Raw genomic sequence first — 72,089 nt, 5'->3', positions numbered from 1 at the left:
CTACCGACACCTGCAAAAAAATCAATAACAAAATGTTTATGACTAGCCTAAATAAAAAACAAGAGGAGGGAAGAACTACAAAATCTTATGCCGAACCAAAGGACAGGGAACAAACAATTAGGGTGAGTTCGGCACAGGAACAAGGCAAACAGTGGCTCATTCCCGAGAATGTACTTGGCATTTGGAAGCCAAGTACAGGGAATCCGTCCCTTGACGTCATCACCACCCTCAACAACTACAGTCCCCATATAGGACTCAAAGTAGTCAAAGGTCGCATTCTCAGCCGCAGATAAACCGTAGGAGGGAACGTCCTCCATCCTTGTGATCGGCTTCGTGAAGTGTCGGGGAAGGGGAAAGTCGATCGTCACCTTTAACCAGTAGAAAGCTAGCTGCCAACCCTTCAATCCGGTTAGTTTTGGGGTAGACTGTTAACTTATTCTTGGCCGTCATCAGCGACCATCACCCCTTCTCGGACGACCCATTTCGCCTGGAGTCGGCAGAAAAGGTTGAGAGTCTAGGAGAAATCCAAAAACCGACTTATTAGCCAGACATAGGCAACAAAATTCCTAACGACCTGGGGGGTTAGCTGGGCGAGACAGACGTTGAAGGCCTTCAAAATTTTCACCAGCACTAGGTCTAAAGGAAAATGTAGCCCGAATTCCAGATGATGAGCATAAATGGTTACGTGCCCTACCGGATAGTCTGTCGTGTTAGCTCCTTCGCTCGGAACACGAGCTTATAATCATTTGAAAAGCCGTATAACTCTTCAGCAACTCAATCTCGCCAACTCTTGCAAACAATAACTTTTTTCGGACAGTCGCTATTATCTAAGGGAATCCAAATATCATAATGTTGCACGTCATCTCGGTCATGGATTAGCTCAGGACGAGGATCGGAAACCATAATCGAACTATCTCCAATGTCGATCTTAGACCGACTCATAGTTGGCTCCTTTCCAGAAATAAAAGGACCGGTACCAGCCTTATCCATGTTGGCAATTGAGTCGTTGTCTCAACCTAAATCAATAACAGGGGGGGATGAGAAGGGCCGACATCACGGGTAAGACGGTTGTAAAAGTCACCAGTCTCGATAACCTCGACATCCGCTATGCTATCAAGCTAGGCATGTTCCCTTAAGGGTTGAACAACGATCCCCGGAATAAGATCCGGTGGGGGGTTTCTAACTGCCCTACTAGCTCAGATTTGATGTCTCAACTCCCTTAGCATTTGCCTATCACCGTTCATCCTTGCAGACAAATATTGAGAAGTCAAGTTCTACTAGCTAAGATCTTGATCAGGGGTAGAGCGGTCATTAAGAAACATAGATCTAAGTTCTTTCGCCATATCAGCCGTAAGGGGTAAGTCCGCTAGAAGGCGAGTTCTTATTCTCTAGGACTAGAAGTTGACTAACTTTGTCACTTCCGGACATAAATTCACTATCTTTAGTTTTTTGACTAACCGAATTGTCCGACGTAGTTCTAAGTAACGAAAATACAACAAAAAAGGCAAAGGGGTTTCGAAAGTGGTACTTGAAGGAAATCTCGCCGGAAAATCGATCGGAAGAGATTGAGCAAGCCCTTCAAAAGTACAAAGCAAAACACAGAAAAAAAAAGTGCTAGCCCAACGACGTCGAAAATCGGGAATTTCGCCGGAGAAAAAGTCAGGAACAGAAGAAACTAAATCCTCGAATAAAACCAGAAAAGGAGACGAAACTTGAGAAATTCGTCACGAACTATGAACGAAATATGGCAACGAACCTTTTTTGGGGAACAAGAAGCTTCGAAGTCTTGGTAAAAAGGGGGAAAACTAGAGGAAAAAGACAAAGAAATATGAAGAAGTTGGTAAAAAATAACAAATAAGAATATTCGGTTTGAAATACTAGGATAGACGGCAGCTATGTAGAAACGCATCAACTACTATCCCAGATCTTCGCTAAGTGTCACCATCAAAGCATACCTTAATGAGCAAAAAGGGGGGAAAATGAGCGGGATTCCAGAAGCAGTAATCATTACACTTTTTGAAATTTACAACTCACCCCAGGTCAACACGTGGCACCATCAGAGGAATTACCCCAAAGTGCATGTAGTCCATTCGCCTCTTCGAAGTCAACATCAATGATTGTCGCAACCCCCAATGATGCTGGGGGGGTTAGTTGTATGGGTAGTATCCCAAGCCTACCGTCCGACGCACCCCGACGTCCGACATGAAACTCTTTTAGGCGCAAACTTATTAGAACGGGCTAAGATATCCCTGGTAATGGACCGGGATGGTGCTCACGACCACTAAAGAGGAGTTAAGGGAATCTTTCCTTAACTCAGAATAACATCAGTCGTACACGTGTCAAAAGGATTACACATCATGTTAGAAGAAAAGCATTCCTTCAAATAGCCAAGTGGTACTACTCTGCAGGTACATTCTTTCACATACTAAAATTAGCTTATCTCTCTCTCTAAGCTTTCTATTATAGCCTAAAAATCAACGACTATAAGTAGGACACGCGGCTCCATCACGACCCTACACGTGGCACTTTGCTGCAGTAAAGTACATGATCCAGAAAGGCGCATGGCCTAAAGTACACCTTTCTGAATAAAGAGAGTTGTGCTAGCCCTCCTTCTGGCCCAATCTGCAGCATTGACAAAGGACATCTTTATAGAATGGATGATGTGTGCTCTCCAACCAATGATTGCCACGTGTAATAACATTATTGCTTAGCCTATCAGATGCTCTCAAGTTAGGGTGACATCAAGGCACATCAGGCACTATAAATAATCCTTGAAATTAGGGGAAAAGTACTTTTTTCAGAGGATAGTACTGTTATACTGTCATAAATATTCATTCTCTCTCTACTTTCTCTCTCTAAAAGTTTCCTTTTTCACTCCTGATACTTGACTTAAGCTTCGGAGGGGGAAATACCACCCAAACCTCCAGGGTGGGTCCCTTTTTGCAGGTTTGCACAAGTCTCCTATTGAAGAACCTACTGTTGGGAATAGTAGTACTGTTTTACAAGTTTCACGCTACGTAACATTTGGCGCCGTCTGTGGAGAGACGCAACAATAGAGGATTGTCACTCATCCAATGTGGCTAGAAATTGGAGTTTTGAGATTCAAGTGGAAGACACGGTGGGCGATGAAAGAGCACCAAGGGGATGAGATAGGCCCCCTGCTATTGTCAATCTTGCTGGGCGAAGCAGGGAGCCTATCATTCAAGAAACTCCTGAGCGTCCAGTGATGACTGCCCATCTAGAAACTGTCTTGAATGACTTTCAGACTATCATGGCTGCTGTCATGGAGGAGCAAATCAAGAATAACATGTTGTTATTCCAAGTCGATCCGGAACCAACTCCTGTAGCTCCACCTAAGGGACACTCTCAAGAGGGCCGTCCAGGGACATGCAGGCCTGCTCGGCAGGAAGTGTCCAAGTGGGTGTCTAAGGGAAAGCAGCTGGTGGTCAGTGAGTCACAGAGGAAAATGGACTGGAAGTTGGTGGTCCGTCTAGGAGATAATATACCTCCTAATGGCCATAAAATGGAGACGGATGCCATGTAGTATCTGGAGGCCAAGAAGGCAGCCGCTCTCTCCAGCGCTCGGCGTCAGTTTCCACACCTTACATGAATGATCCTCCATTAAGAATACCATCCAGAATTGAAGGAAGAAGTCAAAGACCTTCGGCTGTCCAGACAAGGCAAGAGAAAACTGTGTTACAACCCATGGTTTATAGGCGTCTAGGCCTAGCTAACACCTCGTATAATCCCATGTTAAGAGAATATCGTCGGGAGCACATACCCATTGAGGGACTTTCGGGGGCACTCAAGATTAACTAGCCGACTCCAATCTTAGCCAGAATCGTGGAGTCTCCCCCGTTCCCAAAGGTTAAGCTACCTACGATAGACCCTTTGTAATCCCCCATAATTTTAAAGGATTCTATAAATATATTCTAGTATTTATATGTTTATATTTAAACATAATCTAGTTTTAAAATGATTTGACTATTTAAAAAGATTGACTATTTTAAAAGTCAAATGAAGTTATTTTAAGGATTTAAGACATTTAAAAATATTTTAATTAAGTATGCTTTGATAAAACTTTTAAATACTAATTTATATTGGAAAAGAAGTCTAATGGACTTGAGGAACCCAACATCCTAGATGAATAAGGAAAAGGAGCCATGTTGATGGTAGAAATTCTAAATTATTTATCCTATTCATCATCAATTTTAATTGAGCCCAAACTCTTTTTCCTAAGCCCAAAAGGGAAGCTCCTTATAAATATCCTAATATCCAATTATCTCACCCTACACAAAATTATTTTTCGTCTCTCGTCTCACCCCAATCTCACGGCATTCCTCTCTCTTCCTCCTCACATTTTTTTCGTTTCTTTCTCTCAAATCTTTTCTTCTTCTTCAAGTAACATTTCTTCTTCAACAAAAAACGTCACAAGCCTTCCAAAACCATCGATATTTGCGTCGCTGTGCTGCTGCCGTGGTCCACTGCTTCCGGCGTCTTATGGGTTCTTCTTCTTGTTGGTTGTTTTCTTTTCTTCTTCCTTAAGATTCCATTAAAGACTATATTTTTATGCTTTCTTTTAATGTCAATCATGGTTATTGGTTTTAATTTATAGTTTTAATAAGTAATCTTGATTCATATATATTATATATTATTCGAATAAAAATTCAGATTTGTTTATTCTGGTTAGATTGAAGTTTTAATCATTATAGCATGGATTTTTAGGATTTTAATTACTAGAAAACCATAGTATCATGTTATATACTATGAGATTAATTTAGATTATGATTTTAATCATATTTACATATGTTTTAAGAGGGTTTTATGATTTTTAAAGTTGCTGGAATTTCAGAAAGAATGTTATTAATGGAGTAATAAGAGTTTTAATTACTAATATGGTAGTACTATGCTAGGATTTAAAAGTAATGGAAGTTTTGATAGTAAAATCAACTTTTGAATATATTTAAAGGGGATTTTAAATATTTTAGAGTTGCTGTATTTTTAGCTAAAGATATTGATTTTAGTTTATATTGATTTCTAGGCGAAGAATATTCTATAGGAGACTTTTAAGGAGTGAAAAGTGGCCTACTAACTAGTTTACAAACGGTATGTACATACATGTGTGGTATGTGATTAGTATCATGATTTAAGGAGAAATAATTTTATTATCATGTATAGAAACTTGTTAAGTTCATATATGATTTTTGGTATTATTGATTAATACATGTTGTATGCCTGTGTGCAAGCATGTGATTTTGAGGTTTATTATGAGTAAAGATTTTCATGTTTGTATGGAATAGTTGATGCAAGCATGTGGAAGGGATTTTTATTTATTAATTCGCATGAGGAATTAATATTTGTTATAGGGACTGAATCATGTTATTCATATGTTCCCTTATGTTATTATTTTTCACTATCTTATGAGGATTGTGGGCCTTATTTGGTAAATTGATAAATTATGCCTTTGTAAAGGTAAGTTGGATTGTTGGCTAGGTTCAACAAATATGATGGATTGGATTAAAGGAAAATTATTTTGGGTTGTAAGTTGGGATAATTTATTAAATCCTAAGATAAAAGAAGTTCAGTTGTGACTATTTGATTATTATTTATGTGTTGCTTGTATGTATGTCATAATAAGTAATAATTGGTAATTAACGTAAAGTGTGACAAGAACCGTTGTAGACTTTAGACCTATGCACGTCTAGAGTTGGACATTGGGAGTTGAAGTACATGGTGGTAGCCCATGACTTTTTCTAGGAGATGGATTGATCCCCATTCCTCTTTTATTTCAAAAGTTTCTCGATCTTGCAGGTCATTCTGGAATACGTGATAGCTTCCGTATTTCGTCTTCTTGATGAAGGCATTGGTGGTAGGACAACTCAGGTCCAATAACTATTCCATCTAAGTAATAAAAAGATGTTTAGTGTTTAGTTCAGTAAAAGTTGTCTGCAGCATGTTATATGATTATGTTATTATTTATCCCTGCATGTTGTTATGAGTATCATGTTAGGAATGCTTATGTATTAGTATGTAGTACTCAGCTTTGCTGATTACATGCTTTGTTTGTGTTTGTGATCATGGCCTTGCCTTATTGATCTTGTGATGACCCATTTTGGTGAGCAGATTCAGTACAACATTGACATTACAGGTTCGCAGATGTGCATCATTGAGAATCTGGAATGGAGAGAATGTGTAACTAGAATATTTTACTTTTCTGCACTTATAAGAACATAAGTTATTGAGTTTGTTTAAGTAACTCATTTAGATTGTTTGATTTGTAAATACTTAGTTATTTATTTATAATAAAAGTTTAAAGTTTAGTTATATGTTTTCCGCTGTAAAATTCTGAATAAGCCGATACGTTATCACACGGGAGATAATAGTTGGGTAATTCTCTACTTTATATTATAAAGGTATTTTTGAAAAGTGAGGATTATCAGGGTGTTACAATGGTATCTGGGAGCTTTAGGTTATTTTCAATACTTATAGGCGCCTAATTAACTAACTAGCTTACTAGTTATTTGAATAAACTTTAGAATTGCTCCTACTTATTCGTTTTGAAAACTTATAGGAATATATTATTTTTAGAGGATCAAAATTTTAGGTTGGTCCGATTTTTTCTTTATTTTGTCCAAAATTTTAATTTCTTGGTGTTCGAAATTTTTTTCGAATACTATAACGGTTCGAAATTTTTTTTAATAGTCCGATTTTTTTTAAAAAAATTGTCCGAATTATTTTATTTCGATTTTTTTTTTCTTTTCGAACTACATGTGGTTCGAATTTTCGAGTAAGTCTGAAATTTTTTTAGTCGAAATTTTTAGGACACTTAAGTATTATTTCATAAAGAGTGTCTGCATCATTTCTTCATGCCTTTAAGGTTTAAATTGTTGCATTGTGAGAATGAGTAGTATAGGAAGGGCATATAGAATAGAAATATTATATGTCTGTATTGAATAGTTACTTCAACATCATTTTTATTTTTCTTCCTTGCAAATGATGCATGATTATTATTCTTCCTTGCTAGCTGTTTATAGTTTCTTGCCTGCTAAGTGTTATGTTTTCATGCCTATGATGTGGTGCTTACTCCTTATTATTTATTATTGGGAATGCGTTAGAGAGAGTACTAAAATATTATGGTCTATTTGTGTTGTAGTTCCCTAAACATGTCTGCTAGATTAGGAAGCTATTATAACCCCATTGTCCTGAGTGACGATGAAATTGATGAAGATGTTGCACCCATCGATGATAGGGAATATACTGACTTAGAATGGACCATGCGTAGAATTCTGAGGTCAGGAATACCTAGTGATGACGAAGTCATTATATAACTTGACTATGCTAGAGGCAACACTAGAGAGGATGGGGAAGAAGACATTGATGATGAGACATTCACGCCTGCACAGTACTAGGAAGCTAAGGATAAGACTAAAAATGTAGTACCTTAGATCACTATGTGTCTCTGATTAATAATATATAGTATATTAGTACTATAAAAATAATGTTGGATATTTGACCAACAGTGATAGATTAGTTTTATAGAATCATTATTTTAGGAAAGTATAATATTATATTAACATTCATTTTATTAAATACCCTTTATGGAAGAATAAAAGCTGTTATTTAATTTATATGAGTGAGTAAGAATTTATTCTGGGCACGTGATGGGAATATTTTTATTTTTTAAAATTTTTACTATGTGATTATATTCTTGCTTGCTTGTTTCTACTTGCATGTTGATGTGAATATAATTTACATGGATGATTATGTGATTATTAGAGAACATTTCATGTTGAACTTGAAACTAGTTGAGAAATTGTTTGTTGATGCGATCTTTAATGATCAAATCAAATATTGCCTTCTTAGATGAGCATGTAAGTTATGCTGGAACCTAAAATAGAGTTACGTTAAGTTTCAGTCGCGAAGTAGAGTGTCAAACAATAATGATGCCTTATAATATGTTATTCGTCTATTGGTAGAGAATTGGACTCGAAATAGTTGAGCATCCCTATTTTGCTGGGATATGTTTGAGAGACTAACTAAGATTAAATTGTCGTACCTAAAGGGGTAAGCTGACCCTATCCTTTTAGATAGTCGAATTAGGGCGTTTGAAAAGATTTTCGGGGCTCTGATATATCCTGAGAGTGTGAAAGTAGGTCAAGTTATACTATATCTGAAAGATGAGACTGGCTTATGGTGGAAAGAGAATGAGATTATACTTAGTATTGTGAAAGAGCTTAATTGGAAATCCTTTATTGCTGCTTTAGAGGAAATTTTACCCTGCTTTGGATTTGAGGAAACTGAAGGTCCAAGAGTTTATCAACCTTAGGATGGGGCAGCATGACCATCTCTGAGTATTATAGCAAGTTCATAGCATTGTCTAGTTTTGCACTTGAGGTAGTAGCCATTGAGGAGTTAAAGGCTTAGTGATTGAGCAAAGTTTGACTGAGAAAATTTAATTGGGGTTAGTAGATTTCGATGTGTTTGATTTGCCTATTAGCATACCTATTGGAGAAATCATAAGGTGTACCAAGTTATTTAGAAATTTGCCTTTGAAGATAGGAGACTTTGTATTTCCATCTAAGTTAATAAAATTCAATTTAGGAGACCTAGATGTGATTCTTCGGATGAATTGGTTAAGTCTTTACAAGGCCAAAATCAAGTGTGAGATTCAGAAGGTAGTGTTAAGAAATCCTTTGGGAAAATTGACCTCCTATAGACGTTTTGGGAAACCTTAGAAGTTTGGAGTTATCTCTGCTATGCAAGTGAGGAAATTGATGAGAAAGGGGTGTGAGTTATTCTTCTGTAGTCTGCAGGATGTGAGTAAGGAAGTCGAAGTAAAGCTTGAAGATGTCCCAATAGTGAACGAGTTTATGGATGTGTTTCCAAGTGAGATTTCAGGTATGCCACCTGCGAGAGCTGTTGAGTTCACCATAGACTTAGTTCCTGGAACTACACCTATATCTAAGACACCCTATAGAATGACACCTCCTGAGATGAGTGAGCTGAAAATGCAACTGCAAGAACTATTAGATAAAGGTTATATTAGGCCTAGTACATCACTTTGTGGAGCTCCTGTGTTATTTGTGAAGAAAAAAGATGGCAGCATGAGGCTATGTATTGGTTATAGGGAGTTGAATAATGTAACCTTAAAAAACAAATATCCTTTGCCTAAAATAGACGACCTATTCAACCAGTTGAATGGAGCGAGTGTGTTCTCAAAGATTGACTTACGTTCAGGATATCATCAATTGAGGGTAGCTGATAAGGATGTACCTAAGACAGCCTTTAGAACGCATTATGGTCACTATGAGTTCACCGTAATGCCATTTGGGTTAACTAATGCTCCTGCTATATTTATGGATTTAATGAATAGATCTTTCATTAGTTTCCGGATAAGTTTGTTGTGGTTTTCATTGATGACATACTCATATATTTGAGGAATGAAGCTTAGCATGATGAGCACTTGAGGATCATTTTGGAGACATTGAGGAAAAACCAATTATATGCCAAGTTCTCTAAGTGTGAGTTTCATTTGGAGAAAGTAGCGTTTTTGGGTCACTATGTGTCTAAGGAAGGAGTCTCAGTAGACCCTGCTAAGATTCAAGTTGTGAGTGAGTGGCCAACTCCAAAGAGTGTATTAGATATTTGAAGTTTCTTAGGTCTAGCTGGCTAGTATAGAAGATTTGTGAGAGATTTCTCGAAGATAGCAAGACCTATGACCAACTTGATGAAAAAGGAGTCCAAATTTGAGTGGAGTGAAAAGTGTGAAGAAGCCTTTCACATTTTGAAGGATCGTTTAACCTCTGCACCTATTAGAACCCTGCCCGATGGGAATGAGAGATTTGAGGTATATAATGATGCTTCAAAAAATGGTCTAAGATGTGTGCTACAACAGAATGGGAAGGTAATAGCGTATGCGTCGCCTCAATTGAAACTTTATGAGGCTAATTACCCTACCCATGACCTAGAGTTAGCTGTTATAGCGTTTGCATTGAAAATTTACTTGTAAGATATTCATGGACCATAAGACCTTGAAGTACATTTTCACCCAAAAAGACCTAAATATGAGGCAAAGAAGATGGCTAGAGTTAATTAAAGATTATGATCTAGATATCCAGTATCATGAGGGGAAAGCAAACGTGGTTGCTAATGCCCTAAGTAGGAAATCGAGTCATAGCTTGAGTGGCTTGGTAGTCCCTGAAGTGGTGTGTCGAGATATGCAAAGGTTGGGCTTAAAAATCTTAAATCCTAGGGAAAGTGAGGCAAGACTTAGTACTGAAGCTGACTTTAAGATTCATGATGCTGAGAGTCTAAGGTTTAAAGGGAGGTGGTGTGTACCACAAAAGTGTAATGACTTTAAGAGACGCTTTATGGATGAGGGGCATAATACCCCATATTCTGTGCACCCTGGGGGTAATAAGTTGTATAAAGACCTTAAGGTTATCTATTACTGGCCAAATATGAAGTGAGAGGTAGTTGAGTATGTGTCTGAGTGCCTAGCCTGTCAGAAGGTGAAGATAGACCATAAGAGACCTATGGGGAACATTCAATCTTTAAAGGTTCATGGATGGAAGCGGGTCTCTATTTTTATGGACTTTGTAACTGCCTTACCTACGACAAGGAGTGGAAATGACACTATTTGGGTTATTGTGGATAGATTGACCAAATACGCCGTGTTTATACCTATTAAGGAGACATGGAAAAAGAAGCAGCTCGCTAAGACTTACATTAGGCATGTGGTGAGACTACATGGAGTTCCAAAGGATATCATTCTGACTGTGACTCTAGGTTTCTTTCGAAATTTTGGAAAAAGGTCCAATTAATTCTTGGGACACAACATTGAAAATGAGTACAACCTTTCACCCTGCGACTAATGGCCAGACTGAGAGGACTAACCAAACTATGGAGGACATGTTGAGAGCATGTGCGATTGACTTTCAAGGTAGTTGGGAGGACCAATTAGATACGATTGAGTTTTCCTATAACAATAGTTATCATCCAGCATAAAGATGGCACCTTTTGAGGCGTTATATGGACGAAAATGTAGGAGTCCTATTTGTTGGAATGACTTTAGCGAAAATATAGTCATGGGAACAGAATTTATTGAGGAAACCTTCAAGAATGTCACACTAATTAAGGCTAGAATTCAAGCTGCGCAAGATAGGCAGAAAAGTTATGTTGACTTGAAACGACGAGAGGATGAGTTCGCCATAGGTGATAAGGTGTTCTTGAAAGTATCACCCACTATGTAGGCCCATATGAAATTTTAGAGTGGATTGGAAAGGTAACCTATAGATTGGCATTGCCAATGGAGTTTGAAAAGATGCAAGATGTATTCCATATTTCCCAACTTAAGCGCTACATCCCTGATGAGCGTCATGTCCTAGAGCCTGAACGAGTTCAGATCGATAGTAGCCTCACATATGAGGAAAGACCTGTCAAGATTTTCGACAGGAAAATGCGTAGTACACGCAATAAGGACTTTGGTCTAACCACGAGTCTGAAGAGGCAACGTGGGAAGCCAAAGATGAGATAAAAAGACGTACCCAAACTTATTCCTTGAGGTGAGTTACGAGGGCGTAACTCGTTTTCTTTAAAGGGGATAAAATGCGATAAATTTCGAGCTTTTTGTTTATTTCTATGAGATTTTTATACATATGTATGCCTATGTTGGGTAATTTGCACATTTTAGTGCAAAAGAAGTAGATTCTACGCATGAAGAACATGTGTTCATAAGTAACACAAGTGTTTTAAGCTAGAAAAGTGTGTACAAATAGCACAATTCTTTTTAAACTTTTGAAAAGATGAGTTCAAACTTTTGAAAGTATGTGAGTTTTCGTGTCAAGTTTCGGGACGAAACTTCTTTTAGGGGGGGTAGACTGTAATCCCCTATAATTTTAAAGGATTTTAGAAATATATTTTAGTATTTTTTTTTTTGGCAATTCAAAGTTATTATTGAAAACCAAAAAAATGGTTAAGATTCAAAGATACAACCCCAAAATAAGCAGCAACAAGCTAAATAAGGGAGGGGAAGCAAAACAAACAAACAAGCTCCAAACTTTAAGCAACTAACAAAATCCTATCTTCTTCTTTACATCTAGCAGCAACTCTAAAAATAATGTCTTTGCAGACTCTCTCAGGATGCTGCAGAGTGTTGTTGAAGACCTTTTGGTTCCTCTGAATCCATAGCATATATACCGCTTCTGTAAACAGCATCACATAAACTCTTGCCCTTCTAGTTTTGCTATGAGCCTTCCTACAAACTTCTTGTATCTCTTGGGTAAAACCATGCCCTCTTCTATGAATATTTATAACTCTAAGTGTATCGCACCAAACTGCATTGGTGTGCTGACATTCAAAAAACAAATGCTCTATTGTTTCATTTTCAGAGTTACAAAGCCTACACACAGGATTGCACTGAACATTCCACTTCAATATTCTATCAGCTGTTGCAAGCCTTTGATGAGCAGGAAGCCAAAGGATGAAAACACTTCGAGGTGAAGTTTTGTTGTTTTTTATCATCCTTCTCCAAGGCACTCTCTCATGTTCTGCCTTCAGTCTTAGATAAGCTTTATGAATGCTGAAAGCTTCATTCACTAACATTGCTTGCCAACCACCAAGCTCCTGAACATTATCTCTAGTTGCCATCACTTTTTTCAGAATCCAGGAAGTATTGTTGCTTATAGCAACTGTGTCTGGTGTTTGCCTTTTAATGTAATATGCATGAATCCACTGCACCCATAATTTCTCTCTTTTAAAAGAGATAGCCCATAGAAGCTCCATGAGAGCTGCAAGATTCCATAACTTCATATCTATCAGATTCCACCCTCCTTCACTTTTATTTTTAAACATAGTCTCCCAAGCTACAGGAGCTTTTTTAGAAGGACCTACAGTCCCAGTCCATAGAAATCTCCTGCAAACTCCTTCAACTTCCTTAATGAGTTTCTTGGAGAGAGGAAAGATATGCCCCTAATAATTCTGCATACTGTTTAGAATTGATCTAACAAGCTGCAATCTTCCAGCATAGGATAACAAGTTTGCTATCCATCCTTGTGCCCTTTCAGTTATCTTCTCCACTAGTGGTTTACACTGATTATAGCTAAGCTTTTTTGAGGCTAATGGGACCCCCAGGTATTTGAATGGTAACTGCCCAAGAGGCATGTGAATAAGCTCAGCCAATGCATGCTTATCATCCTCTGATACCCCTGCAAAGTAGATACAACTTTTCTTTACACTTGCTTCAAGCCCTGAAGCTGTAGAGAACTTCTGAAAAGCATCCATGATCTTTGTTATAGAACTATGCTCAGCTCTTGCAAATAATAGCAGGTCATCTGCAAACATCATATGAGTGAGTTTTATCTTTTTACACTTAGGCTGAAAGTTAAAATCTGGGATATGATGAAGTTCTTCCAGACATCTACTCAGATATTCCATGCTAAGGGCAAACAAGAAAGGAGAGAGTGGATTCCCTTGTCTCACCCCCTTCTTAGCAGGAAATGGCATGGCAGGTATTCCATTTAACAAAATAGAATAGCTTACACCTCTCACACAAGCCATAGTCCATTTGATAAATGGATCAGGAAAGCCCAATTCAGATAACATTTGTTCAAGGAAGCACCATTCCACTGAATCTTATGCCTTCTTAATGTCAACCTTTATTACACATCTGGGAGAAATATGCTTCCTATTATAACCCTTGATCAATTCTGTTGCAAGGAGAATATTGTCAGCAATATGTCTTCCAGGGATGAAGCCTGATTGTGCTAGATTCACCACTTCATTGATTACTTTGCCCAGTCTTTGTGTTAAAATCTTAGATACGATTTTATACACAATTGTGCAGCAGGCAATTGGTTTGTAATCTTTATCCTGAGTGACATTGGTCTTCTTTGGGATCAGTGTGATCACTGTAGTGTTTACTGGCCAGTGGACGAAAGAATTTTGAAAGAATTCTTGAACAGCTAGATACATATCATCTTTAATAAAGTGCCAGCATCTCTTAAAGAAAAAAGAGTTAAAACCATCAATTCCAGGAGCTTTCCCATCATCAATGTTGTATAAAGCATTATCAATTTCTTCTGTGGTTACCCTTGCAATAAGAATATTACAAGCCTGCCTACTCAATTTATTGCCTCTTCTCATAAGCTGAATGTCAATGACAAGCACCTTATTCCTACTGGTACCCAAAAGGCCCTTAAAAAAGCCAACAATTTCACCCTGTATGTCATCTGGTTTTGTTAAGATTCACCTTGCTCATTTTGAATCTGAGCAATCTTATTCTTAGCTTTCCTTGTTTTCATGGCAGCAAAGAAAAATTTCGTGTTAGTATCTCCCTGATTTAACCAATTAATTCGAGCTTTCTGCCTGAGGATACTTTCTTCAATCTTGGACCAGTATCTAAGTTGCTCTTCTAACTCTTCTCTTCTTGCTGTAAGGAAGTATTAGAGTTTATGTCAGCTAGATTTTGCACATTAGCTAGCTTCCTTCTCAACTCTTCAATTTTGCAATAGGCATGAGCTTGTGGTTTATGAAGTTGCTTCAGGGCATTCTTCACGTTTTTCAATTTTAGCCAAATACCCTTCATCTTATATTCAGCATTCACACTATTCCAGGCTTCGTTAACAACAGCTTCAAAGTTGTCATGATCACATGAGCTGTCCAAGAATCTAAAAGGTCTCCCCCCTGTGGCACTTTGGACTTCCATATTAAACACTAATGGGCTATGATCAGAGGCTCCATTAGCTCTATAATGCACCACCACATCAGTAAATTTATCAATCCATTCAGAGTTAACCAGAGCTTTATCAATCCTACTAGCTATTATGGCATGTCCATCCCCTTTGTTATTCCAAGAATAGAAAACCCCTGTAGTTGGAGCTTCTAATAGGCTAGCCTCATTCATGAAGTTTTCAAAATCCATAGTCTCAGCTGCACTAACTAAATTCCCATTCATTCTATCATTAGAATGTAAGACAGCATTAAAGTCTCCTATAATCATCACTGGGCTGCTGTTGTCACCAAGCACTTCTAATAGTTCCTTCCATAAATCTCTCCTATCACTTATAGTGTGTAAACCATATACCACTATAAGCAGAAACTTCATAGTGCCTTTTAAGTTAGAGACCTTACAAGCTACCAATTGTTCAGCTTGTTTGAGTATCTGAACTTTAACCTCACCAGGTTTCCAACCAAACCAAATTCTTCCTCTTGGAGAGAAAGCATAGTTACAGCACCAAGTCCATTCACCACCAATTTTTTTTTTGTATTTTATTGGCATTATGAACTCTTACTCTAGTCTCAAGCAAACCACAAATAGTAATCTTCTCCAGTTTCAGGAAATGTTTAATTTCATTTATTTTGTAGGGATCATTCATCCCTCTAACATTCCATGTAGTGAAATTCATTAAGATAAATAAGGGTTTGGCCCCTTAGCGCCCCCAGGTTTGCCTGAGTCTTTCCCACTTTGATGTGTATAAGTCACAACCCTTGTTGTTTGAAAGGTCCCTTGCTTTCCTTTATCTTTCGATTTCCTTGTGACAACCTTCCAAACTTCTTCTTCTTCTTCAGGGTCTTTGATTTGATTAGGTGAAGCAATAGGGGTAACAAGGGATTCAGACCTTAGATCTACCACAATGACAGGTTCACTAGGAGTCCTAGGATCTACTGTCAAGGTGGGATCACCAGGTTGTGAAATTATACCCTCTTGTTCCTCATTTTGCTTTGGAACCCATTTTTGCACTATCTTTTTCTTCATAACACCTGTTTTTCATAGTTATGCCCCATACTCTGGCATTTCTTACAATAGGGAGGAATCCAATCATAGCTTACTTTCTGGCTAAAGACATTACCATTAGGATCAGCTATTTTAACTTCTTTTGGCATAGTTTTAGTCACATCCATTTCAATTAGGATTCTAGCATACGAAACCCTAAGAGTTTTTGAAGTACACTCATCTGCATATAAGGGAACCCCTAGTAAGCTTCCTATTCTGCTTAGGGATTTTTCACCCCAACAATTCAGAGGTAGATTGTTCAATTTTATCCAAATAGGTACCACTTTTAAAACTTCAGAATAAAAATTAAAAGTGGATGACTATTGTTTAACAATCATTGGTTTCCCATAGAACATATGAGGCCCTGAATAAAGAATTGCAGTTTCACTACAAAATAACCCTCATCATGTTTAAACATAGTCAGTTCATCAGGGAGTTGCCATTGAGCTTTCAGATAAGATTTTACTGCAGTTAAAGTAGGATTTTGGCCTACAATGTAAAGAATCAATGATTTATTCCAAACTTCATTCATTTTCTCTACTTCCTGTTGCTCAAGTTTAGCAGTAGGACACCCATCAACTATGGCAGGAGCAAGGAATTTCAGACCCATACCTTTACTTGAAATTCGACTCTGATTAGTAAATATTTTCCATTGATCCGCTGAGCTTTTGTTGCCTCCAACATCATCCTTAGCATTCTCGATTTCAGTCACCATTGTTTCTTGCACAACACTTGTGGGTTTAGTTACTGTTACATTGGATTTCTCCTGAACCACTTCCTTTCCCAACTCTAAAACTATATTATCTGGTTCCGTATCTTGTCCGGAGGCCGGCGAGCTATTTACCGGCGCCGTAGCTTTCTTCTTCCTCCCCATTAGGCGCCTAAGCGCACGATAGCAAACACCCTTATCATGCACCTAAGGTCGAGTTTAGAGAGGTTTTCTATTATATTTTAGTATTTATATATTTATATTTAAACATAATCTAGTTTTAAAATGATTTGACTATTTAGAAAGGTTGATTGTTTTAAAAGTCAAATGAAGTTATTTTAGGGATTTAAGAAAGTTAAAAATATTTTAATTAAGCATGCTTTGATAAAAGTTTTAAATACTAATTTATATTGGAAGTCTAATGGACTTGAGGAACCCAAAATCCTAGATGAATAAGGAAAAGGAGCAATGTTGATGATAGAAGTTCTAAATTATTTATCCTATTCATCATCAATTTTAATTGATCCCAAACTCTTTTTCCTAAGCCCAAAAAGGAAGCTCCTTATAAATATCCTAATACCCAATTATTTTACCCCACACAAGAAATTATTTTTCTCTCTCCTCTCACCCCAATCTCACGGCATTCCTCTCTCTCTTCTTCCTCACGTTTTTTCGTTTCTTTCTCTCAAATCTTTTCTTCTTCCTCAAGTAACGTTTTTTCTTCAACAAGAAACGTCACAAGCCTTCCAAAACCACCGAGATTTGCGTCGCTGTGATGCTGTCGTGGTCCGCTCCTTCCGGCGTCTTCTTGGTTCTTCTTCTTGTTGGTTGTTTTCTTTTCTTCTTCCTCAAGATTCCATTGAAGACTATGTTTTTATGCTTTCTTTTAATGTTAATCATGGTTATTGGTTTTAATTTAATTTTTTAATAAGTAATCTTGATTCATATATATTATATATTATAGGAATAAAAATTCCGATTTGTTTATTATGGTTAGATTGAAGTTTTAATCATTAAAGCATGGATTTTTAGGGTTTTAATTACTAGAAAACCATAGTAGCATGTTATATACTATGAGATTGATTTAGATTATGATTTTAATCATATTTACGTATGTTTTTAGAGGGTTTTATGATTTTTAAAGTTGTTGGAATTGTAAAAATAATGTTATTAATGGAGTTTTAATTAAAAGTAATGGAAGTTTTGATAGTAAAATCAACTTTTGAATATATTTAAAGGGGATTCTAAATATTTTAGAGTTGCTGTATTTTTAGCTAAGGATATTGATTTTAGTTTATATTGATTTCTAGGCGAAGAATATTCTGTAGGAGACTTTTAAGGAGTTAAAAGTGGCCTACTAACTAGTTTACAAATGGTATGTACATACATGTGTGGTATGTGATTAGTATCATGATTTAAGGAGAAATAATTTTATTATCATGTATAGGAACTTGTTAAGTTCATATATGATTTTCGGTATTATTGATTAATACATGTTGTATGCCTGTGTGCAAGCATGTGATTTTGAGGTTTATTATGAGTAAAGATCTTCATGTTTGTATGGAATAGTTGATGCAAGCATGTGGAAGAGATTTTTATTTATTAATTCGCATGAGGAAATAATATTTGTTATAGGGACTGAATCATGTTATTCATATGTTCCCTTATGTTATTATTTTTCACTATCTTATGAGGATTGTGGGCCTTATTTGGTAAATTGATAAATTATGCTTTTGTAATGGTAAGTTGGATTGTTGGCTAGGTTCAACAAATATGATGGATTGGATTAAAGGAAAATTATCTTGGGTTGTAAGTTGGGATAACTTATTAAATCCTAAGATAAAAGAAGTTCAGTTGTGACTATTTGATTATTATTTATGTGTTGCTTGTATGTATGTCATAATAAGTAATAATTGGTAATTAACGTAAAGTGTGACGAGAACAGTTGTAGACTTTAGACCTATGCACGTCTAGAGTTGGACATTGGGAGTTGGAGTACATGGTGGTAGCCCATGACTTTTTCTAGGAGATGGATTGATCCCCATTCCTCTTTTATTTCAAAAGTTCCTCGATCTTGCAGGTCATTCTGGAATACGTGGTAGCTCCCGTATTTCGTCTCCTTGATAAAGGCATTGGTGGTAAGACAACTCAGGTCCAATAACTATTCCATTTGAGTAATAAAAAGATGTTTAGAGTTTAGTTCAGTAAAAGTTGTCTGTAGAATGTGATATGATTATATTATTATTTATCATTGCATGTTGTTATTAATATGGTGTTAAGAATGCTTTTGTATTAATTAGTATCTAGTACTCAACTTTGCTGATTACATGCTTTATTTGTGTTTGTGATCATGGCCTAGCCTTATGGATCCTGTGATGACCCATTTTGGTGAGCAGATTCAGTATAACATTAACATTACAGGTTCGCATATGTGCATCTTAAGAATCTGGAATGGAGAGAATGTGAAACTAGAATATTTTACTTTTCTGCATTTATAAGAACATAAGTTGTTGAGTTTGTTTGAGTTGACTCATTTAGATTGTTTGATTTCCAAATACTTAGTTATTTAATTATAATAAAATTTTAAAGTTTAGTTATATGTTTTCCGATGCAAAATCTGAATAAGCCGATACGTTATCACACAGGCGATAATACTTGGGTAATTCTCTATTTTAATATTAGAAAGGTATTTCTGAAAACAGAGAATTATCGGGGTGTTACACCCTTTCGACGGAACTACTGATCTGGATGATCATTTATCGGCATATAAGCATCAGATGTATATCCAGGCGGTTGATGATATTCTTGGTGCAAGAACTTTCCAGCTATTCTGAAAGGAGTAGCGCAAAAGTGGTTCAATGTTCTTCCTCCTAACTTAGTGAATAATTTAACTGAGCTTAGTATTCTGTTCATTAGCAATTTCGTAGCAAATAAGCAAGAGTAGAAAACTAGCATGCCTTTAGGGAAGATTATTCAAGGACCAAAAGAAGCTTTAAGTTAAAAGTTTTAATCTAGAGGCATTGCAGATTCAAGATCTGAATATAGGAGTGGATTTTGACGCCTTCATCAAGGGTCTGAGGCCAAGAAATTTTAAGTTTGATTTGGTTAAGAAAAAAATCACCACTCTAGCTGAAGCCCTCTGGGAGGCTGAAGCATTCTGTAACAGCCCGCACTTTCGAGCTGCTAGCTAAATACACTTAAGATTCACTAATTATAATCAACACTTAATAACCTCGAATTAACTATTTACTCGCAGCGGAAACAAAACCTTTTTACTCGATCCTGGACCTGTGGGTCAGGGCCCACAAAATATAACTTCACAACCAATAACAGATTACAATTTACTTTATTCCCAAAATAATAGAATGTTAAATCTTTCACTAAGAACTTGAATACTTCCAAATACAACCTTTGAATCACTAGGATAACTATAATTCAATAACCAATTCTTTAATTTTTCAATCCACTATGAGCTTCTAATACAAACCTGCAAATTACAAAAGAAAATACAAAACAAAAACAAAACTAAAATGAGCGAAAAACTAAGTAACTTTACTTCAGCCCGTCAAAACGGTTTTGGTTCGCAAACATTTTTCATATCAGAAACAACTTGGTAATTGTTCGGAAATAATTCATCTTTTAATTATATCGCTGACATAGCTTAATCACATTACATAAATCGCTGGCAAGTATAGGCTTATAACATAACTTACATAATATTCGACCTTATCTGGTCTTAACTCATATACTAAACATTTTACTCCACCTGTACCTTGCCCACTCTTCATCTCAGTTCATAAACTAAGCCAGCTAAACCATTTCGAAAACGTTTTCCCATTATCATACTCAAATCACATTTCTAGAATACTTTATAGTTCCCGAACAATAATTCCAATAACGTAACCAAAAGTATTATTCTTTCAAAACCATCAAATATCAATTCATAATTAACTTATAAATATGCATTTATAACCATGACCATGACTATAAACAATGTATGATATTGAAAACACAATATAACATGGGCATGTAAATTCAGTTTGCTGAACATAAAGGTTACCTCGAGTGGCTTAACACAGACGCATAACAACTCTTGAAAAATCTTAAATTTCTTCAGCTCCTCTACTAATCATAGCTAGTCTTCATAACTCCCTTGTCAACCATAATAATAATAGTTAAGTATTTTCCTTTATCAATTCCTGATTGCAGAACTATGATAATCTTGTATACAAAGTTCTTTACTATTCTATGTTAAATCCAATAGCCAAAACGAACATCATCTAACTTCTTATAATCGTTGACTTTATTCCATACATCATCTCCATATGCTTATTAATTAAGAATTTCATAAATAATGCTAATAGTCTTTATTTAGAACTCATAAATCTTACTCCACTAACAATACTAATTGTCTTCAATAATCATTTTAACTGTATTATACAACTTAGAATTCTATTTCCAAATCCAGAAATCATCACATACCAACTACGCAAAATAGATTTTTATTTGGGTTTGGAATATATGAAAAAACAACCCAACAAGTATATAATTAAATTCGGTTCTTGAGATCAAGGAGGAAGCAGAAGACATAAAATTCAGCTTATATTTCACAAGTTCAGGAACTATGGAAATTTGAGTGTTGCGGAATCAGGTTCTCAAGCAAAGATTAAAACTTTAAATCTTGCAAATCAAAGATGAAACTTTGTAATAGTTTCACCCTCAATTACATGCACCGACTTCATAATACTAATAGATGGAATGATGGCTAACCCACCAAATGGGTATAAGATATCAAAGCTGCAGACCGCCGGAGAATAAAGAAGAGGAGACGGAAATAACAGACATGAGCAGCAGCAACACGGTCGCATCACCGGCACAAACACACAAGCAGTAGCGGCGGTGGCGGCAACACATGCAGCAGCATCAGCACCGCATAACCGAATTAGAGGAGAGAGAAAATTGGGCTTAAAGAACCAACAACAACAACACCGAACAACAGCAACAAATACAGAGGAGAGAGAAGACAGAACAGCGGGGAGGTAACCCAACAACAACCGTAACAACACCGGCACACCGGAGAAACGCCAAGAGAAAAAGAAACCGGCAAAAAGAAACACCGAGATGCGAGAGAAATGAGAGGAAAAGAAAAATTTTTGCGCTTTTGATTTTCATCTTCATCGAGTCCTTTCGGTTTGTTCTTGGAATTTTTTGATGAATTGAGAATGATATTGCATGTTGCATTTTAGAAATGTTTAAGTGTCTGTATGAGAATTTGACAGCAACTAATTGTGGTGTCAATATATTTAAGTGACACGAAGAAGGGAATGATAAAAGGATTTTAGGATTTTGACTAATTTTTAGGATTCCTTTATTTCATAACAATTTTTTTTTTCAAAGACGTTTTACTATAATTTGACACACAATTAAGATAATAAAATATAATTATCTTTTAATAAAACCTGCTTAAAAATACGGCTATTACACATTCATTCACGCCACAAAAGTATGTGCAGAGGCAAAACATCCTGAAACAAAGAAGACTGAAGAAGCAGCTCAGGCAAAGAAGAACAACCCCAAGAAAGTTGGAAATTGGGCGTTGACTTCAATGACAACCTCATCCAAAAGAAGCAAAAGAAGTGAACAGCTGTATCGTTGGAGCCTTGATAAGTGAATAAAATATTATATTTTTACTCCCTAATATTAGCCTTTTAGTTGTCTTTTATGTATTAATTATGTGCCATTATTTACTATTATTAATTAGAGATTTATCTGTTTTCATTTTATAATTTATTGAATAATCTACTTAAGAAATGTATTGTTTTTGTGAATGGTGTTCATGAGTAATAATAAAGAGTCCATGAAGGCAAGCACAACACACATGGATTACCAAGACCAAAGACTCACAAATAAAAGTAGAAGAGAAAGCAAAAAAATAATAAGCTCATGTGAGATTTGTTACCAAGCAAGGAATATAAATTAACAAGGTAATGCAAAATCTTAGTCAGAAGCAGCACATACAACAAAACAAGTCATTCCCACTTCCTTCAACTCCACGAGCAACAATAGAGATTTAGGAAAGTGCTCTGTTTATTCTCACACGCACCAAATCATCAGGCAAGAGTTATCCCAAAGATTTCATCCTCGAATTAGTAGGCTTAATTTTAGAAATATGGAGCATATGAGATTATTTGTTTCCATCTCTACAAATAATTTCCCTAAAATTGATAATTGGGGATTTCTCAATTGGGTATTTAAATCCCTAATTTCTACCGCAAGAAGACATGCAAGCATTGTCTGATTTTGGGTAAAGAGAGACAAGGGAGTATTCTGAGTTATAAGAAGTCTTGGGGTACAATTAGAGTAAGAGACGACATATTCAAGAACGAGTTGCCGGCAGAATTTCGACTAGTACATAGTGATATATTCTCGTCTCTTCTCTTGTATTACTTTGATTGTTGTATTGTTCTAAATTCAAAGAACTTGAGTCTTGTTTAAACTTGAATTTTATCATATTTTTGAGTTGTTTATTGAGTATTAAGATTATTTGGTATTCAAAATTACGCTGTTATAGCTGTCGTATGATTGATATTTGAGTATAATCTGCTATCTTATTATGTATGAATTACAATCAGTTGCTAATTATGTAGTTTGGCCTAGTTTAAATTGCATAATAAAAGTAGAATGTTAGTTTGGGTCTGCGAATGGGTCAGATTAATGTTAAAGTGTAATTTGATCTAATTATATTAAGTACCTATGTATTAATTTAATTAGGATTAATGATGTTCTTCTAGTTTATAATGCTTCTAGATGTAGTCGTTGAGGGTTGCGATCATATTTTCAATGGCAAGTCTAGTCTAGAATTAGTGTCGGCCTAGTTCAATACTAATTTAAAGTAAGGAAGAATAGGGTGGGATTGCTATCAAAACCGCTACAGTTAATCTATTAGATTAATCTTCAACTCGATAACTATACTCAGTATTATGACTAAAGTTACTAAGTTCAATGGTGGAAATTATCCGACTTGCATGTCATCACTTGTAGATAGTAGATTAGTTTTACATAGTTTATTAGTTACTACAATCTTAAACCCCCCCAAATCTAAGTAAATAGTTGTATAATCCCGATTTTTTATGTTAATAATATTTTTCTCAGTAAAACTTTGATGTAAGGAATTTAGTAGTCTCTCCGTGGGATCGACCCTTTCTTACCTTTTCTACTTGTTAATATTTTTGAGGTCTAAGAATAGGTTTTTTAATTTTATACGGTAAACGACACGTATCATGCCTATAAAATTCTGTAAAGATCAATACTCCATTCTTATGAAGATAAAGATCAGCATGAGTTAAAGGCACCGGCTGAAATGAAAACCCCCTACAGGAACAAGGATAAGAGCAAATATTGCCACTTTCATAAAGATTGTGGTCATGAAAAAAAATGAGTGCAAGCATCTGAAGAGGGAACTGGAAGGTTTAGCTCGCCAAGGGAATATGATTTCATATATGTCCCAAGGAGGAAGGAAGTTTGAGAAACGAGATGATCGTCAGAACCGAAGGAAAGAAAGTGAAAGCACTAACGAAGATGTAGTGCTTGTCATATCTGGAGGTTTTGCAGCAGGAGGTCCAACCAACCGGGGACATAAGAATTACCTGAGAGAACTCGGCCATATCATGCTTAACAACCAGGCAGAGTCTGACCCCTTCCCTAAGGTAGTCGTTAGTGAGCTGGATCGCGGGAAGATAAGCCCCCCCCCCCCCCCCCCGCACGACGACCCGTTGGTTGCAGAGATGAAAATTGCAAATCTCAACGTAAGAAGGATTTTGATTGATACAGGGAGTTCGACCGATATCATCAGTGCAGACTGTTTGTCGAGACTAAAGTTCAATGAGAACTACTTAGTCCCAGTCCACCATCCCATCATTGGGTTTGGAGGAGGAATAATCTACCCTATGGGAACTATCACCTTGCCCGTTAGGGTAGGGGACAAGGAGATATCCAGGACATTGTTTGTTAAGTTCTTGGTGGTACGTGATTTAACGGCTTACAATGTCATTCTCAGGCGACCCACCTTGAACCACATCAAAGCTGTTATTATTGTTACTCATTTGATGTTAATGAAGTTCGAGTGTGATGGAGGGAAGATTGGATCTCTATATGGAGATCAGTAGGCAGCAACAGAATGCTACCTTACTACTTTAAAAACTTCATCATCGAAGGGAGAAAAATCAGAACAGCCAAAGGCAATAGGTGTTGAGCCGACCAAGATCTTGAAAGGCTCCCCAAATGAAGAGTGAGGTAAATAAAACTCAGGCGAGGGCTCCCCAAATGAGTAAACCGTTCGTTCTCTTTCCGGGCAAGAAGAGGAATTGCATGGCCATCAAAGAAGAAAAAGCTTCGTCAGTAGAAGCACCAGTAAAGATTTGTGTGGATGAAAGAGGTCCAGAGAGGACGCTGAAAGTTGGGTCTGTCCTAAATCCTAAGATCAAAGACGAGTTAGCTAAGCTGTTAAAAGAATTTGAAGATATTTTTGCATATGCACTTGGGACCAACGAAAAATCAGGCCGTCGATCAAGAAGTACAGAAGCTGTTGGAATCTAAATTTATCCGGGAGACTTATTATCCGGACTAGATAACAAATATGGTCATGGTACCTAAGCCAAATAGAACCTGGAGGATGTGTGTGGGCTACACTGATCTAAATAAGGCTTGTCCAAAGGATATTTTTCCTCTTCCAAAAATAAACCGGTTAGTCGATTCCACAGTTGGGCATGCACTCTAAGGCTTCATGGATGCTTACTCTAGTTTTCATCAAATTCAGATGTGGCCAAAAGAGCAAGATAAGACTTCATTCATTACAGAGAAAGGGCTCTATGAGTGGCTGAGAATGCCATTCGACCTTCATAATGCGCTAGCTACCTTCTAACGACTAATAAACACTGTCTTCCAGCCACAGCTGGGACAGAACATGGAGGCCTATCTTGATGACATGATCGTCAAAAGCCGGAAGGAGTTGGATCATATTGAGGATCTTTGAGAAACCTTCTTGACACATAGAAAATTCAAGCTGACGCTGAATCCGCAGAAATGCATGTTTGAAGAAGTGGCTAGAAAGTTCTTAGGATTCTTGGTCGACCAGATAGGAATTGAAGCAAACCCTGATAAGATTCAGGCAATTCTCAATATGACATCACTGTCCAAAGTTAAGGAAGTTCAACGTCTGAAAGGGTGCTTGGCGTCCCTAAGACGCTTTCTTTCTAAATATGGGGACAAATGCCATTAGTTCTTTTCAACAATAAAGAAAAATGCAAAATTTGAGTGGACGGAAGAGGCAGAGCAGGCTCTCCAGCAGGTAAAAGAGCATATGCGGCAGTTGCTTCGTTTGATAAATCCGACCGAAGGGGAAAAGTTGTTTGTATATTTGGCTTCCTCACATCATGTAGTGAGCGTCGTCCTCCTGGCCGAAAGGGATTCAGTTCAGATTCCCGTCTACTTCGTAAGTCATGTGCTAAAAGATGCAGAATGCAGATACTCGCTGGTGGAGAAGTTCGACCTAGCTTTGCTTATGGCCAGCCGAAAATTGAGGCCATACTTCCGAGCTCATAGCATAATTATCTACACTGACCAGCCCTAACAACAAGTCTTACATAAGATGGATGCTTCTAGACGAATGCTAAAATGGGCAGTGGAGCTGAACATGTTTGACATGGCATTCGAGCCCATAAAAGCAATCAAAGGTCAAGCCTTGGCTGATTTCATTGTAGAGCTTACTCGGCCTACAGTTGGGCCCGTCCTAGATCCAGCTAGGGGAAAACGACATTGGACGCTTATGGTTGATGGATCGTCCACTGCTAATGGTTGCGGGGTTGGGATAATCTTTCAGTCGCCAATTTGGGACAAATTTAAGTATGCGCTCAGATTTAAGTTCCAGGCGTCAAACAATGAAGCAGAATATGAAGCACTACTAGCCGACATTAAAATGTGTAAAGCGGTTGGAGCCTTGGAAATTGAGGCAAAAACAGATTCCATGTTGGTCGTCAGCCAAGTAAATGACAACTTCGAATGTAAAGAGGCGTCCATGAGTAAATACATGAAGCTAGTTCAAGAAGAAATAAAAACATTGAAGCGGTTTGTGCTCGACCAGATTCCAAGGTCTAAGAATCATCAAGTCGATGCTCTCTCGGAGCTGGCTAGTTCGGCTGAAGGAGATGTGTTGCGAACTGTGTTTTGGGAAGTAAAACCGGCAAAAAGCATTGATCAAGAGCAAGTTTTGTTCCTTAGCCGAGGAAATGTCTGGATGGATCCCATCATCGAATTCAATAAGACTGGACGCTTGCTATCAGACCCCTTTGGAAGCGAAGTATGTGAAGGGAAAGGACACGTGGTTTGAGCTCTGGTATGAGACCTTGTATAAAAAAGCATTCAACAGACCACTCCTGAAGTGCATTGCCAGGGAAAACGGGTTGGATGTCTTAAAAGAATTACGTGAAGGGCTTGTGCCCCTCACATTGGGGGAAGAGCATTGGGAGAGAAGGCATTAAGGAGAGGGTATTATTGGCCCACCTAAAAAGAAGACGCCCTGATCTACGCTAAGAAATGTGATAGATGTCAAGGGCATGGTAACATGCATAAGAAGCCGTCCAATTATCTGACCCCTATTCTGTTTCCCCTTTCCTTCGCCAAATGGGGGATGGATATCTTGGGGTCGTTTCCTGTAGTGGCCAGCCAGAAGAAATTTGTGTTAGTAGCAGTAGACTACTTCACTAAATGGGTCGAGGCCGAGGCAATGAGAGAGATCACCACTAATGATGTAAAAGGCTTTATCTGGAAGAAGATCATTACAAGATTTGGTATGCCCCAGTCTATCGTCTTCGACAAGGGACCACAGTTTGCGACGCCTAAGCTCAAGGAATGGTTGGTTGAGTAGGGGATTAAAGCCCACTTCGCTGCTGTTGCACATACTGAGGAAAACGGCAAGTAGAGGCATTTAACAAGATTCTCTCAAACGACATAAAGAAAAAACTGGACAACGCGAAAGGTTTATGGGTAGAGGAGTTGTAGTTAGTTCTTTGGTCAATCAGAACTACGGCTAAGAACTCGACTGGGGAGACCCCATTTATGCTCCTCTACGGATCAAAAGTCATCCTGCCTACTGAAATAAAAGAGCCCACTCTACGATTCATGCTATATTCAGAAGAAGCCTACTGGGCTGCCCTTCGCGCGGCTTTGGACCAATTTCCAGAAGTCAGGGGAAATGCTCTATTAAGAATGCAGCTGTATAAGCTACGAATGGCTCGCAAGTTCAACAAGAGGGTTTTGTCAGACGTCCATTAAAGGTGGGGGATCTTGTCTTAAGGAAAATTGAAGCAGTCGGCCGTGCCAAAGAAATGGGCAAGCTCACGCCGAATTGGGAAGGACCTTATAAGATCAACCAAGAAGTTCAAAGTGGCCCTTCCGCTTGGAGGCTATGGATGGCCATCCAATTCCTCGGACGTGGAACTCAGACACTTTGAAAAAAATACTACATCTGATGTAATTAAAATGAAAGTTGTAACTCCCTGGTAACAAAGTGCCATGGCACATAAATAAAAAAGTAGAAATGTATACATGTATCTTGGCTCTCAGCCAAGCAAAAATTCATATAATACGATTCTACTTTCGCTTTATGATTGTCTCTTTACTTGTTATGTCATACCATTTGATTAGGGGCATCTTATCACCGGCTAAAATGGTGGTCTAGAGCAAAATAATAAATAAAAAGCAGCACAACAAAAATACTTCTATTAGGAGATCAGCCAAACATGTTATAAATGACTAAGGTTTAAACATGACAGAAGCTCTCAATTGATTAAACTCCAAAAGTTGACATCAATCTGCTAAACGAAGACGACCGAAATTAAGAAACCTTAGTAAAGGGGTCTTACTTTTTGTTAAAAGGCCACTCACAGTAATAAACACCTTAGTAAAGAAATAAGTTATTACAAAAGAAAACAAGACAGATCACCAATATCCTCAAATATTCTACCTTGCAAAGTACGTCACTATCAAGCATGGCCATTCTCCTTCTCGGGACAAAGAGTCTGCCCAATTCTCATCGTCCAAGAAGGGGGGGGGGGGAGAACCATTACATAGTGAATTTACAAATAAAAAGCAAGTAGCAAGTCTTCCAAAGTCAAGCGTTAAGAGATGACCTTAGGCTACAGACGAACAATACTAACACTTGTGCAAGTTTTGACGAGTAACTTTGACACTTGGTGTTTAACTAGTTTCTGGATTTATTCATCCAAGATTGGGGACGTCTAGATTTTTATAATTTAACTTAGCAAGAATTGGACGAATAACTTTCGTACTTGGTGCTCAAATAATGTTTGGATTAATTTCGTCCATGGTTGGATCGTCCAGATTTTAGGACGAGTAACTTTGGCACTTGATTGTAAAATTGTATTTCACATTCGTCCATGATTATTCTGAGTTAGCAAAGTTGTTGTAATGCTTAATAAGAAAATTGGTAAATAGAGACAATGATTGAAATAAAAAATTTTATTATAAATGTTCAAAGAGGATTACAACCTAAGCTACAACAGAAAGAAACATTAAGCTAAGTACAAAAAAGGCCTGCGACCTAGATGTAACAGCAATGGGCTAAGCATTTTGCTCAGGAGGGAGGTTGGTGTCGTTAGCCTGGGTCTCTGGGTCGGCCGCTTCCTCCTCTTCTTTGTCGTCTTAAGACTTTTGAAATACCGGAAGCTCCTCGCTGGCCAGAGTGGCTTTGTGAAAGCTCTTGTGAAAGTTTAAACGACGTTCATATATAGGAACGTCATCCTCGGCCAGCATTTTGAATGCCTTCACAACCCAGTACTTAGAGGTGTCTATAACCTGGTGAAGAGCCCCTTTGGCATATTCAAAGGTTTCCACGACCTCCTGCTTCAGCTCGTGGTTCTTCACCCGGAGATAGTAATTTTCTCTCCAGAGCTGAACTGCCATCACGAGGGTAGTGTTCCTTTCATCCTTAAGAGCCAACTCCAGGGCAGCCGTCTCGTCCAGAAGCTCAGTTACCCGGACGAGATATATTTATTGGCCGACTCAAGCTCGACTGAATGCCTCTCCCAAGCCTCTCTCGACTGGCGATGCAGGACTTCCTGCTCTGCCATGGCGAATTGAGCCTGGTCCGCAGCGTTGGTTGCATCCCGGACGAGTTGCTTATTTTCTTTCTTGAGCAACCTTGCCCAGTCCTCTGTTATTATGCTGCGAGCAAAAAGAATGAAAAAGAAAAAAACACAAATTAAGAATTAACAGAAGGAAGGGAGACCTGTTGAATTACTTGGACGGATTGAAGAAAATTAACGAGATCTTGGACGAAGGCTCTTTCTCTCTCTAAAGTTCAGTGAAAAATTGAGCAGAGTCTCTCTCTCTCTAGAAAAATTCTCTCAAAGATGGGAAAGTGAATTCAGAAAGGACAAGGGGTCATATTTTTAGGGAGGTAAAAATGACCTTCCCCTCCGGTAAAATAACCGTTGCACTTCAAAAAACCCTTGAGGGTTGACCTGTTCAGACCGGCAAAATGGCGTATGTTTCATCTTGAAAAAAGATAGGGCAGTTCCCGTCGGTCAAACGAGAATTCCAACCGTCTGGGCGCCTAAATGGTAAAAATCCTCTTTAAAGGGGCTAATGTTGTAGCCTAAAAGCAACGGCTATAAGTAGGACACATGGCTCCATCACATCCCTACACGTGGCACTTTGTTGCTGCAGTAAAGTACATGGTCCAGAAAGGTGCATGACCTAAAGTATACCTTTCTTAATAAAGAGAGTTGTACTATCCCTCCTTCTGGCCCAATATGTACTTAGGCCTAGCATTGAGAAAGGACATCTTTATAAAATGGATGATGTGTGTGCTCTCCAACCAATGATCGCCACGTGTCATAATGTTATTGCTCAGCCAATCAGATGCTATCAATTTAGGGTGACATCAAGCCATATCAGTCACTTCAAACACTACAAATAGTCCTTGAAATGAAGGAAAAGGTACATTTTTCATAGGATAGTACTGTTATACTGTCATAAATATTCTCTCTCTACTTTCTCTCTCTAAAAGTTTCCTTTTTTACTCCTGATACCTAACTTAACCTTCGGAGGGGGAAATACCACCCAAACCTCCAGGGTGGGTCCTTTCCGGAGTTTTGGTAGCGAAGCTCAGGTTCGGGTCATTTGAGTCTGGTTGTTGTTGCATAAGTCTCCTATTGAAGAACCTACTGTTGGGAATAGTCGTACTGTTTTACGAGTTTCACGCTACGTAACACTTTCTGTCTCTAAATCCTTGGCGGACATCAACTGACTTGAGCGTCGGAGGGGCTTTCTTCGCATCCCCCCCGAGGGTAGCTCACGTTTTTTCTCTTGCAGCGCACCATTCTCGAATAACCGTCAATTACCGACGGACTTCTCCCAGGTTCGACAACGTTTCAATACCGAAGCAAAACTATTTATATACGTCACTTAATATCACGAAAAAAGACTACAAACAGACCAACTATATTTTTAGTTTATTTTCTATGGTTAATAACATCGGAATAGGACGTGGAGAGTAGTATATCAATTTAAATTTTTAGAATTTGGAAGTCAGTTAATTAAATTGTGCTTACCGAAAATCTACCAAAATCATAATGGAACAGCTATAATAACATCGATCAGAAAAATTTGTATTGAACTGATAATATAAATTTGTTTGGTTACCCTTTCCGCCTTCCATCTGCTTTGATTGCATAATATTTGTATTGCTTCCTACTCCCCAGGAGTGTGGATGAAAAGAATCGAGTAGACGTCATCATGACTAGTGCTCGTATTGCTACCTACCCCCGAGGAGTTTCGAACAGAAATACGCTTGTTTTGAGGGAATGACAGTTCTTTGATAGATGGATCATGAACCAACCCAAACCAATAAGTTGGTGTGGAATCTTTATCCTGAAGTACCAAGTAACATGAATTTGGACCTTCTGGAGGTATTGTAATGGCTTCCGGCAAATTCTTAAAAAGCGATAAGGGTCTTGTCATGTACATTTTTGGTATTAAACTGTGGAATAACCAGGTCTGATGTCTTTTCTCTTGTGTTCTCCTTACATTTATATGGCAACTTGATGATGCAAACTTGTTGATTCTTTCCCTTTCTTAATCTTGATTCTTTTTGTTTCACCAAATCGGTACAAAATTTTCAAAGATTGAATGTTCTTTGGCTTCCTTTGATAATGTATGGTACTGTACGTACTACGTCACTAACATCAATCTGAAAAGATGATAAGTGTTATAACGGACGTGAGAAAGAAAAAAATAATTGAATGTAAAATAAAGAAAAACACACAACAAATTTACGTGGTTCACCAATTTAGCTACGTCCACAGGCAGAGAGAGAGAATATTTTATTATAAATGGAAAACCAGATTACAGAGAGAATTAGACTATATTCATAGTCTAAAACAATTAGGTAAATAACCTATTTATATCCCCGCATCGAAAACGCGTTTTCCGCAGAAAACAGGCCTCTGCCTGACCTTGCCTGGTCGTTGTTCCCTGAAGTGCCCGATTGGGGGAACACGCCTGACGCCATTGGGCAACCTCCTTAAACATCCTGTTGACAAAATCGTGTCGAGGCCGATCGGGCGGCTCTGCCCGAGCCGATTGGGCGGTACTCAGAAAACTCCTTTTTGACGCATTTCTTCGAACATATTCAAGGCATTATTCTTACAAATCTCCACCTTGATATGAATCCTCTCACAATAAACCAGAAAACAGATGTATTGATCACAATGCCCAGATTTTGTCAACGTCATATACTCTGCTTCAGTAGTAGACAAAGTAACTGTAGCCTGCAAAGTTGCCTTCCTTGGCTAACAATAAAGCCACCAAGAGTAAATACATAACCAGTCATGGACCTCCTACCGTCAACATCTCCAACATAATCAGAATCAGAAAAACAAGTGACTAACCACTGAGTATGATTACCATAAATAAAACGAATATTAGATGTACCTTTAAGATAACGAAAAATCCTCTTGACTGTCTGCCAATGCTCCTTACTAGGGTCACCCATGAACCTACAAACGACACTAACTGCATGTGCAAGATCCGACGTAGTACAAACCATAACATACATCAAACTCTCTATTGCACTAGCATAAGGAACGCGACTAATGTACTCTTTCTCCTCAGCAGACTTGGGTGGAAAAGCAACACACAATTGATTATTGGACGTACTTGGAGTATCTATAGGTTTAGTTGTTGACATGTCAAACCTTGACAAAATATTCCGAGTGTAACCTTTCCGTGACAAGAAAAGCTTCCTTTGACCTCTTTCCCTATAGATCTCCATCCCCAAAATCTGTTTTGCAACACCCAAATCCTTCAAATCAAACTCAGCACTGAAAAGACCCTTCAACCTCTGAATATCATACTTGGTCTTTGCAGCTATGAGCATATCATTTACATAAAGGACCAGATAAATCAATGATCCATCATTCAGCTTGTTGTGATACGCACAACAATTATACAGACTCCCGTTGTAGCCTAACTCAATCAAATAACTATCAAACTGTCTGTACCGCTGTCTAGGAGACTGCTTTAGTCCATATAAGGACTTCTACAACCTATAAACATAATCTTCTTTTTCAGGAACTTAGAACCCATTTGGTTAGGTCATATAATCTCCTCTTCCAACTCCCCATGTAGGAAAGATGCTTTCACATCTAATTGCTCAAGTTCAAGATCATGATGTTGAACTATTGCTAGTAGCACCCTAATGAAAGTATGTTTGACTACTGGTGAGAAAATATCATTATAATCAACTCCATCCCATTGCGTGAACCCTTCTTCAACAACTCGAGCTTTATACTTGACCCCCTCAGAAGGTGAGGTCCCTTCCTTCTTCTTGAAAACCCATTTGCACGTGAAAATCTTTCTCTCCTTAGGACGTTTGACTAGCTGCCAAGTTTGATTCTTAGACTCCACCTCATCTCCGATTGCAGCGAGCCATTGAGCAGACTCGCTACCTGAAATAACTTATTTATAGGTGGATGGCTCATGATTGTCCACCTTCACCTCTTCCGCAACCTGTAGTGCATAAGCAACCATATCCTCAAAATCATATGTCCTTGGAGGTCCCACACCAAACTCTTCTAGCTCTATTAAGTGCTATGCTCGGTTCATGTGCTTCAGATGAGGTTGATTGATGACTAGAAGATTCAGTAGCACCATGTTGATCTTCTCCACCTTGGTGTTGTGATTCACTCTCATTGTGAGTAACTTGTAGCTCCAGCTATTTATCAACATCACTACTAATAGGCACCACAGTAGACTTCATAGGATAATTGAGCATAGGATTTTCATCAAATATTACACTTCTACTAAGTATAACTCAACCCTCATAAGGTGACCAGATTCTATATCCTTTAACTCCACTCCCAAAACCCACAAGTACACCCTTCTTAACTCTAGGTTCTAATTTACCCTCATTTACATGATAATAAACAGTAGAACCAAAAACTCTCAACAAAGATTAATCTGTAGGCTTAACAGACCACATCTCATAAGGTGTTTCACAAACAATACCCGTGTGAGGTCCACGGTTGATCAGATAATAAACTGTACTTATAGCTTCTGCCCAAAATCTTCTAGCTAACCTGTAAATTGAGAGCATGCACCTCGCTCTCTCCAACAATGTATGATTCATGCATTCTTCTACTTTGTTCTATTGTGACGTATTCCTAATAGTATGATGGCGAGTAATCCCTTCATCCTCCCAGAACTCATTAAACTCAGACCAGCTGAATTCAGACCATTATCTATACGCAGCCTTTTGATCTTCCTTTCAGCTTGATTTTCCACTAAAGCCTTCAATTGCTTGAAGTTCTTGAAAGCCTCACTTTTATGCTTCATGATAATTACCCAAGTCATTCTTGAATAATAATTAATCATCGACACAAAATACTTGTGACCTCCAATAGATTCAACTCGGGAAGAACCCAACACTACAAAAAAAGCTACATATAGAGGCAATCCAAAATTGCATCTAAATGTAGATGTCGTATGACTTCCAATCAATGAATTAACCTTCCCGTTTGTTCAAAATAAAAAAACTAAAAAAACAAAAAAAAAACATCCAATGCATTCACACAAATGTTGCAAATGGACGCAAACAACCTAAAAATGAATTAAAATGCTTATAAAACTAATGAAAACTAACTAATAATCCCTAACTAAGATAGCCAAGGAAGTGAATCAAGATGTAATTCACCAATTATTTATTAAAACTACGCTAAACACACACAAAATGTCACAAAATCACATTAAGGACCTAAGAAATATGAAAACCATGCAAATCGACATAAAACTAAGTTAAACAAGCCAAAACACATGTAAATTGAGCCTAAAACCAAGGGGAAAATCACCCTAAAAGTTTCCATTCTGACAACTTGTGTGTGTGTGTGTGTGTGTGTGTGTCTGTGTGTGTGTGTGTGTGTGTGTGTGTGTGTGTGTGTGTGTGTGTGTGTGTGTGTGTGTGTGTGTGTGTGTGTTTTCTTGTTCTATAAACAATATTCAAAACATTATTATGTCCAATAGGTCTAACTCTCGTGTTTTTAAAAAAAGAAAAGAAAATATGCATAGAGAGACAAGCATAGTCTTAATGATTCAAAAAGGCGACTCTAAGCGCAATCTTAAGCTAAATGACATTAAAAAAAATTTATATTCAACTACAATTTAAGTATAATAAAAACTATCTTTAGAGGCAATGATAATCTACTTGATATAAAAAAAAAGGTAGTTTCAAAGTACAATTCATGTTACACATAAAATAATATTTTCAGATGCAACAATAATCTATGTGATGACTAAAAAAATGACTTTAAAGGCAACTAACTTTATGTGATGCTAAAAATTCAGTTTAGAAACAACTAACTTCATGTGATGCTAAAAAAAAGAAGGATTTAGAAACAACTAACTTCATGTGTTGCTAAAAAAGAGGCTTCAGAGATAACTAATTTCATGTGATACTAAAAAATAGGTATTAGAGACAACCAATATTCATGTGATGCTAAAAAAATGGCTTTAGAGACAACTAATTTGATGTGATGCTAAAAAAAATGGCTTTTGAGACAACTAATATTTATGTGATGCTAAAACAATGGCTTTAGAGACAACTGATATTCATGTGATGCTAAAATAATGGCTTTAGAGACAACCAATGTTCATGTGATGCTAAAACAATGGCTTTAGAGACAACCAAAATTTATGTGATGCTAATATGTATCTTTAGAAGCACCCCAATATACTTGACGCAAAAAACATATGTTTTAGGGGCAACCATGTTTATGTGATGCTAAAAAGGGGTTTTAGAGGCAACTTGCCCCAATCAGGTGCCTCTATAACCAATTTTTTTTGTAGTGCAACAATCAGAATGGATATAATCAAGAGTACCCTTTGTTGTATGAACATCCTTTGGAAACTTGCTACAATGAAGCTTCCCAAACACACAATGTTCACATAACTCTAGATCCTGCACCTTTTGCCCACATAAAGATCCCTTTTTGATAGAATTTGGATCCCCCTTTCACCCATGTGTGCAAGTCTCATATGCCACAACTTGGTTATATCCTCCTTGTGAATCTCAGATGAAGCAACAACAGCAGAACTTGTCAAAGTAGAAACTTGAAGAAAATATAAGGTACCATTTTTAATACCTTTCATAACCACCTTCGAACCTTTGTAAACACTCATAACTACACATTTATCTTGAAAACTAAAACCCTTGCTACCAAGAAGACTCAAAGATATCATATTCTTTGTCATCAGTGGAACATGCCTAACTGCGTTCAAAGTGCAGAATGTACCATCATAAGTCCTCAACCTGATTGAGCGTATTCTAAGTACTTTACAGGCAATACAGTTGGCCATGAAAACCACTCCCTGCATGGACTAATATGGTACGATGCCCTGGAATCAAGAACCCACACATTCCTATAATGTGACTAGTTATAAGAAAACAGGGCCAGATCTTCCTCAAAGTTACCTTCAGTTTAAGCCAAAGCAGCAGAACCTTCATTCTTTTCCTGCTGCTGCTTCATCTTAGGATATTCATTTTTACAATGCCCCTTTTCCTCACAGTAATTACAAACATTAGTAGTTATAGGACCCTTACAATTCAAATTTTTATGGTTCGATTTCTTTTTACCAGATTTTATTTGTCCCTTACCCAGTAGCAACTAAACCCGATGCCGGGTTTTTGTACTAGAACCAGATGCCTGATGACGGACCTCTCTAGCATGAATAGTAGATCTTACTTCATATTATGCCAGACTATCTTTTCCAACGATAAAAGAATCCACAAAATTCTCATACCATAAAGGCAAAGATACTAACAGAATTAAAGCAGCATCTCATCATCTACTTTAACATCAATATTACGAAGATCTAGTAACATATAATTCAATTTATCTAGATGACCCCTCAGAGACGTACCTTCCTGCATACGCATGCTGAACACACGTTGCTTCAGGCGCAACTTTTTGGTTAGAGATTTCGTCATGTATAGACTCTCTAACTTCAACCACATACTAGCGGTGGTTTCCTGCTCTGCAACTTCAGTAATTACGTCGTCATAAAGACACAACATAATTGTTGAATGCGCCTATTCCTCCGGAATTTCCATCTCAGCGATGACTGAATCTGTTGACTTCTTTGCCAACGGTGCCCACATCCCTTTTTGCTTCATTAAAGCTCGCATCTTGATTTGCCACCGACTGAAACTATTTTTCCAGTGAACTTATCAATTTTCACATTCATCCCAAACATCTTTCTCACACAAATCGAACACAAAGCTCTAGTACCAATTTGTTATAATGGACGTGGGAAAAAAAAAACAAATAATCGAATGTTAAACAAATAAAAACACACAACAAATATACGTGGTTCACCAATTTGGCTACGTCCATGGGCAGAAAGAGAGAATATTTTATTATGTAAGGAAAAACAGATTACATAGAGAATTAGACTAAATTCATAGAATAGAAGAATTAGGTAAATAACCTATTTATATCCCCGCGTCGAAAACGCGTTTTCCGCATAAAACGGTCCTCTACCGATCGGGTCTGACGACATCCGCCCGATTGGGCTGTATTTTCCCAAACCCCATATTTGACGCAGGCCCGATGCGACCTCGGTTGGTCGTTGTTCGCTGAGGCGCCCGATCGGGCTAACAAGGCCGACGCCATCGAGCGACCTCCTTAAACATCATGCTGACAAAAATTTCTCGGGCCGATCGAGCGACTCAGCCCGACCCGATCCGGCGATATTCAAAAAACTCCTTTTTGACGCATTTCGTCGAACATATTCAAGGCACTATTATTACAATAAGCATCATAGTTTTCCAGCGTGTTTTGTTAATCCTTCGGTTATGGTCAAAACTAGGACTAATCAAAAGAAACCGTGGAGTCACAAATGGAGCACCAAATTAAATTAGAATTATACATTTGAAGTTTACATAATTGCATTTGTCGTCTTGTTATTTCTTAGTGAGACTATTGTCTTATTTGATTTACATATATCAATAGGGTCTGGGATTGTTTGTTGGAAGATGCTTTGAAACTATTTGAAATAAATAAGAGATTAACTTCATTTGTGGCAGTTATTTCGTCGCTTGGTGCATAATCCTTCATAATTAAGGATAATTAAGGAGCTTAATAATCTTGAGCCAAGATCTTTTTCTTTTTTGGTCACTCCTCATTTCTCAGTAATTTGGAGCTCTAGAAATGAGAAATTAGTAGAGAAATACTCTTGGGACTTTGGGAGTATAATACATTGATACAACTTGTGCTCTTTGTTAGATGTGTGATCAATGAGAGAACCGGATATCCACTCCAAGGCACGGAAACTACGCTTTCCTATTAGTTTAATTTCGCCCCTCTAGGATCACCGGGTTACCAAGAAATAACTAATGAGATACAATGGAGAGAAACAATCCACTTAGATGATCTTCTAAGTGAATCAACAAGAACTTGTGTTTTGTGTTTGTGAAGAACACTCAAGAGAAGATTGCAAGGTTTCTCTTAAGCAAGCAAGAAGTATTGAAGAGTATAGAAAATCTGATTTTCTTCTAACCCTTCACTCATAGGAATCCCAAGGTTTATATAGAAGAATAAACCTTTCATTGACTAGAGTAGTTAATCCATAACCCCCATTTTAATCACCCATCAAAGGCCTTTAATCTACTGATTTAAGGACCTTAAAGGTCATTAAAATGAGACCATAACATCACAACGGACATAAAACCGTCAAGGCATCTTTTCGCATTCCAAGGCAGAAGACACGTCGCGACTCGCGAAGAAGCTCGCGAGTCGCGAGGCGCTGGTCGCGACCCGCGAGCCTGTCGCGATTGCGACGGGCCACTGGTCGCGACTCGCGACGGTTGTCGCGACTCGCGGCCAGTCTTCTGTCTCCCTTGGTTTATCAATGCGTTTTGCCACTTGATGCACTCTAGCCTTTTGCATACTAGACCTCCTCCTCTTCTAGTACATACCCTTATGAGTTTCAAACCCATTACCCTATAAATGTTCCAACAATCCTCCTCCCATTTATAGGGTAATGTTGAAAAGTTTTTCAACTTGCTATAAATCGCAAACACACATGTTCATGCATCATGGAAATATCTAACGATTGAATTTCCATTTAGTAAAAGTAATCTTTACAATAATTTAGATCATAATGATAGACAAAGCTTTGAATCATATAACCATTACAAATTATTGAAGTTACTAATACACACAAACATAAACTAGGTTCTTAAAACCTCCGACACCTATGAAGCCTTGGTGTCCATATCCATTCATAAGCATTCCAAGTCAAGCCTTAGACTTGATGAAGCGGCCAAACTTCTAGCTTACATAGGTAAATCTTTCCGGACATGCTCCTACAATTGAGCACCTTATCAAAGATTTATTAAGAATAAAATTCAACCTCTTTATCATTGTAGCAACAAGCACTAACCTCGGGATGTATTAAACAAGTGCTCCCAACCTCTTAGAGAAGTACTATCCTCCTTGAATTTGAGATCTAACGTTGTATTAGACATCAAATAGAGTTTTCCTTCACCATAGGTTGATCAATAGGCTTAAGACCCATCCCTTTGTTCATTTTGTTCACTAGTTCCCTTGACAACGGTTTTGTAAACGTATCCGCCAAGTTCAAACTAGACCGAACAAAATTAATAGTTATACAACTATTCCTTATCATTTCCCGCACATAGCTATGTCTAACTCCAATGTGCCTTGACTTGCCATTGTAGACTTCACTATATGCTTTAGCTATGGTTGATGCACTATCACAATGGATAGCAAGAGGTGACATTGGTTTCACCCATAAGTCCACCTCACTCAACACATTCCTTAGCCATTCCGCTTCTTGGCAACAAGAAGCCAAAGCAATGAATTCCGATGCCATAGTGGAATCCGTTATACATGTTTGCTTCTTGGAAGCCCATGAAATGGCACCTCCTCCAAGAAGAAACACCCAACCACTAGTGGATGAATAATCTTCCTTATTCGAAATCCAACTAGCATCCGAGTAACCTTCTAAGATAGAAGGTTCTCTATTGTATGTTATGACATAATCCAAGGTCTTATTCAAGTACCTTAACACTCTTCTCAATGCTTGCCAATGCAACATACTAGGATTACTAGTATACCTACTGAGCTTGCCAATAGCAAAGGCTATATCCGGCCGAGTGCTAGTCATAGCATACATCAAGCTTCCAATTAAGCTTGCATACTCCAATTGTGAAATTGGAGTACCACTACTCGGAACCAAGTGAATACTAGGATCCATAGGAGTAGCAAAATGAGTCGAATTTGACTCATTATACCTCTTGACCACTTTCTCAATATAATGAGATTGTGATAAAGAAAACGACCCTTTCCCTCTTATTATTCTAATACCTAGAATAACATCCGCTTCACCCAAATCTTTCATGGAGAAGCTAGAGGAAAGGAAGACTTTGGTCTTTTCCACTTGTTCCAAATCAGTCCCAAAAATAAGCATATCATCAACATATAAGCAAATTATAACTCCTTTACCGTTATTATCAAATTTGCTATATACACACTTATCGGACTGATTTATTTTGAACCCACTAGACAACACAACTTCATCAAATTTTTGATGCCATTGCTTAGGTGCTTGTTTAAGACCATACAAAGATCTAACTAATTTGCAAACTTTAGTTTCTTGACCTTTAACCACAAACCCTTCAGGTTGATTCATGTACACTTCCTCCTCCAATTCACCATTAAGAAAAGCAGTTTTTACATCCATTTGGTGAATTACTAGACCATGAATCGCAGCTAATGCTATCAATAGTCTAATAGTAGCTATTCTAGCTACTGGAGCATAAGTATCAAAGTAATCGATACCATATCTTTGCCTAAAACCTTGGACCACTAACCGGGCCTTATGTTTTAGTATGGTTCCATCGATTTTCTTTTTCCTTACAAAAATCCATTTACAACCTAGGGGTTTGCAACCGGGAGGTAAATTAGCTAAAATCCAAGTGTGATTACCCATTATAGAATCCATTTCATCATTCACTGCCTCTTTCCAGAAAGCAGAATCATGAGACTTCATAGCCTCATCAAAGGACCTAGGATCCTCCTCCATATTGTAACAATATGAAATTTGAGTCGAAATTGACTCCCTTGACCCTTCAACTAAATATAGTTGAAAATCCGGTCCAAAAGATTTCTCTTTTCTAATTCGTTTACTTTTCCTAATTTCCGGTGTTGTAGTATCATGATCATTTGAAATGTCATCTACAACATTGGAACTAGTACTAGGTATCATGTCCTTTGGTCTTGGAATCGATGAGAATCTAGTCTCATCAAATATTGCATCCCTTGACTCTATCACGGATGAATAGAGACAAAGTCATTGGGCTCAATGACATAAAACCTATAGGCTTTGCTATGTACCGCATAGCCTATAAAAATGCAATCAATTCCTTTTTCACCTAAAGTTTTCCTTTTAGGTTCCGTCAATTTGACAATTGCCCTACAACCCCATACCTTAAGGTAATTGAGATTAGGCTTTTTATTACACCAAAGTTCATAAGGGGTAGTCTTATTCCTTTTATTAGGAACTCGATTTAAAATGTAACATGCAGTTAAAATTGCATCACCCCAAAAACCGTCATTAAGACCCGAATTAGAAAGCATGTGTTAACCATTTCTTTTAGGACCCTATTTTTCCTTTCCGCTATACCATTACTTTGAGGTGAGTATGGGGCGGTTGTTTCATGAATTACACCAATGGAACTAAAAAAACTTGGATTATAATATTCACCACCCCTATCCGTTCGAAGTCTTTTAATCTTTTGATTAAGTTGGAGTTCCATCTTGCGATTCTTGATTTAAAGGTCTTAAACTTTTCTAGTGCTTCATCTTTAGTAAATAATAAATATATGTAACAAAACCTTGAAAAATCATCAATAAAAGTTACAACATATTTCTTATTTCCTAAAGAAGGTGAACTATGAAAGTCACACAAGTCACTATGCACCAATTCAAGCAATACCGTTTGTCTAGTCACACTAGGATAAGGATTTTTTGTAATTTTATTTAGCACGCAAGTGTGACACTTCTCTAACTTTAAATCGAAAGGAGGTATCAACCCCATTTTAGACATGTCATATAATCTACGATAATTCACATGACATAAACGATTGTGCCATAGAGAAGAAACATCAAGCATGTAAATAGAACTAGTACCAATTTTATTATCAATACTAAATTTAAACATTCCATTACAAAAGAAACCTTGTCCAACAAAAATACCACCCTTGGAAAGTACAAATTTATCCGACTCAAAAACAACTTTAAAACCATACTTATTCAAGAGACCTCCTGACACAAGATTCTTCCTAACTTCCGGTACATACACAACATCCCGGAGAGTTAAAGTCTTTCCCGAGGTTAACAACAATTCTACTTGGCCTATTCCTCTAGCCTTTACCGTAGAATCATTCCCCATATACAAGATTGGACCATCATCCAAATCTTTCAAAGACTTGAAGAAATCCTTGTTATTGCACACATGTCTAGAGGCTCCCGAATCTATCCACCAAGAATCATCAACCTGCACACACATAATTTCAGAAATCATAGCAACAAAATGCATTTCTTCAATTACATTAACATGTGCATTGTTACCTTGGTTTTGAACAACACTAGGTTGTGTGTTCTTTGTCTTCTTCTTGTTGTTAGAAGGACAATCCCTCTTAAGATGAGGACCATTGCATATCCAACAAGAGAGGGTCTTCCTCTTCTTGTTTGCAACATTGGTTTTGTTATTGTTGTTGTTGTTGTTGTTGGATTTCTTGGTCTTACTAGACCCACCAACCTCTACCAAATTAACGGTAGATTAGGAATACTAGGAGTAGTATCCTTAACCCCATCTTGAGCCCGGATCCCCTCTTCAATACGAAGATGAGTTCCTAATTGCTCCATGGACATGTCTTCCTTTTTATGTTTTAAAAGATGTTTTGTATCTTTCCAAGAATTTGGTAATTTGTCAATGATTGAGGCAACCGCAATTGCCTCATCCATCACCATACCATGTGATCTTATTTGGTTCAAAATATGATGAACCTCATGGAATTGCTCCATAATAGGCCGATCATTAGTCATTTTAAAAGAATTAAAATTACTAACAAGGAATTTCTTACTTGAAGCATCTTCCGAAATGTACTTGGCCTCAAGAGCGTCCCAAAGTTCCTTTGCACTCTCCACATTTTGGTAGAGATCAAACAACGGGTCGGTGAGAGAGTTGAGAATATGACCACGACAAATGTAGTCATCATTCTCCCACTTTATCCTCTTCCTAGTAGTCTCAAGAGGCTCTTCCTCTCCATCTTCCGGGAGTGGTGGCATAGGAGTTGATAAAACATACACCACATTCAAGCGGTCAACAAGAAGTGCATCTTCTTTTGCCACCTACGAAGCCCACCCCCTCAAACTTATCCAACTTTTGGAAGTTCATAGTCATGTCCTTGAGTGATTGAGCCATATCCGAAAAGAAATGAGAAATTTAAACTAATAGATTGTTAGATGTGTGATCAATGAGAGAACCGGATATCCACTCCAAGGTACGGAAACTACGCTTTCCTATTAGTTTAATTTCGCCCCTCTAGGATCACCGGGTTACCACGAAATAACTAATGAGATACAATGGAGAGAAACAATCCACTTAGATGATCTTCTAAGTGAATCAACAAGAACTTGTGTTTTTGTGTTTGTGAAGAACACTTAAGAGAAGATTGCAAGGTTTCTCTTAAGCAAAGCAAGAAGTATTTGAGAGTATAGAAAATCTGATTTTCTTCTAACCCTTCACTCATAGGAATCCCAAGGTTTATATAGGAAGAATAAACCTTTCATTGACTAGAGTAGTTAATCCCATAACCCCCATTTTAATCACCCATCAAAGGCCTTTAATCTACTGATTTAAGGACCTTAAAGTCATTAAAATGAGACCATAACATCACAACGGACATAAAACCGTCAAGGCATCTTTTCGCATTCCAAGGCAGAAGACACGTCGCGACTCGCGAAGAAGCTCGCGAGTCGCGAGGCGCTGGTCGCGACTCGCGACGGGCCACTGGTCGCGACTCGCGACGGGCCACTGGTCGCGACTCGCGACGGTTGTCGCGACTCGCGGCTAGTTTTCTGTCTCCCTTGGTTTATCAATGCGTTTTGCCACTTGATGCACTCTAGCCTTTTGCATACTAGACCTCCTCCTCTTCTAGTACATACCCTTATGAGTTTCAAACCCATTACCCTATAAATGTTCCAACACTCTTCAGCTGTTTAGCAAGGTCAAAAGCTACTAAGATTATTTTGATAAAAAAAACCTGTCGACATCATTGATTTTGAAGGGAAGTGTTGGAAGGTAGATGTTTCGTTGAAGAAGAAGATATTACTCTTGTTCTTGTAAGAACTCAAAATCCTTTAGGATTTGTTCTCCTTAAGTAAATTTCATTAACTTTTTTTGAACCTTTATAAAAAAGTTTTCTTATTGCTTAATGAACTTTTCTTATTGCTTCTAAACATTTCTTGTTGGAAATTTTTTCAAAAATAAGCCAACCTTTAACCCGTCCGCTAAAAATAAGTCATCTTTTGGACTATCCTTAGATAAGTAAAACATTCACACCCTTCTATTTCTAACAAGTCAAATGACTAGTTACTTGTTCAATCTTTCCTTGATTGTTGATTTTTTAATTAAAATTATATTTTTACGCCAAAAAATATTTTTGAAAAATAAAAAAAATAAAAACAAAACCCCTTCCCTGCTTCCTCCTCCGATCCCTTTTGACCTCCCTCACCACCATCACCATAACCTCCACACTCACGCCTCTACCATATTTTTTTCGTCTCTTCATCATTAGTTGGTCGGGTACTTTGCCCGTCGGAACTCACAACCTCACCATGATAACAGGACCGACTAGCTCACCACCACAAAGGTAAGTTGAAAAGTTGATTTGTTCATCTTTCTAAAGAAACTAACTTTACTAGTTAAAATTGATGTTTTACTTGCTAGTCTCTATCTCTGTTGAAGATAGTTTAAGTTGTGTTAATTTTGATTATGTTAGTGTGAAGTTGTTAAATCCTGTTTTATGTTAAGTTATTTTTTATAGCTAGAGATATAACATGTTCTCCCAGAATCAGGGACTATGAGTTTTTTTTTATTTAAGTCTTATGATTATATAAGTATGTTAGTTATTAATTATTCAGCTTTATTTTCAAATGCTCATGTTATTTTTTTAGAAGCTTGTGGTAAGTAGGGTTTGTTTGATGTATAATGAGAATTATAAACCTTGATGTTCATATAGATTAACTTGTACGTGTAGGGATTTATCCAAGAACCTTCGAAATAGGAGGAAGAAAGTGGTGCCAACCAACAAAGCATAAGATATCGAATGCCCAAAAAGTTTCAGTCATCTGATTTAGGTGGGTTCTCTCTCGCTTATGTTGAGCCGTTTCTTGATTTTGAATCCATTAACCCCATGAATCATTGAGAAAGAAAGTGAATAACGCCATCAATCACTAACTCCCACTCCATCTCCATCAATATATCTTGCACATGAATTGCGATCGACGACGAAGAAGACGAGTTTCTCGCTGTAGAGTCGATATATCATATATTTGCGCATTTTAGCAGGGGTTTTGGGAAGACGTGGTGAAACCTCCAATGGCAAACCATCATTGGTGTAATTTACTACCTTCTCGCTTCCATTTCAATCGTTTTCATAGGTTGAAACCCATTAGTTTGTTCTCAAATTAATTTATAATTGGAAATGGTAATTTAACATAATTGTTGGAATGTGATGGATGTTTATATTTAGTTGATGATGATGATTTTGCAAGGAAAAAAGATAGAGGTAGGGTCAGGATCTGTTGTGACACGGTGGTAGTAGGAGGATGGGTGGTGGCAGTAGGGTGTGGGAGGGGTAGCTGGTGAGATGGTGTGAAGCTGGAAAGGAGGAGGTTGAGTAGGGAAGGGAAAGGAGGGAAAAGATTTTTTTTAAAAAGAATAAAGCTAAAATTTAAAAACATCGAATAAAATAGTGACACATGTCATTTTCACCTGTTGGAAAGGTTAACAATAGGCTGTAATCGATTTGACTTGTTAAAAACAAAAGGGTATAAATTTTTTACTTATTCAGGATACTCGCATGGATGACTTATTTTTCAGGGACATGCCAAAAGTTAGCTTATTTTTGACAATTTTACCTTTCTAGTTTTTCGCTGGATATAAGCAAATATAATGTGAAAAGAACATACCCAAAAATATCTATAGGATCTCTCCAAACTACGACTATCACTAGAGCTATCAGTGTGGTTAATGAATTGTTGGTTGAACTGAAACAAGTGAAATTTGTATTGAATTAAACTGAGGTGGGAGTAAATGTAATTGAAATTAACTGAAAAATGCTGAACCAAAACTAAAATAAAATGTAAATGAAAAATGAAAACTGAACAACGTACAACTGAACTTAAAGAAATTGTAATTGAAAATAACTGCGCAAAATTGAAAAGTTGATCGATCAACTGAACTGAACAAAACTGAATTTCTATCTGAATTAACTGAACTCATTCAAACTGAAATTGGAACTTAACTAAAATCGATTTAAACTGAAATTGTTTTAAACTAAATTTTTAATTGTACCCGAATTGAATTTAGATATTACCCAAATTCCCCAAATTCATGATAGTACTCCAATTCACAAATTTTATCGTGATAATTTTGTATTAGTACTCTCACAAGTAAATTTATCATAATAAATTTATTATTAATATATAAATTTATGATAATATAGCCTTATTTCGTGATAAATTGATATTTTCAAATCCATCAAAATTTTACAAAAATATGAGACATAATTTTATTTAGGTAATAAGTTTATTATTTGAATTATAATTTTGTTTCATTCGTAGCCTTTTCTTTATTTCAATGAAAATTTGGCTTGGATTCACAATCATATACAAATAAAGTATTGATCGGTAATAAATACTCATGACGGGATCTTCCAAAGAAAAAGATATATTACACATTTACATGAACATCATGATTTCTATCTCTACCTCCTAGCCGAACCGAGACATAAATTAATTTGGTTGAACTTAGATAAATTGGGCTTTTATAACTTTTCGGCCAGCAAAATTTTCTCAAACTCAAATCAATAATTCGGTAAAATTTTAGATGCCAAAGAGTCAGCCCCATTAGATAAGCTAGGCCCAACAGCCAAATACACTTGTAAAATAATTTTTCTTTTTCAACCAAAGAAAATCTATATAACTATCTCTACCATGCATCCATATAATAAAATTCAATAAACTCAATATGCATGGAAAAATAATTCTTTGGCAAATAAATGTAATAGTCATATATTACATTGCTTAAAGAATAAAGTTTCCTTTTGTAGGAAAACCAAGTTCCAAGAATGACGACATGCATTGTTCCATATGACTTGTTCCTTGAACCGTTTCTAGTATATTAATTCTTTGATATTTAAAAACAATTTGGAAATCTTAATTTTGTCTTCCTAAAATAGTTTTAAAGTTGTCCAAAATATAAAAAAAAAAACATCAAAGCTATACAGAATGATTTACTAGAAATAATGTAAGGAACAAGTTCCAATTTAATATATGCGTATTTAAAATACCTCAGGGAAGAGATACTTATATCAAATAGGTCGTTAATAATCCTTGAGTGACTTTTAATTGATAATGAAAAGTCAACCTCCACTTGTCCCTTTCATTGATTTAGGGTGGAGTTCCTTTCTTGTACGAGTTCCTTCTTCCTGTAGGAACTTAACTCAGCAGGGTTGCCTGCTAATCATCGACTTCCGGCTCTGTGCCAATTCTTAACTCGGAAGGAACTACAAGAGGGGGGGGGGATGAATTGCAATGTGGAACTTATTGACCAAATAATGCGGAATTTCAAACATAGCAATAAGGAACTCAATGTGCAAGAGAGATTTTTATGTGGAAACTTCTTGTCTCAATACAAGAAGAAAAAATCACGACCTCCTTAGGATTTAAACTCTTCACTATAATAGGGAACATCCTCTGTTAGAACATATTACATGCACAAGTGCCACTCAGAACTCCAACTCTCTCACAAGTTCTATTCGGGACTTTGACTCTCTAGACTTAACTCTAAGTCTCTCAAGAGTTCCTACAACTCTTTAAAACAAGTTTACTTAAACCCTTTAGCCCTTGATAGAATTCACCCCAAGTCTACGCATAAACAACAAGAACTTACTCAAGTTCCTAACTCGAACTTGGTACACGAATTCACTCAAATCCTTTACCAAGTTCCCATTACAAGAGTTTACTCAAACCCTTTAACCCCAAACTCAAATACAGACGCTTGATAATTTGGTGTAACTCTATTATATTGAAACTGAATAACTATAAAGGAACATGACACTCATATGAACTTGGAACTCACAGGAGCTGACTCAAACAAGGAATAGAAATTATAATTATTTTGTAATGTTATTCCTTAAGTCAAACCTTATGGAATGACATAAGTCAGACACTATGGAAAGACACCAGACAGACCATTTGAAACTTTATTAAATTGCATATTTATAATAGTCATTTAGAATGAACATGGGATTAATCATGTGTTAGCGGTAAAACCATTTTCCCATGATGTTCCTCAACTAGAGGAACACGTTCCTTTTGTTACCCATGATCTCAGTTGAACGTGGGAGATGGAAATGTTCATGCTTCCTAAATCTAGTGTTTACTTGTGCAACACCAAAATTAAATCTTTTTATCAAATAATATATTTAAAGGATTTTCTTGTAAATTCGAATATGATTTCTTTTGGAATAAAGATATAATCTTTTACATAAAAGATCTTTTCCTTAATATATTTGAACCAGAAAAAATCATTTTCCTAAAATAAAGCCTTTTAAAAACTCCATAGAGTCCTTTTAAGCGTTGCAAAATATTTTACACGCGTAGTTCATTTAACTGCTACTTTGTTCCTTTAACTAAGATTAATAGACCAGCACGTCTCTTCCTTATAGAGGAACATACAGACAATTTCTTTAACAACACTCATTATATGTATTATAGATCTAGGGTTTTTGTTTTTCAAAAACTGAAAAGATAAAACTAAATTAACTAAAATCAGATAATACCTATTTTATTTAAAACTTATCTTTTATTTTAACACTAAAACTTACCTTTTATTTCAAAACTAAAACTAATCCTAAAACGACTAATGCACATTATTTATAAATATTTAACCATGTAGAGATTCATTAAGAAACAAACTATAAATAAATTCTTATAGATTAAGATAATAATATGCATCAGACTTATTGACTCTAAGTTCCACGAGTTCCTTTGATCTTACGAGTTCCTTTAAACCTTGTTCCATTACCTTTCACGTTTCCACATACTTACATGAATTCTAGAAAATAAACTCATATTTTCTGCATTCATGTGCATGCTGCCCTAACTCAAGAACCGCATGTGTATAGCTCCACTTATGGAACTTCAGTGTGCTAGTTCCTTTAAGGAACTTCGCACTCATAGTTCCTGCTCAGGAACTTCTTGTTTCAACTCTAAAATGTTCTATTGCTGCTCCTGCTCCAGAACTGCTCCAGAACTTCATATTCAATGTTCTTCTTACGATGTACATAGGAACCACTCTGTTTGTATTTCTTATAGGAACTCTTTTTGGAACTTCACTTGTTTGAAGGCCTTCATGATGTGATATATTCGACCTTCGATGGCTTGTTTCATGTTAATGTAATATGCACATCTCAAACACATATATTAGTTAGATAATCATCATTCGTTTACAATCATCAAAACACAACACGACTCAACAATTTCCCCCTTTTTGATGATGACAAACAAATGATGCTTATCACAAATTAAACAATAAATGATGTGCATTAATTCCCCTTAACAAACAAATCATTCATGTATATGAAGGAAATATTGATATAAGATAAGCACATTTTACAAAGAACTTTCATCATTTAAGGTTTAAGAGACTTAACTATGCTTGACTATAAGCATCATACATATTCTTCCCTCTTTTGTCATTATCATAAAGGATGATCTTACACACATTTGTTTTAGGTAAATCATATCAACATATTGTTATATGCTGCACTTACCACCATAATGGTTAAACAATTGTTAGTCCCAAAAGCCTCGAGAATCTCCGTTTTCAAACTTAGGATGCATGTCTTACACAAATTTCCAGCTCACAATCCAAAGACCTAACTTCAAAAACCATCGAAGGAACATGACAAATAAGAAAATATAAGTCAAGAAAAAAAAACAGATTTTGATTAAAGTCAAGAATGGATTAAGAGATAGAACATTGTAACATCCGACCCAAAGAAATATGAAAGAAATTTACGGAACAATTTGAGAAGAGGGAACTTGAGATGTATTGCTTGTGTGCTCTATGGTTTAGACTTTTAATTCGAGGTTTTGAACAATTATTAAAGTAGCTTAATTCACCTCACACTTTTGAAATCTCTTCCAAACCTCTCTCACACACACACACACACACATACACACACAAACACACACACACACACACACACACACACACACACACACACACACACACACACACACACACACACACACACACATATATATATATATATATATATTACTCAACCAACCAACTGTGAGGAACTCATTGCACGAAGAAACTTGATTGAAGTCATCTTTGTAATCAAGTTCTTCCAATCATTCGCTTATGTTGCTCTTCTCAAATAATCAAATCCATGAGTAAGCATTTTCACAACCATATGAAATATTGACTTATAGGAAATAATAAAGATTTGATCACCTTGGCAATGGCAATTTTGCTTGGTTAGGGTTTCTGCCAACTCAATCATCATGGCAAGGAAGAAGAAGACTCCGTCAGATGCCATGGACACTGATGTTGCGTTAAAAGACATAACACCTCATCCTAATGTTGGACCTATTTCATCTGAACTTCAATCAGTCGTTAATATGATTCATTCAGCGATTGTAACACCTCACCCAGATGCACCCAGAAATGTGGAAAAGGAAATTTCTCAAGCGGCTAAACAAAATGAAGTTGTAGCTAAAGGTAGCCCTTGGAATACGTTATTCAACAGCAGTAGACTCACTTTCAAAGGTAACTTTCTGAAATTTGTTGCTCCGGTAGTAAAAATTGGGGTTCATGTGGCTTGTTTAGATAAGACTGATAAATTTTCAGAAGTATGGGTTGCTTCTTTTGTGGTATACATTGTTGGTACTACTGCAAGTATTAGGGCCTTAACACGGTTTAGTGAGCAGGAATGGAACTCTGTGCCTAAACCACAAATTTTCTTACATGATGATGGATTTTTTGTGGTGAAATTTGCATCTGTTGATGACAGGAATGAAATATTGTATGCGACCGCTCATAGCTTCAATACTCGACCCATGATTATTAAGCCTTGGACACCAAATTTTAGCTTTCAGGATGAAGTGCTTAAAATCATACCTATCTGGGTAAATCTACCTAATCTGCTTCTCAATTATTGGAGCCTTGACTCTCTAAGTAGGATTGGTAGTTTATTAGGAGTACCTTTATATGCTGACGAATGCACATCTAAAAAATTGAGCATCTCTTTTGCTCGCATTCTAGTTGAGATTGATGTTACTAAGGATAAGCAACATACTGCCACTTTTGAAGATTCTAATGGAACTCTTATTCAACAAGTAGTGAGGTACGACTAGTGGCCTCCTTTTTGCAAAAAATGTCAAAGAGTGGGACATGACTGTGGTGCTAGAAGAATTCAACAACATCAACAGCTATCCTAGCCTAAAGTGGTGCAAAAATGGATACCAAAACAGACACAGCCAATTACAGAATAGGTGGACAATGAACCAGTTGTGGTTACATAGCAACCACAACAAAGAGAACGAGTTGAAGAAAGGCCTCGATCTAATCATTCTAGTGTTGTCAACCCACCTATTCAACCTATTGTGCATTAATGAAAGATGGTGACAAGGAGGAATATAGGGAAACGAATTGTTGTTCCATGTGATTAAAGCAATACTGACTTGTGCTTTGATGAAAATGATGAAGACCAAGGTGATGAAGATGAGCAGGAACCTGAGCTTCAAAATAAAGCGGGTGAAAACCCTTATATCTCATGATGTATGCTTGCTCATGGAATGTGAGAGGTCTTAATGACCCTCTCAAAATAAAGGAGGTAAAATCTTTTCTACATGTTAACAAGTTTACTAGTTTTGCTCTAACTGAAACTAGAGTGAAATTAGCAAATAAAGATAAGGTGCAAAAGAAGTTTGGGCGTAGCTGGCAATGGGGGATAATTACAGTTATAATTCTAAGGATAGGATATGGCTAGCTTTGAATTACACAATGATTCGTGTTGATATTGTTTTTACCTCTGATCAGGTTATTCATAGTTTGGTAACTGATAAGAATACTCAACATAAAATGTATTTCACTGGTGTTTATGGTTTGCATAGCATTGAAAACAGGAAACCACTCTGGAACACAATTCACTCTTTGGCTACTCATATCACTCTAGAGTGAATAATCATGGGATATTTTAATTCAATGCTTGAAAGTGATGATAGACTTAATGGAGTGCCAGTCTCTAGTGCTGAAACACAAGATTTTCGATACTTGCTTGATCATTCCAACCTTCTGGTAGTGAAGGGGATATGGGGCTCTTATACTTGGTCAAATAAGAAGGAACGAGTCGACATAATTTTCAATCGTATTGATAGATGTCTTTCTAATGCAAAAGTGGTTTGCCAATCACACACATACAACAGTGGAAATAAAAAATCAATCCATTTCTGATTATAATCCTCTTTTGGTCCATTTGAATCAACACTCTAATCATGGTGGCAGACCATTCAGATTCTTTAATCATCTAATTGATCATCCTCAATTTCACATTAAAGTTGCTGAAGCTTGGAGGCAGAAGGGAGCTGCTCAAACTCTTGCTGATGTCTGGTACAAATTGAAAGATGTTAGCAAGGTGTTAAAACATTTACAAATTACTCAATTTACAAATGTAAATGAGAAGATTGTTGATTATAGAGAGAAACTTGATCTGATCCAAACTTAGATTTACAATGACCATCTCAATATTGAGTTGCATATTCAGGAGCAACATTGTATTGACTCTCTTAAGAAATGGCTTCATGTTGAAGAGAGTTTACTCAAGCAAAAATCCATAATACAATGGCTTCAAGCTGGGGATTCTAATAGCAAAGTGTTCTTTGCTACAATAAAAGAAATACAAGCCAATAACTCTATTGATGTGTTATACTCGAGCACAGGGGCTAAGCTTGACCAAGCTGTTGATATTCAAAATGATTGAATCAATTCTACAGTAACCTGATGGGGTGATGTGCTAATGAGTAACCTGGTATTGATCTCACTATTGTCAGAATGGGCCCTACTCTTAGCAATCAAGCCAGGAGCACTCTGATTGCTCCTATAACTCTACAAGAAATTGACAATGCTTTGTTTAGCATTGATGCTGCCAAGGCCCCAGGCTGGGATGTTTTAATGCCAAATTCTATACAGAAACTTGGCAAATTATCAAACCCGATATATATGCTGCTGTTCTTGATTTTTTTTATACTGGTCAACTCAGCTCTCAGGTGGATATTGCTTTTCTCACTCTGGTGCCTAATGTTTCTAATCCCACCTATGCTAGTGATTTTAGACCCATTGCATGTTGCATAGTGTTCTATAAATTATTGCTAAGCTGATTACTCATAGACTGCAAAATGTTATTGGTGAGGTTGTTGATACAGCTCAGGCTGGTTTTATTCCTAAAAGGCATATCACAAATAATATTCTTCTAGCCACTGATCTTATAAAAGGCTACACTAGGAAAGGGATATCTCCTAGGTGTACAATCAAGGTGGATCTTAAGAAAGCTTATGATTCAATTGAATGGACCTTTTTGAAAAGCATGCTTCTTGAACTAGGGTTCCCTCATATATTTGTGTCTTGGATAATGGCTTGTGTTACAACAGTTTCATATTCTATCCTTCTCAATGGTAAACCTTGTAAACAATTTCAAGCTAAGAAAGGGCTCATATAAGGGGATCCTATGTCCCCTTTTCTTTTTGCAATTGGCATGGAACATTTATCTTGATGCTTGAGTTGCCTCAAGGATAACAAAAACTTTCATTATCATCCTAAATGTGTTAGATTTTGTATATCACACATGATTTTTGCTGATAACTTACTGATGTTTCTGTAGAGGTGATATGTATTCTATAGCCTTTAAGGTTTTTCTCAAGCTTCAGGGTTAGAAGCTAATCTGCATAAAAGTAACATCTATTTGGGAGGTGTTTCTACTGAGATGATTTCGGTTGTTCATGCTACAACTCAAATTCCTATGGGGGAGTTCCCTTTCAGGTATCTTGGCGTTCCACTATCCACCAAGAAGTTATCTTATACCACTTGCAAGCCTTTAATTGAGAAGATCATGGCAAGGATTCAGAATTAAGCTGCAAAATTGCTTTCCCATGCAGGAAGAGTCCAGCTAGTCAAATCAGTTCTCTTGAGTATGCAGATATTCTGGTGTCAAATCTTCATCCTCCCAAAGAAGATTTTGAAAGAGATTCAAGGGCTTTGTAGAAGCTATTTGTGGACTGGAAAAGACCAACCTTCTAGAAAAACTATTGTTTCATGGGAGCAGGTTCGCTTTCCTAAGCCTTGCGGAGGTCCGAACTTCACACACTTGAAGCTGTGGAATAAAGGAGCTATAGCCAAACATTTCTGGGCTGTAGCTCTTAAACAAGACAAATTATGGATTCATTCTTATTATATTAAGCATGCTAATATCTTGACTATGAAAATACCTACTGGTATGTCTTGGGTGCTTAAGAAAATCATGAAGTGTAGAGATATCTTTGATCATGGCAGCAAACTTCATGATTATGAAAAACATGGGAAATTTTCTATTAATAGATGTTACAATGCAATCAGAGATCCCATTACCCAAGTTAGCTGGAAACGGCCAATAACCTGCAACAGCAAAGTTACCCCCAAAAGTGTTGAAGCTATGATGTATAGCGCACAAAGGAGTTTCCACCTTAAAACCATATGGCAATAAGGGGAGTAACCCCTTTGCATTATAAAGTGAACCCATCTCTCTTATTTAATCAATGTGGGACATTCACATGTGGTGTGCGCTATACATCATAGCTTTAACACTCCTCCTCACATGTGAGGTCCCTTTTTTCAATTGGCCCAGAATAATTAACGGTCCCAATCGTGGGCTTGGCTCTGATACCATGACAAATCTCGGTGGACTGAGCGCAATCCCACACAAGAGAAGAGTATGACCACACACAAGCCCGATGGGGTTCCATCCTAAAACCATATGGTAATAGGTGGAGTAACCCATTAGCTTATATACTAGTCATATACTTTCAATTCTTTCAATGTGGGACACATATGTATTACACTCTCAACACCAAGGACTTTCTTTAATAATAAGATAATCAAATTACCAATTATGATGCTAATTAATGATCGATAACACATGTACAAATTTTATTATATAGCTGAGTATATCGTAAGTACGGTATATGAAAGAATAATTTCTTACCCATAGCTCAAAAAGCAGAATATGCAAAATGAGGAGACCTCCAAATAAACATTTAAACAAAAATTTAACATTATATGTACCAAATATGCACGTAGTACACTTGAGTGTATGGTGTGAATGCATTCTAATGCTAGCAAGTGAGTCACCCAATCACCATACACCATTTTTTGTCAAGATTATACAATTTAATACAGTGAACTATAGTGATTTATATAAGCTCTTAATTCGAAACACACCCTAAAGTTCTGCGTCCCATAATATCTTATATCTCTTTCATAAATTTTTGGGTATAACTGTTGCACGATAATTTATGGGGTAACAAATTACACGCTTTTTTGTGAAAAAAAATAGCTCAAATGACATGAAATAAATGAGAAAATTAATGACATGAGATTCATGTCATTATTTGTATAGTCCATGTCATTCTTTGTTGAAATGTATGTCATTATGCATATTATACAATAAGTTATGGTGTAACATGTAATACACAAGACGCACCCTATTTCTTTTTGGGTGTCACAAATATCGATCATGTTTTAAAATATTTCTATTTCTAATATTGTAATTCTATTGGTCGTTAAAAATATTTGTTGAAATTCAATTGGTTAATTTTGGCTTGTTTCGATTCATGCAAAACTTTGTTCCTTTCTATGTGTAGTGTTAGCAAATGCCTAATGCTATATGTTAGTTTCAACGTAGTTTTCGTTATGTTTAGCCATAAATCTTATTTTTATATTGGAATTAAAAAGACAGTTAGCTTTCTAATACACATCAATAAATAATACATATGATAACATTTCACTTTCCTTAATTCCTGTGAAAAAGAGACAAAAATACTATATTATGAGACTGATGGAGTATATAAGGTTTGAATACACGGTCAAGCTTGCATTTGTTTAAGTGTATGTGGAGATATCAGTGAACGACGATGATGTGTATAAAAAAAAGATTCAATTTATTTTATATTCCTTTTCAATTCTACCATTATTTAACTTTTGACACTATTCATATAAGCTCATTTTGAGTGAATTTTCTAACTAATATATAAAAAGAAATATTAATATTGAAAATATTAATGAAATATATCTCAATGTATATTTTCAAAATATCAACTTTTCATAATTCTTATTAGTAATTAAGTAATAGAGATATTAGTAGTTAAAGTTAAGTGTTGGCAACTATGACAAATTACTACATATGAAAAATGTAAAAGTGCACAAATAAAGTAATTATTACTCCCTCAATTTTTTTTTAATCTACACACTTGTCTCTATTCACTTGATTGTTGACCATGTAAATATAATTGTCCAATTATCTATTATATTATACTAAAACAAAAGCTAAATGGGAGACTTGGCATAAGTGTATGATTATATCGATAAACAATCGTTGTTGTTTAACAACGTCTCCGCATGACTAGAGTAAATGCTAGTTGAAGCGTTAGATTTATATAAATAGAGTGCATCTTGGATGTAACATGTTACACCATAACTTATTGTATAATAAATCTTATACTTACATGATGACACATAATCTAATAAAAATGACATGAATCGAACGTAATTTCTTTATTTGTTTCATGTCATTGAGTTATGTTCTGATGTCACTTTGTCATATGTTTTAATGTCATTGAGTTACGTATTGATGTTATTTTATCATATGTTTTCATCAATTCTAATATGTTTATATGATCAGTTGTATTTAATATGATTTCGTCATTTATGTCATATCATTTGTGATATACTATGTTTCAAACCATTTTCAGTTTTTTTTATTTCATTTTGCATTTCCATTTATTTCTTATCAATTCTAGTTTGTTTCATGTTATTTTTTTAATGTCACAGTCATGGAGAAGACGACTATGTTTGTGAATATAAACTGGAATAAAGCTGAAACTGATAAGGTAACTGAAACGAGCTGAAGTGATAAGGTAGCTGAAAATTTCAGCAACATAAATTGAGATGCTATATTTGATAGCAACTGAATTTCAGTCAATTTTTAAGCTTAAATTTTATTTAAACTATTACCCCAAACACGACTCACTATTCATTTAAGATGACTTAAATAAATGTGTTGCCAAACAGAGTCTAAAAATATCTCTAAAACCGAAACCCAACTCCCAAACTTCTTCCAACACCCCCCTACAATCCTACATCATATTCCTCTTTGATTCCAATTTTCTCTTTTTCTTTTGCCCTGAAAATAAAACTTCAATCTCTCACAATTTCAAGAACCCACCCCACTTACCAGAGATGCAAATCTTTTTTCTTCTTTCTTTGTTCATATAGTAATGGTTTTAGAATAATACTTTTGAGTAAATGCGTTTGCCAAGCCAAGGTGGTCATTTTCTTTATCTTCTTCTATCTTTACCAGAGCTAAGTAGCTCCGTTATATTTCTCTATGGCAAGTTGGCAGTGGAGGACCCAGAAAATTAAATTTGGGGATACAGACGTACAACAAATATAAAAGTAGGGGGAAGAAATTGTACGATACATCTATGGTGGGTCTAAGACTAAAACCACAAGGGTACGAAATCGTTTGAAAAAATGACGATGATTAATTGATAATATTTTTCAATAATTATTTCAAATTTCAAGCAAATAACAACTGATAATTAAGGAGTAAACTTATTGGACGACACGTTCTTATTTGTTTGAATAATTATAATTACTTTTACTTATCAATAAAGTTAAAATTATCCTATCAAAGTTAGTATTAAGTACAAACCTTTAGTAATTAGCACTAAAAATGTGAATAAATGATCAATCATATGATTACAATTAATTGGCAATTGTCTTACACATCTTTAAACATTATAAGATAGATACAATTACAAAATTATGAAGATGGAAAAAAATAAAAATACAAAGTTAAAGTTTTAAGGTGCAACATTTAAAATATTAAAAACAAAAGTGAAAAATGAAGTACTAATGGCTCCAAAGTACAAACCTCCAAGTAGTACGATGCACCAAGATTCGACCTCGCGATGTTGCAGACAGAAACAACTATAATAATTAGCGGTGGCAACTAGGCCAAGTTGGGTAATTAGATTACACTTGATGCAAAATATTTATATTTATGTTTTGGGGTACAGATGTACCCCCATGTCTCCAATTATAGGTCCGCCGCTGCAAGTTGGCAAACAATATCAATCTAAATAGTGATCACAATTTTCTCATTAATCAATAGGAACTTAATACTAATTATTGAAATATATCCAACTAGACTCCTAGTTATACAATAGATAATCTGTATCTCCTAGCTAATTCTATCCTATTAACTTTAATCTTATTTCCTAGTATTAGACTTCTATTATCGCAATAATATCATATATGGTACAAGTATTAGACTACGTTGTCGTCAATCCCCTCCCGTAATCGTAACTATAGTTTTGCGAACGATATGATGGGAAAAGTGAAAATATCTTTAATTTTAACATTGGTTTTGAATTAACTGGAACTTCTTTGTCTTTTTTGGAGTCGATATGCACAAAATAAATGATGTCGGCTTCAACAAATTTTTTAATGATGGAAATATTAATCTTTCCGAATTCATCCATAGCTAGTCGTCGACCTTGAAAAGTCAAACTCTTTGGTTTGTGCAAAACATTGTACGTTATTTACCATTCACGTGGTTCAACGAAGTTCTTTATACTTATTATTTTACCGAGTAATATTGTGGAGGGATATGGTTATTATGGAGTACTATCTCCGTTTCTTAAATATCTTTTTTGTTACTATTCCTATTTGAATGGAATTACACTGATCTCTTAACCATTTCTTGCTAATTCTTTGTGATAGATTGTTGTGTTTGTTATTTCCATTTGCCTTGATTGGGCACTTGCAGTGTAATGAACCAATATTTGTAAGGCAATGGTATGTTAGATAATCCATTTGTGTGGGGTGTGGGATGTGGGGGTGGGCAAAGTATGAGAGAGAAAAGGGTTAAGATAAATATGAGAGAGAAAAAGGTTAAGATAAATAAACAAATAAATAAAAAAGGGTTAAAGTAGGAGAGAGAAAGGGAGTAACATTGAATTAATAGTGTAATGGTGGACCATATGATAGGGACATGAAAGGGTAAAAAGGGAAAAAAAATTCCAAATAATGAATAAAGTAAAAGAGGGAAGATCTTTTGGAAATGCACTTAAACGGAAAGAGGGAAGATCTTTAGGAAACGGAGAGAGTATTATAGAAATATTAGTTATTACGGTTTTTTCACCATATACTCCTCACAAATTTTTTTTTTGCAACATATACCCTTTCAGGTTTCCAAATTCACCGTATACCCTTCAGTTTTTAAAAAATACATCCACTTACCCTTTTGACTGACGGTATTAGACATTCCGTTATTTATTAGGCACCAATCCTCCCCTAACCCTAACTAACTAACCTAAATCATTCAAACCCTAATCCAAACCCTAACCCTAATCCAATACACTAAATTGGGCCCTAATCCTAACCATCCCTCCCCACCCCTTACCCTCCCACCTCCTTACCACCACCACCTCCCCTTCTCCCACTGGCCCCCTCCCCTTCCCCCATCTCCCCTTCACCACCACCCCTCCCTAACCCCTTCCACTTCCCCCGCTGACCCTGTTTTGTCCTCCCTCTCCCCTGCCTCGAGCTACTGCAGCTGTACACCCCCTCCCCCAAGCCTCCGGCAGACAGCGTCAGAAAGCAAGTCGTGCAGACAACAGCGGCAGGGCAACGCGCAGCAGAGGGGAGAGTTGTGCAGACGACTTTGGAACGACGCGAGCAACGCGCAGTAGAGGGGAGGAGAGAGAAAGAGCGATAGGGAAAAGAGGAGGTGTGCGAGCAGTGGCGAGGGTGGCGGTCCAATGGTGTCAGGCATGGTGTTGGTGACGGGGTGGTGGTGAGGGAAGGGGTCACCGGGGGAAGGGGAGGGGGAGGGGGTGGGGTTGTCGGGGAAAGGGGAGGGGTTGTCGGGGAAAGGTGTAATCCCCCACAATTTAAAAGAATTTCTATAAATATATTCAAGTATTTATGTAGTTATATTTAAATCCAAATGAGTTTGAAAAATGATTTAATTAAGCATTTTTTAATAATAGTTTTAAATATTAAAAGTATATTCAAAAGGAAGTTTAATAGAATCGAAAATCCAAAAAGGGATAAAAAGGGAAAGAGTCATTTGATGACTAAAGTCTTAAATAGCCCATCTTATTAGTCATTAAGTTTCATTAATTATAATATCTCTTCCTAAGCCCATAAAGAAAAGCCTTTATATAAATATCCTAAAAACCCAAATTATTTCACCCTACACATTATTTTCTCTCAATTCTCACATCACTTCTCTCTCGTCTTCGTGCGCCATTGTTGCTCGTTCTCTCAAAAAAGTTCGTTTCTTCTTCTTCAAGTAACGTTTCTTGTTGAATAAGAAACGTCACAAATCCCTCTCAAGAACCGAAACACCACCGCCGACCAGTCCCGTGCTGCTGTTGTGCTGTCCGGCGCCTCCTTCTCTCATTGTTGGTGGTTGTTTTCTTTCTTCCTTCCTAAGATTCCATTAAAAGACTAGTTTTATGTTATTTTATTATTATTTATCACGTTTGTGAATTAAATTACTGTTTTATTTATGTTAATAATTTCGGCTAACATGATTATTATTATAATAAATTTCAAATTTATTATGTTGAGTTTATTATTAGTTTTAATCATAGAAATAAGAGTTTTTAGGGTTTTTAATTTCTAAAACTTAAAGTGATATATTATAAAGTATGAGATTTATTTACTACTTAATTTTAAATACGTTTTATATGTTTTGAGGATGGTTATTAAATTTATAAGTGCTGTAATTTCATAAAAGAATGATTTATGGTGTTTTTAAGGATTTTTAATAGCTAGAATAGTAATACTATACTAGGAATTAAAAATAACGTAAGTTTGATATCTAAAAACGATTTTTAAAACGTGTTTTATGGGGTTTTCATCGTTTTAAAGCTGCTGTAATTTTTGGTTCGAGTTATAATTTTTCGTTACTTTACTTTCTAGGCGGAGATTACGTTGTAAGAGACTTTTAACGACTTAAAAGTGGCTTACAGGCTAGTGTATACAAGGTACGTACATTATCTACGTGCTATGTGATGTAGAAGCATGTTCTAAGAGTATTTTAATATTAGTATCATGTATAGGAACTTTTTTTTGCTAATTAAGTGAGCTTATATTTCATACCAAATCCTTTACAATCTACGCCTAAACTTTGAGGGGACAAACCAACTAGGTTGGACCCTCCCCTACAAAGCTAGGATCATCTTCTAGTTACATGTTGAGTTATTGTTCTCAACCATTCTCTATCACTTCTGTTAATCTTCTTAGGAATTACACTGTATACTCTATCTACTACTACTCTTTGTATTCTATTAACAAGTACATCCACTGAAACAACTTTTTTGTCCCATAATACCTCATTTCGAGTCAGCTATATATGATAGACCCCTGCTACATTGTGGCTATATACACCTGTCTTTTAAACTTGCTGGCTCTACACTTTTGCAACCATCTAGTCATTCCATCAGTAGTATTGTAATTACTATTGATTTGCAGCCATCTCATGATCAGCTTCCAGATTTCCTTACTGTATTTGCATTGCAGCATCAGATGATCTTGATTCTCCTCTTCTCTATCACAAATGAGGCAGTTGGCACTCTCACTGATTCCATATTTACACAACCTTGCTGATGTCTGTAGCCTGTCCAGCATAATGAGCCACATAAAGAACCTATGTTTTGGAACAGTTAGCCTATTCCAGACCAACTTATCCCATTGAACTCTTACATGATCACCAGTCAGTATCATGTAAATTTGTTTAATGGAATATGTGTTCATCTGCTTCAAATTTTCTTCTGTTATTTTCTCTTTTAAGATGTCTTTCACATTGCAGATCTTCTTCGAATACCAGCTACACCCCTTAGGTGGTTGATAATTCCACCAGTTTTGCTGTTGGATATACACTTCACTAACCCATTTGATCCATAGGTTGTCTTTTTTTTGTAGCAATAGCCCATACATACCTCCCCATTGCTGCAATATTCCACTCACCAACCTGTCTGATGCCCAAACCCCCTGCATATTTAGGTAGGCATACCTTAGACCAAGCCACATAGCCAGGTTTCCTACTGTAATATTCCCCAGACCACAAGAAAGCTCTACAGATGCTTTCCACCTCATGTAACACCTTCTGTGGGATAGTGAACACCTGGGACTAGTAGATTTGTATACTCATCAGCACTGAGTTTAGAAATACCAGCCTTCCTTGATAAGCCAAGTTTCTGCTACTCCAGTTTTTAATTCTAGAAGTGGTCTTTTCAACCAGGTTCATACAATCTTTTATTGAAATTCTTTTGAAACAGATTGGCACACTAAGGTATTTAAAAGGGAAAGAGCCCATTTTAAACCCTGTCACATTCTTAAGCCTTTGAACCACCTCTTGTTTCATGCCTGATGTATACATCTCTGTCTTGTTCTCATTTACTTCCAGCCCAGACACTTCAGAAAAATGCTTAAATCCCTGGAGAAGAGAATAAACGGACACATAGTCCCCTCTACTACACAAAATGACATCATCTGCAAAGCATAGGTGATTCAATTTCACACCTTTACATCTAGGGCGATATTTGAACTGTGTTTTCTCCCCTACCACCTTGAGAGTCCTAGATAGGTACTCCATACATAAGATAAACAAGAGAGGATAGATTGGATCTCCTTGTCTGAGCCCTCTCTTTCCCTCAAAAAAACCACAACATCTTCCATTTATCATGAGGGTGAATCTGGGAGAGCAAACACACTCTGAAATGAGATCAATAAATTGTCTAGGGAATTGTAACCCCACTAAAACTTCTTCCACAAACTGCCAGCTTATGGAATCATAAGCTTTTTTTCATATCCATCTTGATTATACATCCTGGACTAGTGTTCTTTCTTGCATAATTCCTAACCAAGTCTTGGCATATCATAATATTATGACCAATGAATCTCCCCTGAATGAATGCCCCCTGATTCTCAGCAACAAACTTAGGAAGAATAGGCTTTAATCTAGCACACATGACTTTTGTAATACACCTGTATATAGTATTGCAACAAGCAATAGGTCTAAACTCAGATACACTACTAGGGCATTTAACATTAGGAATTAAAGTAAATATGGTAGTGTTTACCTCTTTCAAGAGTTTACCTGATGTGAAGAAATCTTTTATTACAGCACTGATGTCTTCACCCACTATAGGCCATGTGTCTTTGAAGAAATGAGTCCCAAAACCATCTGGTCCAGGTGATTTGTCCCCTGGTATTGAGAACATTGCATTGAAAATTTCTTCATCACTAACTGGTCTTGTTAGGCTCTCCTGTTGTACTGAATTCAAAACAGGACCATTCTTCATAATTTATTCACAAACCTGCTGATTTCTGCATTTCTCTGTGCCTAACAGTTGTTTGTAGTAATTGATAAATGTTTCTTCCACTTTTTCACCTTCCACCCAGCAACCATTCATATCCTGGATCCCATAGACTGTGTTCTGAGCCCTTCTCTTTCTTATAGCTCTATGAAACAAGCTAGAATTCTCATCACCTTGTTGAATCCATGCTAATTTAGCCTTTTATCTAAGAAAGGCTAGATAACATTCATGAATCCTTCTATAATCTTCTACTGCTTGTTTTTCTTTGTCACTATCCCCTGGATTGTTTTTATCATGATGTTGACACTCAATCATCAACTTGTATGCCTTAGCATCAGCAACATGGATCTCTGAGAAACCCATCTTGTTAATCACCTTCATTTCTTTTTTCACCATTTTGAGCTTTTGCACCACTTTAAACATTGGTGTGCCACTTATATTAGTCACCCAGAATTCCCTGACCTTTTGCTGAAAATTTGGAGCCTGACTCCACATTTTATAGTACTTGAAAGGACCATTCCCATATTTCCTATCCACAAAAACTGACACCAGTATAGGAGAATGATCAAACATTCCCTCTGGCATAAACCATGCTTCAGAATCCTGAAACTTCTCACTCCATTTCTCATTACATAGAGCTCTATCCAGTTTGCAGTAAACACTTCTTTCTCCAAATTGTTTATTTTTCCAGGTGTAATAGTTACTAGAAGCTTTGAGGTCCTCCAGCTCACACTTGTTAACACACCTTCGGAAATCTATCATCTCACCATCTCTAACAGCTGCACCCACACGTTCATCTCTATTTAAGATACAATTAAAGTCCCCCATTGCAATCCAGGGAAGCTTAATCTGGTTAGCTATGTATTCCAGATCCCTCCATAATGACTCTCTTTGTTTTGCTGAGTTATGAGCATAAACAAAAGTGCATTCAAATTCATGAAAACCATTCACAGTTCTAACATGGCTATGCATGATTTGATCAGTTACAAGCTTAATCTCCACATGAAATGCTTGATAATTCCAGGCCATAACTCTTCTTCCTCCAGGATGGTGGGAAGAATTACTACTAAAACACCAGCCATAAAATAAATTCTGATACATACTTCCCATTTTATTCACTTTAACCTTAGTCTCAATGAGACTAACTAGTCCAAGGGATCTAGTGTTGAGTACCTTCTTTACATCATTCTGCTTTTGAACACTATATATCCCTCGAACATTCCAACAAAGGATCTTATCCATGATCCATAGGAGGTCCTCCAACCCCCCTTTCACTACTCTTCATTCCATAAGGCACCACACCAAACCTTATTTCATCAATTTCTAGCTCTTCCAGTGCTTCAAATGAGTTTCTAACCATAGTAGGTTCAACTGTCTTTTCAGCTCTTCTGTTGTTGCTTCTCACCATTTGGAATTCAGCTTCTTCTACCCCTTTTTCTTTCCTAGGTTCTATCTCCACTACAGGGACTTTTTCAGGATTCTTTTGCTTCCATACTCTCTTTTACTGCCTCCATCTACATTCATCATTTCCATGACCAATTTTCTTGCAGTTTGAGCATGAATTTGGTTTCCATTCATAGGTAACCTCAATGACCACTTCTATTCCTTTCTCATTAATGAAAGAAATTTGATCTGGAAAATGTTGATTGATTTTTACTTCAACCATAATTCTTGCAAACTGGAGTTTCTCCCTCTTCAATGTTGCTTGATCCACTTTAACCAGTCTACCAATCTGTAAGGCAAATTTTTCCAGACATTTCTCACTCCAGTATTTAAAATCAACCCTGAGCTGGATCCATGTAGGAACAACATCAACATCCTCCTTATAGAAGTTCTTATCCTGTTCCCATGCTTTCACTATCAGTGGTTTACTATCAAATAGAAGCATTCCCTGAGCTAGGACCTCATCTCTTCTCTCCATTGTCATGAATCTAACAATATACAGTCCTTTTTTGATCATCGCAACTCTATCAATACCCTTATTCTTCCAAATTCTTCTAACAAATCCATCCATTACATGTACTGGAGGATCAGCACCAATTACATAACACACAACAGATGAATTCCAAAAATTAATCTCCGATTGAATATCCTCAACATCAATTTTTATCTTACTAATCACGTCATTTTCATTCACACCTTCCTCTGGTAAGACATTCAAATTAGTCTCATTGAATTGAAGAATAGGGATAGGATCAACATCACGTACCTTACGATTCGCCATTTCATTCCTCTGTTTTCCACTTCCACCACTTCTATCCTTAGAATGCACAACAGATAGCCATTCCGAGAATAGTGTATGAGTTTGCTGACTTCGCTGAATATCTCTCAAATCATCCTCCTCAGTTTGATTTACAGATTCAACCTCCATCGCAGATACACCAAGCAATTCATCCATCGTTTTCGTCTTTTTAGCACCAGTATCTGAACTAGGTCCCTTTGGTTTTCCATTATATTGCTAATTTTTCGAAGTTCTTGCCATGGCATCAATGTTTTCACATCGAAAGTTCAAAAAACCACTGTAATTTCAATGGAACAGTGATTCTTAGAGAGAGGTGAAAGTTTCTCTCTCTAGAAATCTCATCAACATTTCTATGTATAGGAACTTATTTGTTCATATATGTGAATGCTGGAATTTATTTTACATGTTATGTGCCTATGTGCAACATGTGATATAGAAGTGATTATGTTATCAGATTATAAATGTTTGTATGGAATGTTTGATGCAAGCACTAGTGGAAAAAAGCAGTAGGGCTACGCTGAAATTGGCATGTAGGGCTGCGCTTTTAGAGGGTAGCCCTTTCCATCGCAGCCCTTCATTATTCAAGTAGGGTTGCGCTAGAAAAGCGCAGCCCTTCACAGACGAAGGGCTGCGCTTTTTTCAAAAAGGCGCAGCCCTTCTAGATAGAAGGGCTGCGCCTTTTTGAAAAAAGCGCAGCCCTTTAACTAGAAGGGCTGCGCCTCCTTCACAAGCGCAGCCCTTCTTTTTAGAAGGGCAGCCCTTCTACGAAGGGCTGCGCTAGTGAAGGACTAGCGCACCCTTCTTGCTAGAAGGGCTGCGCTAGTTTAAACTAGCGCAGCCCTTCAGTAGAAGGGCTGCGCTATTTAAACTAGCGCAGCCCTTCACTATTATATTTTTTTTTTTTTTTGCTTGCACACAGCCTGCACATACCAGCAGCACAGCCTGCACCCACACACCAGCCCCACCCCCACCCATAACCTCTCTTGGACAAGAAAAAAATGCAAATTGCAATACGATAATATATGACAAGTGGAGAAAGGTAATAATTAACTTCAAATATATTAAAATAATGTAAAAAGTGTACATAGGTGATAGAAACTAGCTAGTATTACATTGTTGGAGCGAAAATCTCATCCTATGCAATCATCGGTAATGGGACGCCAACTTATCCCGAACTTCGTCAATTTCTTCTTTGGTGAAGTTCCTCAAACGTGGTATGGAACTAGCATAAACCTTGCAAAACAACCAAGGAATAAACATATACAAAAAGTCAATCATTTTACCGTAGTTAGTACTTCTAAAAATGACATATATCTTCCCGAAATGGAATCAAAATCAAATGCAAGCCTAAAAGTCTACACACTAGTTATAATATATCTCATATAATCATGTTCAAAGAGAATTTGAGGTTAAATCACTTCATAACTACATTTTGGGAGCGAAAAGGCCAAATTAGGCCAAAATAGGCCGGAAATGGCCTTTTTCGTTCCCGAAATGCAACCAACAAGAAATTAAAGCCTAAAAGTCTACACACTAGTTATAATATATCTCATATAATCATGTTCAAAGAGAATTTGGGGTTAAATCACTTCATAATACATTTTGGGAGCGAAAATGCCAAAATAGGCCAAAATAGGCCGGAAATGGCCTTTTCGTTCCCGAAATGCAACCAACAAGAAATTAAAGCCTAAAATCTACATACTATTTATATATGCCTCATATAATCATGTTCAAAGAGAATTTGAGGTTAAATCACTTCATAATACATTTTGGGAGCGAAAAGGCCAAAATAGGCCAAAATAGGCCGGAAATGGCCTTTTCGTTCCCGAAATGCAACCAACATAAATTAAAGCCTAAGAATCTACATACTAGTTATAATATGCCTCATATAATCATGTTCAAAGAGAATTTGAGGTTAAATCACTTCATAATACATTTTGGGAGCGAAAAGGCCAAAATAGGCCAAAATAGGCCGGAAATGGCCTTTTCGTTCCCGAAATGCAACCAACAAGAAATTAAAGCCTAAGAATCTACATACTAGTTATAATATGCCTCATATAATCATGTTCAAAGAGAATTTGAGGTTAAATCACTTCATAACTACATTTTGGGAGCGAAAAGGCCAAAATAGGCCAAAATAGGCCGGAATTGGCCTTTTCGTTCCCGAAATGCAACCAACAACAAATTAAAGCCTAAGAATCTACATACTAGTTATAATATGCCTCATATAATCATGTTCAAAGAGAATTTGAGGTTAAATACATCATAACTACATTTTGGGAGCGAAAAGGCAAAATAGGCCGGAAATACAACAAACAACAATTGGAAACCTAAAAGTTACATACCTTTCGAAGATCAACAACATCTTTGCAATAGTTGACGATATCGAGCATGAACCTCATGACGTAATACCCACACGCAAGTCCACCTTCTTGTACCGGACACTAAAATTCACCAAAGATGCAATAAATGACATGTTATATGTGTATTATGTGTTTGTATAAAAGGATGCAAAAAATATTACATGTTACCTCGACTAAATACCAAACAGGAGCTTTTCCTTGTCGAAGTCCAGATGAAGTAATCTTCTTCATCACACTACATCAATACACATTATTATAAGATTAGATGTACATTTAATATTTAATAAGCTAAGTGTGCATATATAGTTTCAATTAGGCTACCTATTTAACAATGATTTGACTAGTAAGGACCGTATTGTTCCTTTACGCAAAGAATCAAAGTGGTAGACTTCGTTACTTGACACACATATTGCAATGAGTGTCCAATGGTTCCTACAACAATAAAAATAATGTTATTGTTATCGTAGAACAACTAATAGGTCAATTTAATTAATTAAAAAGTCAGTTTAAGAAGCATACGATTCAATGTAAGGAAGAAGAACGATCTTATATCCAAGACGAGAACATGCGTTCAAAGAATCCTTGAGATATACTTTCACCTCTTTTTCGTTTTGTACGCAACTGTCATCTCGTACAAAGCTTGGACATAACCAACCAAAGATTGGCTGACTAGATCGCCTCACATCATTGTATAATAGCCTGAGAATTCATATTGATAAAAATAAAACTTACTTATTATGGAAGTTATTATTAGTTGGATTGAATACTACTTAATTAATAAAGTATTACCTCATGAATGTTTGTATCATGGAAACATTCAACTTCCCCAAGTAAGAATTCTTTAATATCATCCTTAAAATGAAGGTCGATGTTTCCTCATCAATGTAGTGGAATTGGTGGTGCGACAACTTAATCTCAATCATTGCTCCATCGGCTGCATCACTAATGCACTCATGTAGCCAGAAGCACGGTTTAGTAAGGCGTTGCACCACCTCCATATCCGTAATGAGTGGATACTTTCGAAGAATTCGTTCCCACTTGGGCACGTCGGCCTCCCTGAGGTGAAGCTACCTTCTTTCCCTTCCTGTCGGCCTTCCCCGAACCCTAGTAATTAGTTAAATTAAAAGATATTACTGACAATCATATATAGGAACTATAAAAGAAAACTATGTATATAACTTATGTTAGAGATTGTACCTGATATGCTAACCGCACCAATGCACGCGGCCATAGAATATAACTGCCAATGGAATCAGACAATAACTGTAGACCAACTCTGCATTCGGCAGCGGAAGAGGAAATGCTTCGAAACCGGTCACAATGTCTTCAACGCTGACCACATAGTGAATATCAGCTACTGGCTGGTTGTGCAATAGTGGCCGGTCCCTAGGGGGCTGTACAGATCCATAAGCCACGATAATGAATCTACCATGACCATCTCCTTGATTACATAGCTCACATGGTGTCTCTTCCTTTAAAAAAAAACTCTATTCAAGGTTAGTCTATGAAACAACATATTTAAGAACAATAGTTGTTGATATTAAACAATTACCGTTAACTCCGGTTGTGGACGAGGCTGCGTAGGAACAGGCTGCGTAGGAACAGGCTGCATAGGAACATTGCCCTGCGTGAAAGCACCAAAAGTCGGTAAGCCCATCTGCGCCAAAATGGCGTTGAAATTCTGAGTCATCTCCGCTCTGAGCTCCTCCCGAAGTTCGGCTTTCATAGCCTCCACATCTATGGAAGGTGATGAATTGACACTGGAGGTAGTGGATCTGGACGTAGAGGTGTATTGATCACCATACACCTTTCTCACCCCGAGGCGGACACCTCCTACGCCCCTCACACGTCCATACTGGTCCCGTCCTAGAGTCTCGTGTAAGGCATCAACTTGTCCTCTAGGAGTGAACTCACCAGCTGCCTCCTTTTCCTTCAAGCCAATCTGCATAAATGATAATGAGAGAAATACTCGTGAGCGCAGAAGTTATATTATTATGTAAACCTTATCAATAACTTATAATATGTACTTACAATGGCATTAGCTATCTGTTTTGTTCCGGGATCAGGTATGATTCTCTGTCCCTTTGCATCAACCCCATGCATGGAACACCACCAATCGAGCACTCTATCTGGTTGCCGCTGTGCAGCTGTCGTCGTAGAGCTAGTGCCCGATTGCGTCGTGGTCGACGCAATCGTGGGGTAATGGTCATACATCCACGATTCTCTCGCCTGACCATACGAATGAGCACCCAGATGGTGGTAGTGCTTCCTAGATTTTGCATTCGCGCTATTTTTCTCACGAATTGCCTGAAACACACAAATATAAACAAAGGTTAGATATGGTGTTATATAATATTGGATCTGAAGTATTAAATCTTAGCTAGTAAAAAATTCTTACAACAACTTCTGGGGTAGTTGTTTTTTGTGCAACAAATGCATGCCACTGCTCAGCTGTGATATGCCTCCATATCTGATATGGAAGCTTGGAGGGATCCTCGAATGATGTGTCATGTGAAGCCTCAGAAGAAGGTGTTGCTTCCCCGTCGTAGATTTTCTTCTTCTTTGTTCCCCCGACTTTTCTCCGCTTCGTGATCCACCCCGACACTAGCTTGGCCTTGAAGTCTCGGAACCTTTGGGCAACTGCGGATAGAAACAGATTCTTCTTCGCTTCATCGTTTGGAATATGGAATTGATTCTACAAAGAACGCATTTCACAAATTATCAATATTACATAGTATATTTAACCAAAGTGTTAAAATTCTAAATAATTATACGCGAATCTTACCATAGTTACTTCCCAAATCATCTTCTTCAAAGACTCGGGGACCTCTTTCCATGAGTGGAGAATGGAGAGCTTATGCATGCAAATCCCAATTTGCATGGCATACTTTTGACGCCATTTTCCACAAGGTTGCCCCAAGTGATCGTACTCCAAAGTCATTAGGGTGGGTTTCCCTAGTGACTTTGTAGGTCCCCTTCCTTTCCTCTTTTTCGTCTGCAAGTTCTTACTTGCAATTGACTTTTCTTCACGGCGAGCCATAACCATTTGCCGTTGTTCCTTTTTGTGATCGAAACACTCATCCTCGGTAGTGTGTTCCGCACTCGTATCCGTATGCACATCCTCCATGTCCCTGAAATGGTAAAAAAACATACGAATTAATTAAAAAAAAAATTGGCAAATTAAAAATGTAACTAGTATGTAGAAGGGGGGGGGCAGTGGGGGAGGGGGAAGGGGGGGCAGCAGGGGGGAAGGGGGGTGTGGCAGGGCTGCAGGGGGGGAAGGGGGGGTCAGGGGGGGGGCAGGGGGAAGGGGGGGCGCAGGGGGAGGGGGCAGCGGGGGGGAAGGGGGCAGCAGGGGGGGAGGGGGGCAGCAGGGGGAAGGGGGCAGCAGGGGGGG

The 72,089-nt window shown here is 37.1% G+C and overlaps 4 protein-coding genes across 4 annotated transcripts; all 4 read right to left on the bottom strand.

Moving 5' to 3' along the window:
• Nucleotides 1–62,135: 62,135 nt before the first annotated feature.
• LOC125498798 (uncharacterized) lies at nucleotides 62,136–64,072 on the bottom strand. Its single transcript, XM_048647081.1, has 3 exons — nucleotides 63,868–64,072; nucleotides 62,941–63,260; nucleotides 62,136–62,759 (listed from the first exon to the last, which is right to left on the bottom strand). Exons 1-3 carry the CDS (start codon nucleotides 64,070–64,072, stop codon nucleotides 62,136–62,138), a joined length of 1,149 nt encoding a protein of 382 aa, XP_048503038.1.
• Nucleotides 64,073–64,288: 216 nt separating this feature from the next.
• On the bottom strand, nucleotides 64,289–65,329 carry LOC125498799 (uncharacterized). Its single transcript, XM_048647082.1, has one exon. The coding sequence runs from the start codon at nucleotides 65,327–65,329 to the stop codon at nucleotides 64,289–64,291; it is 1,041 nt and encodes a 346-aa protein (XP_048503039.1).
• A 259-nt stretch (nucleotides 65,330–65,588) lies between these two features.
• LOC125498800 (uncharacterized) lies at nucleotides 65,589–66,485 on the bottom strand. The gene has a single exon (XM_048647083.1). The coding sequence runs from the start codon at nucleotides 66,483–66,485 to the stop codon at nucleotides 65,589–65,591; it is 897 nt and encodes a 298-aa protein (XP_048503040.1).
• Nucleotides 66,486–68,636: 2,151 nt separating this feature from the next.
• Nucleotides 68,637–69,508, bottom strand: LOC130591725 (uncharacterized). Its single transcript, XM_057395517.1, has 5 exons — nucleotides 69,482–69,508; nucleotides 69,212–69,391; nucleotides 69,014–69,124; nucleotides 68,861–68,927; nucleotides 68,637–68,773 (listed from the first exon to the last, which is right to left on the bottom strand). Exons 1-5 carry the CDS (start codon nucleotides 69,499–69,501, stop codon nucleotides 68,660–68,662), a joined length of 492 nt encoding a protein of 163 aa, XP_057251500.1. The 5' UTR covers nucleotides 69,502–69,508; the 3' UTR covers nucleotides 68,637–68,659.
• Between the last annotated feature and the right edge of the window lie 2,581 nt (nucleotides 69,509–72,089).

The sequence above is a fragment of the Beta vulgaris genome, chromosome 6, assembly GCF_026745355.1.
Source record: "Beta vulgaris subsp. vulgaris cultivar EL10 chromosome 6, EL10.2, whole genome shotgun sequence".
In the NCBI taxonomy this organism is placed as follows: Eukaryota; Viridiplantae; Streptophyta; class Magnoliopsida; order Caryophyllales; family Amaranthaceae; genus Beta; species Beta vulgaris.
This window is presented reverse-complemented; position numbering and strand designations above follow the sequence as displayed.

Coding starts and splice junctions, on each gene's coding strand:
- LOC125498798 (XM_048647081.1), bottom strand. CDS start 64,072: ATGAAGAATGGTCCTGTTTTGAATTCAGTACAACAGGAGAGCCTAACA. Junction 63,261..63,867: donor AAAAGATTTCTTCACATCAG/GTAAACTCTTGA, acceptor TATGCTTTGCAG/ATGATGTCATTTTGTGTAGT. Junction 62,760..62,940: donor TGGCTTATCAAGGAAGGCTG/GTATTTCTAAAC, acceptor CTAAATATGCAG/GGGGTTTGGGCATCAGACAG.
- LOC125498799 (XM_048647082.1), bottom strand. CDS start 65,329: ATGGATAAGATCCTTTGTTGGAATGTTCGAGGGATATATAGTGTTCAA.
- LOC125498800 (XM_048647083.1), bottom strand. CDS start 66,485: ATGGATGAATTGCTTGGTGTATCTGCGATGGAGGTTGAATCTGTAAAT.
- LOC130591725 (XM_057395517.1), bottom strand. CDS start 69,501: ATGATACAAACATTCATGAG. Junction 69,392..69,481: donor ATGATACAAACATTCATGAG/GTAATACTTTAT, acceptor ATGAATTCTCAG/GCTATTATACAATGATGTGA. Junction 69,125..69,211: donor CTTCTTCCTTACATTGAATC/GTATGCTTCTTA, acceptor TTATTGTTGTAG/GAACCATTGGACACTCATTG.